General features: G+C 42.2%; 2 protein-coding genes across 2 annotated transcripts; both read right to left on the bottom strand.

Annotated features, from left to right (window-relative positions):
- Positions 1 to 10,901: 10,901 nt before the first annotated feature.
- On the bottom strand, positions 10,902 to 12,623 carry LOC106588154 (transmembrane protein 74). Its single transcript, XM_014176844.3, has one exon. The coding sequence runs from the start codon at positions 12,176 to 12,178 to the stop codon at positions 11,294 to 11,296; it is 885 nt and encodes a 294-aa protein (XP_014032319.2). The 5' UTR covers positions 12,179 to 12,623; the 3' UTR covers positions 10,902 to 11,293.
- A 7,827-nt stretch (positions 12,624 to 20,450) lies between these two features.
- trhrb (thyrotropin-releasing hormone receptor b) lies at positions 20,451 to 50,561 on the bottom strand. The gene is made up of 6 exons (XM_082970074.1): positions 49,553 to 50,561; positions 46,345 to 46,752; positions 45,773 to 45,825; positions 21,205 to 21,255; positions 20,860 to 20,970; positions 20,451 to 20,631 (listed from the first exon to the last, which is right to left on the bottom strand). The coding sequence occupies exons 1-6, from the start codon at positions 50,321 to 50,323 to the stop codon at positions 20,451 to 20,453; spliced, it is 1,575 nt and encodes a 524-aa protein (XP_082826200.1). The 5' UTR covers positions 50,324 to 50,561.
- Positions 50,562 to 72,089: the final 21,528 nt, after the last annotated feature.

Raw genomic sequence — 72,089 nt, 5'->3', positions numbered from 1 at the left:
CTTAAAAGTATGCTGCATCCATCTAGAGCCTTCAACCGCAAGGGGGCATTGCGTTTTCACTCCATTGTGGACGTCCCCATTGAAATGCATGACATCCGGTGCAATGTAACAGAGTGCTTATGTGTAATGTGAAGGAGGCTTTACCCGGTTGTTTATAGCATAGATTTTGACAACTGATGCATGATGCATGTACATGGAACACGAGAGATGAGCTTTTCTTGCCCGTAAACCTCATATTTAGAAACAAACTAAAATGATTTTTTCCCCCATTTAGTTTAATTAAAAACCAAGCATAGCCTCCCCTCCTCTCAATGAAGGCTGTTTTTTTTGTCATGCTCAATGCATTCACCAAGTAGGCCTAGTCAAGACTATGGATAAAGGGTTTGGCTCGTGAGACCGCTTTGAAATAAATCTTAATCACCAAAGCTTTATTAAAACATCAAGTTTGGTAGCAGTAAAGTGAGCGGACATCCCTGTTTTATCTGTGTAGGCTATTAAATTATTTTAGCCAGACCCTCCATGTAGGCTATAATGCCCTTAATGGAACAAGAGATTAGATAACCCTGTAACAATTGCTTGTTTTTTGTTTCGTTTGATTAAAAAACAAGCTCTTAGTATGCTACCCTTACCCTACTATAATGAAGGCTGGTTCAACAGCAATGCGTCTGGTGTCTTTCTTATCCTGGCCATGCGTAGCCATAAAAGGTTTCTTAATGGCCTACTGCGTTATTCACAATTCACATAGTGCCTTCAGAAAGTATTCACACCCCTTTACTTTTTCCGCATTTTGTTGTGTTACAAAGTGGGATAAAAATGTATTTCATTGTCTTTTTTTGTCAACAATCTACACGAAACACTCCAATGTCAATGTGGAAGAAAAATGTAAAATATAAAAACTCTGATATATGTTGCTTAGATAAGTATTCAACCCCCCATGTTAGAATCACCTTTGGCAGAGATTACAGCTGTAAATCTTTCTGGGTAACTCTCTAAGAGTTTTGCACACCTAGATTGTACAATATTTGCACATTATTCTTTTAAAAATTCTTCAAGCTGTGTAAAGTTGGCTGTTGATGATTGCTAGACAGCCATTTTCAAGGCTTGGCATAGACTTTCAAGCCAGTTTAAGTCAAAGCTGTAACTAGGCCACTCAGGAACATCCATGTTGTCTTGGTAAGCAACTCCAGTATATATTTGGCCATGTGTTTTAGGTTATTGTCCTGCTGAAAGGTGAATGTCTCCTGGTGTCTGTTGGAAAGCAGATTAAAACGGGTTTTCCTCTAGGATTATACCTGTATTTAGCTCTTTTCCGTTTATTTGTATGATTTAAAAAAAAAACTCCCTCGTCCTTGCCGATGAGAGGCATACCCCATTACATAAGGCAGCCACCACTATGCTTGAAAATATTAAGAGTGACGTGTTTTTGCCCAAAACATAATTCAGGACATAAAGTGAATTTCTTTGCCAATTTTTGGGTAGTTTTACTTCAGTGCCTTATCGCAAACAGCATTGGTATTTGTATTCTGTACAGGCTTCCTTCTTTTCACTCCATCAATGAGGTTAGTATTGGCGCCGGAGGGGATGGCTGCCGTCTTATCGGCTCTTAACCAACCACGTGATTTTGTTCGTTTTTTTGCGTTGTTCGTAACTTGTTTTGTACATAATCTTGCTGCTTCTGTCGCTTATGACCGAAAAGAGCTTCTGGATATCAGAACTGCGATTACTCACCTCAAATTAGAGTTTTTCTTCAATGAGTCGGAGGGGAAGGATATACTACAGACACCCGACCAGGCCCAGATCCCTGTCATTCGCTGGAGAAGGAAACTGAGATGTCGCGGAAAAAAGATCAGGGTGCCTTGTGAGGATCAGGCAGTGAGTGGCTAATCTGCCTTTGCCTTCTGTCCTGCTTGCTAACATTTAATCGCTGGAAAATAAATGGGACGAACTGAAAGCATGTATATCCTACCAACGGGACATTAAAAACTGTAATATCTTATGTTTCACCGAGTCGTGGCTGAACGACGACATTAAGAACATACATCTGGCGGGTTATACACTCTACCGGCAAGATAGAACAGCAGCCTCTGATAAGACACCGGGCGGGGGCCTATGCATATACGTAAACAACAGCTGGTGCACGATATCTACCTCACCTGATGTAGAGAATCTCATGATAAGCTGTAGACCACACTATCTACCTAGAGAGTTTTCATCTGTATTTTTCGTAGCTGTCTACATACCACCACAGTCTGATGCTGGCACTAAAACCGCACTCAATGAGCTGTATACAGCCATAAGCAAACATGAAAACGCTCATCCAGAGGCGGTGCTCCTAGTGGCCGGGTACTTTAATGCAGGGAAACCTAAATCAGTTTTACCTAATATCTATCAGCATGTTAAATGTGCAACCAGAGGGAAAAAAATTCTAGACCACCTTTACTCCACACACAGAGACGCATACAAAGCTCACCCTCACCCTCCATTTGGCAAATCTGACCATAATTCTATCCTCCTGATTCCTGCTTACAAGCAAAATTTTAAGCAGGAAGCACCAGTGACTTGGTCTATAAAAGAAGTGGTCAGATGAAGTATATGCTAAACTACAGGACTGTTTTCCTTTGTCCTTGTGCCAAAGAACACTAAGGTAACCTGCCTAAATGACTACCAACCCGTAGCACTAGCCATGAAATGCTTTGAAAGGATGGTTATGGCTTACATCAACATCATTATTCCAGAAACCCACTCTATTTGCATACGACACCAACAGATCCACAGATGATGATCTCTATTGCACTCCACACTGCCCTTTCACACCTGGACAAAAGGAACACCTATGTGAAAATGCTATTCATTGACTACATCTCAGCGTTCAACACCATAGTGCCCTCAATGCTCTTCACAAAGCTAAGGACCCTGAAACTAAACACCTCCCTCTGCAACTGGATCCTGGACTTCCTGATGGGCCGCCCCCAGGTGGTAAGGGTAGGTAACAACACATCCACCAAGCTGATTCTCAACAATGGGGGCCCCTCAGGGGTGCGTGCTTAGTTCACTCCTGTACTCGCTGTTCACTCATGACTAAAGGCCAGGCACGACTCCAACACCATCATTAACCTGTCTGGGCTAGGGGGCAGTATTTTCACTGCCGGATAAAAAACGTACCCGATTTAAACTGGTTAATACTCTTGCCCAGAAACGAGAATATGCATATTATTAGTAGATTTGGATAGAAAACACTCTGAAGTTTCTAAAACTGTTTGAATCGTGTCTGTGAGTATAACAGAACTCATATGGCAGGCAAACACCTGAGAAGATTCCAAGCAGGAAGTGGCCTGTCTGACAATTTGTAGTCCTTCTGTTGCATCTCTATCGAAATTACAGTATCTGTGCTATTACGTGACACTTTCTAAGGCTTCCATTGGCTCTCTAAAGCCTTCAGAAATCGGATTGACGCGTCTCCTGTCTCTGGGCAGATAACAGCAGCAGAGTTTGTCAGTGGACTGCCTGGTGACAGAGAGACTGGAGATGCGCGTTCACGAGACCTCGGCATTTTTTTCTTTCCCTCTTTGAATAAATACAACATTGTCCGTTCGGAATATTATCGCTATTTTACGAGAAAAATAGCATAAAATTGATTTTAAACAGCGTTTGACATGCTTCTAAGTACGGTAATGGAATATTTTGAATTTTTTTTGTCACGAAATGCGTTCGCGCCTTACCCTTTGGATAGTGACCTGAACGCACGAACAAAACGGAGCTATTTGAATATAACTATGGATTATTTGGAACCAAAACAACATTTGTTGTTGAAGTAGAAGTCCTGGGAGTGCATTCTGACGAAGAACAGCAAAGGTAATCCAATTTTTCTAATAGTAATTCTGAGTTTAGTGAGTCCCAAACTTGGTGGGTGTCAAAATAGCTAGCCGTGATGGCCGAGCTATGTACTCAGAATATTGCAAAATGTGCTTTCGCCAAAAAGCTATTTTAACCTGTTAGGGCTAGGGGGCAGTATTTACACGGCCGGATAAAAAACGTACCCGATTTAATCTGGTTATTACTAGTGCCCAGAAACTAGAATATGCATATAATTATTGGCTTTGGATAGAAAACACCCTAAAGTTTCTAAAACTGTTTGAATGGTGTTTGTGAGTATAACAGAACTCATATGGCAGGCAAAAACCTGAGAAGATTCCTTACAGGAAGTGGCCTGTATGACAAGTTCTTGTTCTTCTTGACTCTCTTTATTGAAAACTGAGGATCTTTGCTGTAACGTGACACTTCTTCTCAGAACCTGGGAAAAAGCTGAATGATGTAATTCCAGCCCCTGGCTGAAAAACATTAGCGCCTTTGGTAAGTGGTCTATCAGAGGACAATCAGACTGAGGCGCGTGCACGAGGCGACCCCATGTTTTTATTTTCTCTCTCTTTGTACACAAAACACAGATTCCGGGCGGAATATTATCGCTTTTTAACGAGAAAAATGGCATAAAAATTGATTTTAAACAGCGAAATACAAACTCCTCGAAAATCCGAAAACTTAAATTTTTCAAACATATGACTATTTTACACCATTTTAAAGACAAGACTCTCCTTTATCTGACCACACTGTCCGATTTCAAAAAGGCTTTACAACGAAAGCAAAACATCAGATTATGTCAGCAGAGTACCCAGCCAAAAATAATCAGACACCCATTTTTCAAGCTAGCATATAATGTCACAAAAACCAAAACCACAGCTAAATGCAGCACTAACCTTTGATGATCTTCATCAGATGACACTCCTAGGACATTATGTTATACAATACATGCATGTTTTGTTCAATCAAGTACATATTTATATCAAAAACCAGCTTTTTACATTAGCATGTGACGTTCAGAACTAGCATTCCCACCGAACACTTCTGGTGAATTTACTAAATTACTCACGATAAACGTTCACAAAAAACATAACAATTATTTTAAGAATTATAGATACAGAACTCCTTTATGCAATCGCGGTGTCCGATTTTAAAATAGCTTTTCGGTGAAAGAACATTTTGCAATATTCTGAGTAGATAGCTCGCCATCACGAGCTAGCTAATTTGACACCCACCAAGTTTGGTACTCACCAAACTCAGATTTACTATAAGAAAAATTGGATTACCTTTGCTGTTCTTCGTGAGAATGCACTCCCAGGACTTCTACTTCAAAATGAAAAATGAAGACTTCTGCATTAACACGACCCCTAAGATTAACTTCCTAGTTATCTAAGTAAGTTACTGAATTAATAAGGTGATGGGGCATCATATTGCGTAAGCTTTCTGCTATGTTTGGATGAGTTATCTGTACAGCTGCCATTGCTATCTTGATTTCCTTGCGTTTTTCTCCTCCATTCTCAGCCCCTCTGCTCATCCCCCATCTTCTCCAAGCAGAGCAGGCTGAATTAATAAGGTGCCCTAGACAGACACACTCCAGACAGACACAGCGTGTACACGTCCTGCTTCAGAGCAGTCAAGCATGTATCAAAACTTTGTTCATTTGAACAATGTCTCTTGTTCACATTCGCTTGTAAAAGTCCAAACTCAACAAAAATTACATTTGGTAGCTCCTACCTGTATAACTTAATGGACTGGATTTCTTGTCTTTACACACTTTAGCATATTTAGCTAGCAGCCTCCATGGAAATTTGCTATTACTTGTGCTAATTTTGTTAGCATTCTGGTAAGAAGCTCAACACTCTGCGTTTTGGCACCTCCTTGTGCACTAAACCGGTATTACAGTAAATCCTAGAATGAGAGAAGGACTGTATCAACAGGTGAAAATCTGGAACTTTGCAACCCTAGTCGCTAACAAGAACTGTGTCGTTTTTTTATTTGTAATTCCATCAATTCATAGTTCAAGATCAAGTTCTGTAGATAAAGTGCTCTGAATGTTGATTGCGTTGATTTGTAATTTTCTATATGACCTTCCACAGACTAACTACACAAAAAAAATAACTACACGGCTCAGCCGATCATTCCAATTAACTTGACAGAGATCAGGCTCAGCCTAGATGGAAACAAATGTGTACACTAAAACTAATGCGAGAGTCATACTGTACAGTTTCAGCAATTACTCAGCTGGAGGAAAAACATGAGAGGGAAGAGGAGAGACTGTGATGAGATCATCTGCATTACAAGGGAGGTAAACACATAAACCTGAGACTGAATAAAGTCTGAATTTGCCAGTGCCGCCTGTAGAGTGTGGTGTGAGTGTGTGCTCATTAGTTTCTCCATGTTCTTGATGTTCCCATTCCAGCAAAGACTGAAATATTTTTTATACACAATTGTTTGTTCACATGATCTTTTGAAGTTAGATAGTATCATTAATTCATCCCATATGGGAGGAGCGAGAAAAGAAAGAGCACTATGAAAATGTGGCTTTTTTTGTCCCTGCTGCTGGCAGCGCTTCAAAAGGGCACATTATGTATTCAAACCTAGAAACAGCAATTACTCAGGCACCACATTTCATTAAATCAGCACAAAATTGTTGCCTCACACTAATTATATCATAATAATCATAGCAATTGTTACAGTAAATGACAAATTAATTAACTGTATCAAATCTTGGGAGATATAACCGCAAGGCTCTCCAGAGGGTAGTGAGGTCTGCACAATGCATCACCGGGGGTAAACTCCCTGCCCTCCAGGACACCTACACCACCCGATGTCACAGGAAGGCCAAAATGATCATCAAGGACAACAACCACCCGAGCCACTGCCTGTTCACCCCGCTATCATCCAGAAGGCGAGGTCAGTACAGGTGCATCAAAGCAGGGACCGAGAGACTGAAAAACAGCTTCTATCTCAAGGCCATCAGACTGTTAAACAGCCATCACTAACATTGAGTGGCTGCTGCCAACATACTGACTCAACTCCAGCCACTTTAATAATGGAAAAATGTATGTAATAAATGTATCACTAGCCACTTTAAACAATGCCACTTCATATAATGTTTACATACCCTACATTACTAATTAGTAAACACCTCCCACACTACCCCCACGTCTTCAGAAACAAAGTAGTTCCCCCGCAGTTCACATTAGAATGGTATACATTTAACAAATGGCGAAGAAGCGCCACATCCCGTCACAATAGATCTAGAGCCAATACGCTCTGAGAACTTACATAAGCAGAAACAGTATAGCTTTGCAGAAACAGACCATGGAGGTGCAGTAGGTCTATAGAGTAGGGTTTAGCCACAGTACAATTTTTTTTTTTTTTTTTTAATGCACGAAATGAAATGTATGCATTCACTACTGTAAGTCGCTCTGGATAAGAGCGTCTGCCAAATGACTAAAATGTAAATGTAATTACTCATCTCATATGTATATACTGTACTCTACACCATCTACTGCATCTTGCCATCTTGATGTAATACATGTGTCACTAGCCACTTTAAACAATGCCACTTTATATAATGTTTACATATCCTACATTACTCATCTCATATGTATATACTGTACTCTATACCATCCACTGCATCTTGCCTATGCCGTTCTATACCATCACTCATTCATATATTTTTTTATGTACATATTCTTATTCATTCCTTTACACTTGTGTGTATAAGGTAATTGTTGTGAAATTGTTAGGTTAGATTACTTGTTGGATATTACTGCATTGCTGGAACTAGAAGCACAAGCATTTTGCCACACTCGCATTAACATCTGCTAACCATGTGTATGTGACAAATAACATTTGATTTGATATACCTTTAGTATCACCCATTCGGATGAAGCAATAGCCTTATAACCAGCACAGACATAAAGGCATTAAATTCTTAAAATTATTAAGAAAGAAAACTAAGAGCTTGATACATAGGGTACACAATCAATTTGTTCCAAATAAAACACCATCACAGCTTGTAAGCCTTCCAAGGCTTTTGTAGTGTCTGTTACCCCGAATATTCCCTGTAATGCCACATTGAGCTGCTGGCAAGGATGGAGTTGAGACTCTTGGGGATTCAGCTTAGGTCTGCTGGACAACTTAAATGGAATCAATATGCAGTGGAAACTTTTGATGTCCCTACCTTGGTGCTGGGAACGGCTGTGGAAGCCTGGCACACTGAATAAATTGCAGCATAAATCAAGGACAAAGTAAGCAAAGCTGTCCCACTATAAGATTCATTCTACACCTTCCTCACTGCTAAATGGCAATAAGATTCCACTTGGAGATAAATGCTTGCTTGCACATGCTCAGCTCGGCTCTGAGTCAAACCTCGATGGCTCTGCATTTTTAGAGTTTATACACATGGAGTACCTGTAATCCACTCCATGACAGATTAAAGTAAATCAGATTGAAAATGAAAAATAATAATAACGGGAATTAAATGCCATGGCATCAGGTTGACATATATCCAAGACCATATAACACACCATAAATGTTTTCATTTCAATAATAAGCAATACCATCTACAGCTGATCCATGCACAATTAATTATTTAAGTACTATGGTACTGAAGCACTGGTAGGTAGCCTAGAGATTACATGTGCTCCAATCTGAGTGAATGCTTGCTCTCTCCAGTGTGAAATGAGTGTTACACAGCTGGATAAGGGCTTGGAAGCACCTGCAGTATCCTCTCTGTGTGCAGTGAAAGCGACTTTAACCGTAAAACATACACTGAATTCAGAAAAGCTCTGTTGTCTCTACAAGCACTGCATGGGGAAATCACCTATTTTAATCTCTTTCAAAGAATCCTCACTGTGGCGAACTGTGTCTTAGACTGACCCCGTTTCTATGGTTATGGTGCCCTCTTTGTGCTTCAGTCAGGACAGCAATGGCACAAAGGGACATGACTATGTGGGCGATGTTAACTCAAGAACAGCTGACACAATTAATCACTGCTGCCCACATTGAATATGAGGGAGAGCAACATGATACAAACAGATAAGTCGTGACTGGAAAAGAGTGGGCTGTTAATTATAGCTTTCAGAAACTTTGATTGAAGTCAATCAACTTTAACAGAGGCAATTCTATACTGAACAAAAATATGAACACAACATGTAAAGTGTTGGTCCCATGTTTCATGAGCTGAAAAAAAGATACCAGAAATGTTCCATTTGCACCAAAAGCTTATTTCAGCTGATGAATTTGAGGAGTATTTCTGTCTGTAATAAAGCCCTTTTGTGGGAAAAAACTCATTCTGATTGGCTGGGCCTGGCTCGCATGTGGGTGGGTCTACGCACTCCCAGTTCCACCTATGGCTGTGCCCCTGCTCAGTCATGTGAAATCCAAAGATTAGGACCTAATGAATTTATTTATATTGACTGATTTCCTTAAATGAACTGTAACTCCGTAAAATCGTTGAAATTGTTGCTTGTTGCTTTATATTTTTGTTCTGTATATTTTAACTGCACTGTCTGAAATATTATTTCTAGTGCATGCAGCACATCACATAATATGAAATATAAAAATAGAAGAAGTCACTGTGGTGTGATGTTGCTGCTTCTTGTGTAGTCCCTTTTAACCACATTAACCAGAGAACACAATGGAAATAAGCCATTATTTTGGGCTTTATTGTGTTTTTATCCTTGATAAATTGTAATGTATGTAATGTTATCTCTGGCTGGAGCTGCCTACTACTTTATACATTCAATCAATCAATAAGATATGGCTATACATTAGGTGCTATATTCACACTTCTCCCTTGTCTCAGTAAAAACATCTCCTTTGTCACTTCTTCCCTAGTCTTTCTTTACTCGGCCTGTTGTTGCTATGCAACAAACTCTGGGTAATGAGAATCCTTATCCAATAAGCTATTAACTAAGGTTATGAATCCAGAAAGGAATTTTTAAATTGCAAGAATGACCTCACTGCCAACTCATTAAGCAAAAATAGGTTTTGAACACTTTCCCTTCACATGCTATGACAGTTGATGATAACTGGATGCCACATCGGATAAGATACATTGGCTATGTCTCAAAATTGCACCCTGACCCTACTTCCTATATAGTGCACTACTTTTGACCAGGGCCCATAGTGAATATGGTGCCATTTGAGCCGCACCATTACCACCGCATGTATCTTTACTTCCTGATCCCCAGGGGCCACAGCTGCCACACCCCAGCTCTTGACCCCATGTGACCACTGCAGCACTCCAATTCAATTTCCTGCTGCCAGCTGGCCTGACGGATTACTCAGTGACTCCGTTCAGGGGAGGGGGGCTTGCGTGTGTGAGAGTGGGTGAGTGAGTGAGCGAGCAAGTGGGTGAGCGAGTGAGAGAGAGAAAGACAGTGGGTGGTTGTCAGCTGTAGTGCCCAGCCCCCACTCAAGATATGACTAAGATCTGCTTATTTAAAATAAATAGCCTACCTTTGAAGCCTTTTCAGCTTTGCTTAAATTACACAATATACATCTATATCCTCTCACATGTAGAGCACCCCTACTTATACCCTCAGTGAACAACACTAAATGAGGATGGATTACAAGTCCACTTAACATTTAGGTAATACATAGACAGGCAAGTCATACATCAAATTACGGTGCTAAGAGGTAAAATAAGTGCATCTTGGCAATGGTTAGTGCTACTTGCTTGCAAAGGCTGGTGAGTATAATCGGATCCTGCATACTGTAAACATTCTATTACTGAACCTGCACTGCACAGCATTATGCTCCCCATAAGCAAGGGACACAATGTTTGCGTCCCAGATGTCAGGATCAAAAAGTATGTCAAAAGTAGTGTACTAAATAAGGAATAGGGTGCAATTTTGGACACCGACAACAGTTTGTTCAGATCACCTTAACCGGCTAACCCTCCTAAGGCGTGTGTGTGTGTCGTGTATCATTCGTGTTTTTGAATATCTGCTGTCCAATAAATTGAGTATTTACTGAGCTACTCAGAAACATAACCCTTGTATTATTATTTGTCTTAGCTAAGTATTTTAATTTTGTATGCATTGCAAAAAACAAATATGGACACAATGTGTGTTTGTATTTCTAGTGTTGATCATGCAATTGTCTTTTAAATCTGATACAACATGATATCCCATTTAAACTTTTAGACACTATATACACAGAATAAACCATTGCTTTGACAAAATGATGAATGTCATGCTAATAAGATGTTATGGTCTGCACAACACAAACTTATGTCTGAGGATAAATTCAGTCAATATTTCAAATAATACCCATCCATTTTAGGCAAGGAGCATTCTACATGTTTAATGGAATATTCCCTGTAGGCTACATGAATGAAACGCACAAATCAAAGCAGCATTATCTTAAGACACCATTGGTAGGTAGAGATTAGTCAGTGTCTTTACAATTGTACATAATGTCAATTTAGGACCTCTTCCAAATCTTCCACAGACAATTGGGAGGGGACATTAGGTGGGTTTGAGCCCCCTCTTAAATTGATAGAGCCATATAATTGTGCAGACTGCATGGAGTAGGTGAAGGCCCTTCTCCTCAACATCTCCCCTTTCCACATAGACACCATGAGCAGGGTGGAGAGGACCACACCCCCGAGGGTGAGCAGGCACAGCCCTGCTATAACCCACCGGTCCAGGTGAACCCCTACCAGGGCGTTCTCCCTCTCCAGTCTCTCCATCTCCCGGGCCGACACACTGTCCGGGTTCACTTTAACTTCCCGGGGAACAGTGTATGAGATGGCTACTAACGAGATGCCAGTCACCAGGCAAGTGACAGCACTTATGAATCCGTAATCCGTTGATTTCCCCAAGTCTTCGGATGTAAACTCATTGTCTGACAACATGGACAGTTCCGGGACACGGTCGTGGAGTTCGCTGAAGGAGCTGTGACTCGGGCTTCCGTTGTTGATCCTCGCTAACTGCTGCGGACTGGTCTCCTCCTGTTGTAAATTGACATCCTCGTATTTGCGTGTGAAAGATGTCTCCAATTCCTCGAGGCAACATACGGTTCTCTCAGCTTCTGCTCCCCACTGGCTGATTGCGCCGGGCTGCCCGTCTCCCGAGGCAGTTGGCCATGGCCCTGAATCCGTGCAGGCAGTCTTCCAATTCCCCGACTGGCAACGATGCTCGTTGGAAAGTGACTTTTTATTGATGTGTTGGTAGTTTGAAGCCCATGGGAGGCTTTTTGTGGGATCTGACCGACTGTACTCTTGATCAAAGCAGAGGGGTTCTAGATCAGCTATTTGAACATTTTCCATTTCCAGCTCGCTGTAAATGCAGATAATGAACATGCAGGCATATTAGTTCACAACTGCCAGCAGCACACACATAAGAGTATGTAAGAGTATTGCTAAGAAAGTGGATGTCCCCGTTCATTAATTCAAATGAATGTTCATTTAAATCGCTGACACACTTACCAGACAATTAATATCACACAAAGTTACATTTAATTACTCGAGCATGGTGGATTATTTTCGACCATTTTCGACCAATAAATACCTTGACACACCGGTATCCAATTACAAAATGTAAAAATCCCTCCAAAATCGATGTAACATCTCTAAATCTGGTTTAATTGCAGTGCAAGCATATCTTTTACTTTTGACTTTAGGCAATTGTAACATCGAAAAAAGCATACAACTGAGACAAATTAATCTGATGACTTCTTGGTAAGATTTTTCCTAATACAACGCTCTCTATAAGGAGAGTTGCTTTACCAAAACACTTTAGCCGTTCATAGTTCTCTCGCTCGGTATAGCCTACACAACCACAACATAAGTAAATGGCAAAGTCTACGCATCCTCATTCACAATCTCATTAACAGTAGAGGGAAATATGTCTACTCAAATGATCGTGGTAATTTCTAATCAGTCCTATTGCATATACCTTTTGCTTTCCCAGAATATGTCTGCTGGTCGCCTCCCCGTCCCTGGCTTCTATTGGTAATTAGAGAGCGAAAGCTTTGACAGACCCCCTCCCACGCGTAGGGCTCAGGCAGGCTGCCTGACGCGGGGACTGAATTCACTACTGTAGGCTATTTCTCAGCACGTTTATAACATTTTCACGAACAGAACAGAGCACAGACGAGGCAGATGAGGGAAACATCACACAGCATTGTGAGAAACGAAGTGCATATTGTTATAACACTAATATCCAGTGGCGATCTGTCATTCAGGGCAGGTGGGGCATAGCTCCATCACTCTCCTTGGTCAAATAGTCCTTACATAGCCTGGTGGTGTGTTTTGGGTCAATGTCCTGTTGAAAAATCATGTCAATGCAGAGCGAAACGGAGCCCTCCGCATTGTTACAAAATTTGAGAGGCGCACAGCGATGAGCTTGTGACTGAGCGAATGAGCTTGATTTGGCCTCGCATGCCTCCAGAGACTCCGCAATTGCACCACACCCTCCATATGGAGCTTCCGACCACATCTTCGGATCAAGCATACATTGGCTCTTAAGCCTTGATCACACTGACAATGTCATTGCATTTTGGTACACCAGAAGTACATTAATTTCCATTGGAACGCTGCGTTTGCCTTGCAGCATTGCGTTGCAGAGGCAGTTGCAGTGCGTTCTGTGTTGTGCATTCGTTGGATTTGCATCAAATTGTTTGAGTAGACCGGCTTGACCGAAATGGTAGCAGAAGGTGAATGTTGAACTTTTGTTGCACACATACCCAGATGATGCTGCGAATCATTTTGTGTACCAATTTTACTGCCACACCTGCCCTGAATGACTGGTCGCCAATGAAAATAGCAGTCCAATAATCAATCATATTCTTGAATCTACATGTTTATTTGTATTAAATAAAATACAAGCATCACAATAGAGAGGGTTACATTTTAAAGAATGAAATCTCTATGAATAAAACAAAATACACTGCTCAAAAAAATAAAGGGAACACTTAAACAACACAATGTAACTCCAAGTCAATCACACTTCTGTGAAATCAAACTGTCCACTTAGGAAGCAACACTGATTGACAATACATTTCACATGCTGTTGTGCAAATGGAATAGACAACAGGTAGAAATTATAGGCAATTAGCAAGACACCCCCAATAAAGGAGTGGTTCGGCAGGTGGTGACCACAGACCACGTCTCAGTTCTTATGCTTCCTGGCTGATGTTTTGGTCACTTTTGAATGCTGGCAGTGCTTTCACTCTAGTGGTAGCATGAGGCGGAGTCTACAACCCACACAAGTGGCTCAGGTAGTGCAGCTCATCCAGGATGGCACATCAATGCGAGCTGTGGCAAGAAGGTTTGCTGTGTCTGTCAGCATAGTGTCCAGAGCATGGAGGCGTACCAGGAGACAGGCCAGTACATCAGGAGACATGGAGGAGGCCGTAGGAGGGCAACAACCCAGCAGCAGGACCGCTACCTCCGCCTTTGTGCAAGGAGGAGCAGGAGGAGCACTGCCAGAGCCCTGCAAAATGACCTCCAGCAGGCCACAAATGTGCATGTGTCTGCTCAAACGGTCAGAATCAGACTCCATGAGGGTGGTATGAGGGCCCGACGTCCACAGGTGGGGGTTGTGCTTACAGCCCAACACCGTGCAGGACATTTGGCATTTGCCAGAGAACACCAAGATTGGCAAATTCGCCACTGGCGCCCTGTGCTCTTCACAGATGAAGCAGGTTCACACTGAGCACATGTGACAGATGTGACAGAGTCTGGAGACGCCGTGGAGAACGTTCTGCTGCCTGCAACATCCTCCAGCATGACCGGTTTGGCGGTGGGTCAGTCATGGTGTGGGGTGGCATTTCTTTGGGGGGCCGCACAGCCCTCCATGTGCTCGCCAGAGGTAGCCTGACTGCCATTAGGTACCGAGATGAGATCCTCAGATCCCTTGTGAGACCATTTGCTGGTGTGGTTGGCCCTGGGTTCCTCCTAATGCAAGACAATACTATACCTCATGTGGCTGGAGTGTGTCAGCAGTTCCTGCAAGAGGAAGGCATTGATGCTATGGACTGGCCCGCCCGTTCCCCAAGCCTGAATCCAATTGAGCACATCTGGGACATCATGTCTCACTCCATCCACCAACGCCACGTTCCACCACAGACTGTCCAGCAGTTGGCGGATGCTTTAGTCCAGGTCTGGGAGGCGATCCCTCAGGAGACCATCCGCCACCTCATCAGGAGCATGCCCAGGCGTTGTAGGGAGGTCATACAGGCACGTGGAGGCCACACACAGTACTGAGCCTCATTTTGACTTGTTTTAAGGACATTACATCAAAGTTGGATCAGCCTGTAGTGTGGTGTTCCAATTTAATTTTGAGTGTGACTCCAAATCCAGACCTCCATGGGTTGATAAATTGGATTTCCATTGATTATTTTTGTGTGATTTTGTTGTCAGCACGTTCAACTATGTAAAGAAAAAAGTATTTAATAAGATTATTTCATTCATTCAGATCTAGGATGTGTTATTTTAGTGTTCCCTTTATTTTTTTGAGCAGTATATATAGACCTGTTGGCTAGTAAAATATTTCCAATTGGCAATGATTGATAATTATATAATTTGTATTATATATTATTATTTTACCCCATAGTAAATCGTTATGGATCCATTAATATATTTAAAGTCCCTAAACTCGGCAAAAGTCTATTGTCCTGCTGATAGTTGAAATAAACATCTGCATTTTGAAAGAGTATTTTCATCATTATTTTAATAACGAAACCATAAAGATGTTGATAAAGAAATACTGTAGAGTGTATTTATTATCTGACATTTTGCGGTTGCATGATGTTTGTAGGAAGAAATGTAAAACTTTAGAGTACATAATACATTTTCCGTCTGTCCGTCTGTCTGGCCGTATGTCCTGCAGGCCGTCTGTCTGGCCGGCAGTCCGTCTGGCCGGCGGTCTGGCTGGCCGTCTGTCAGTCTGGCCGTCCGTCTGGCCGCCTGTCCGTCTGGCCACCTGTCCGTCTGGCTGTCCGTCTGTCCATCTGGCCGTCCATCCGTCTGTCTTTCTGGCCTGTCTGTCTGTCCGTCTGGCCTTCTGTCTGTCTGGCCGTCTGTCTTTCTGGCCTTCTGTCTGTCTGGCCGTCCGTCTGTCTGTCAGGCCGTCCGTCTGTCCGTCCGGCTGTCCGTTTGGCTGTCCGTCTGGCTGGCCGTCTGTCTGTCCGTCCGTCCGCCTGGCTGTCCTTCCGTCTGACTGTCCATCTAGCTGTCTGTCTGGCCGTCCGTCTGGCTGTCTGGCTGTCCGTCTGTCCGTCTTGCTGTCCATCTGGCTGTCGGTCTGTCCGTCTGGTTGTCCGTCTGTCCATCTGGCTGTCCGTCTGTCCATCTGGCTGTCTGGCTGTCTGACTGTCCGTCTGTCCGGCTATCTGAACGTCTGTCTTACATTTTAATCAATGAATCCTCTATGAATAAAACAAAATATATAGACCTGTTGGCTAGTAGAATATTTCCTATTGGCAATGATCGAAATATATAATTTATATTATATATTATTATTTTACCCCATTGTAAATCGTTATGGATCCATTAATATATTTAAAGTCCCTAAACTCGGTAAGAGTCTATTGTCCTGCTGATAGTTGAAATAAACATCTGCATTTTGAAAGAGTATTTTCATCATTATTTTATTAACGAAAGCATAAAGATGTTGATAAAGAAATACTGTACAGTGTATTTATTATCTGACATTTTGCGGTTGCATGATGTTTGTAGTTAGAAATGTAAAACTTAATACATTGGCCGTCTAGCCAGCTGGCCTGCCGTTTGGCCATCTGGCCGTCTGGCCGTCTGGCCTGCCACTTGGCCGTCTGGCCTGCCATCTTGCCGTCTGGCTGTCCGGCCGTCCAGCCATCCGTCTGTCTGTCCGTCAGGCCTTCTGTCTGTCTGTCTGTCTGTCCGTCTGTCTGTCAGGCCTTCCGTCTTTCCGTCTGGCCGTCCGTCTGGCTGTCCGTCTGGCCGTCCGTCAGAAAATTGTCAGTCCACATGTCAATTCAAATTCCCCCATTGTATTTATCCAAGTTCTCTCTTAACTCCAGGACCACCGACAGTTTTTGTTGTTTTTGCCTGATGCAGGACTAGTGCCAGAGGAGAGTCTCAGACTGAAAATGCCTCCATTAATTGCCACAGTTTAGAATTCCAGTAGATCAGCAATCTAACTCCCCCTTGTGATAGTGTGGTGCAATGACAGAATGCCACCATCTACCTCTAACGGTCGCGGCATAAGTTTGTAACTTCGAAAGGAAGAACCACTGTACCCCATGAAGCTGGTTGAGAGAATGCCAAGTGTGCAAAGCTGTCAACAAGGCAAAGGGTGGCTACTTTGAAGAATCTCAAATGTAAAATATATTTTGATTTGTTTAACACTTTTGATTCCATACGTGTTATTTCATGGATGTCTTCACTATTATTCTACAATGTAGAAAATAGTAAAAAATAAAGAAAAACCCTTGGATGAGTAGTTGTCCAAACTTTTGACTGGTACTGTATATAGGGAAGGGCACTAAACTTGTACTGCACTGACTAAGATGACTGACGATTGGCTAAAATAAATGGATAATAAGATGATAGTTGGAGCTGTTTTGTTAGATTTCAGTGCAGCCTTTAATGTTCTTGATCATTGGGGCTCCCGAGTGGTGCAGCAGTCTAAGGCACTGCATCTCAGTGCTAGAGGAGCCACTACAGACACCCTGGTTTGAATCCAGGCTGTATCACAACCGGCCGTGAATGGGAGTCCCATAGGGCGGCCAACAATTGGCAGGGTTTGGCCCGTGTAGGTTGTCATTGTAAATAGGAATTTGTTATTAACGGACTTGCCTTGTTAATAAAGATTAAATAAAGTAACAATAATTTGTTTTTGAAGAAACTCACTTGATACGGCATTATATCACCTGCCATCACATGGTTGGAGAGTTACTTATCCAATAGAACTGAATGTATGCAGTATCCCTCAGGGCTGTTGTCTTGGGACGTTACTCTTCTCTATTTTTACAAATGATTTGCCACTTGTCTTACAAGAAGCAAAAATGACTATGTATGCTGATGATTGCACACTCTACACATCAGCACCTACAACCAGTGATCTCACTGAGACTCTAAGCAAGGAGTTACAGTCCGTGATTTCTGAGATACTAATAATATTACTACACAGATCATACACGTAACGTAAGATAGCGAGCCAGCAAGCTAACGTTCGCTAGCGAACAGTACGCTTTAACTTGCAATGAAAATGACTTTCTGACCAAATTAGAAACGTACAAAATCTGAAAATGTAGTTAGACTCTTACCTGTATACATGGATGAACGCTTCACAACAGCGTGTCTTTTCTGTTTGGTTTGTAGTTAGCTACAGCTTGTTTGGCCCATTGTTGTGTCAAGTCACTCCGGTTCACACTGACCATGTGCAGAAAGTAGTCAATCGTAACATTTTCCCACTGATCTTTGTTGATAGAGCCTGCTAAACTCAGGGTAGCAACGTTGTTGAGAGCAGTAGCAACACTTTTGCAGTTCTCCATGGCTAACATTATACCTTTCAAAAAGGCAGCGGTAGCAAGGATTATCTACACTTGCTGAGCAGCTCATGTTATAGACATAAGGTGCTACACGGCAGACAAATCCGAACTCATCTCTCGGCATTGTCACGTCCTGACCAGTAAAGGGGTTATTTGTTATTGTAGTTTGGTCAGGACATGGCAGGGGGTGTTTGTTTTATGTGGTTCGGGGTTTGTTGGGATATGTATTTATGTAAGAGGGGTGTTTGTTTTATGTGTTCCGGGGTTTTTGGGTAATGTTCTTGTTTTTCTATGGTTTTTCTATGTTGTGTATTTCTTTGTTGGCCTGGTATGGCTCTCAATCAGGAACAGCTGTACATCGTTGTTGCTGATTGGGAGTCATACTTAGGTAGCCCTTTTTTCACCTGTCTTTTGTGGGAAGTTGTTTTTGCACTGCTGTGTTTAGCCTGTAATACTGTGCGTCTGTTCGTTTTCTTATTTAAGTGTTCAATAAAAGTTCAAATGAGCACTCAACCCGCTGCGCCTTGGTCTACTACATACGACCGTTACAGGCATGTCCAGTCCATTCATTATCTCAGCCAATCAATGGCTGGCGGGAAGGTTCCTGGCTTTTTCTGTGGCTAAAACAACTAGGCTCGTAATTTAACCATTTTATTTGTATTTACAGATGGTATACAAGTTTGTTATTAAGGCACATGAAAGTTCACATGTTCCAGGAGGCATTTCTGCCCAAAAATTATCTAATGTGCCTTAATGTGCTCCTGTAAAGTAGTGACGTGCGACTTATGCCTAGTTTCCTGAAACGAGTCACATATTATGCTACAGACAGAAGTTGGCAGATCTGCTGTACCTACTTCAGACAAGTTCCAAGATGCTTGTGGGGGTCGTAGAGTAAAACAGAGAACACGTGTGTTTGTGAGAGTCTCATTTTACTATAGAGGAGTCATAAAAGTTTATCAAACCGTTTGGACGCTACAGACAATTTTGCGTGTGAGATGACCGATTTCTAGGATGTCTCATGGTCTGACAAACACCACTCTAGCTCTGCCACCTTTCACTGCAAATATGGAAGTGTTATGTAGGTGGATGTGGGGGATTGAGACGCATCCAATGCAAAAAAAAGGATCATCTCTAGCTTAAATGTATTTATTTTTATTTGGACCAAAATTTTGACAGCTGCTCCATACAGATTGCGAAAAAGTTGGGAAGATATTGTGATGTGCCGATTCCATGGTACATGGTTTATGACCTGATACTGTACACAAAACAAGCCTTGACTGAAGTATTTCAATTTAAATTATTATACCAAATTATTGCCACCAACAAAATGTTATGTATATGTGTCATATAACCATCTCAGCTCTGCAGATTTTGCTGTGAAGAGACAGAATCATTAGATCACTTATTTTGGTATTGCCCTATTGTAACGAGTGTCGTGTGTGGAGGACCAAGACGCAACAGGGAAATGTATACTCATCTTCTCTTTTTAATATATAAGAAGGAGAAACAAAATAAACATGTATACAATTAACAGAAACGACACTAACAGTTCTGTTGGGTGACAAGCACAAAACAGAATACAACTACCGACAATCCACAATACAAACACACCCCTAATTAAAGGACCTTCAATCAGAGGCAACGATAGACAGCTGCCTCCAACTGAAGGCCCCAACACCAATGAACTAAACATAGAAATACAAATGACTAGACAGAACATAGAAATAAACATAGAACAATAACCAAAACCCTGGACTAATAAATCAAATACCCCTCTCTACACACACACACACACACACAACCACATAAAACAAATACCCCCTGCCACGTCCTGACCAAACTAAACACTAACAAATAACACCTTTACAGGTCAGAACGTGACAGTACCCCCCCCAAAGGTGCAAACCCCGGATGCACCTAACAAAAAGAAAATACTAAAATAAACCCCAAAACCAAAAAATTCCCAGCTTATATGGGAGGGAAGGGAGGGCGGCCACCGTCACCGACGATGCCTCTGCAACGCTCCCCCCTTCCCGCATACTAGTCCCTATGGAGGTGGCTCTGGAGTGGGACGTATTCCTCGCTCCGCCACTTGCTCACCCCTCTTTGCAGACTCTGGGGCGAGGTCCCTCTTTGTCGACCTCGGACTTGGGATCCTCGCTACAGGCGACTCCGGCTGTGTCGGACTGGAGGGCGACTCTGGCTGCATCGGACTGGAGAGCGAATCTCTCGGGCATAGGTGCCGGACACTCGGCTGAGGCACTGTCGTCGGGCACTCTGGGTTAGGCACTGTCGCTGGGCACTCTGGGCGAGACGCTGTTGCTGTGCCATCTGGGCGAGGCGCGTGCACTGAAGGCCTGGTACGTGTGGCTGGCATAGGGGACGCCGGACTAGGCCCACATACCTGAGGGCTAGTGCTAGGGGCAAGAGTACGACGAGTTGGGCTGAGCTGCCGCACTGGGAGCCTGGTGCTGGCTTCGAGGGAGTCAGACTAGGGACACACACCTGTAGGCTTGTGCGGGGAGCAGGGATAGGTTGAGCTGGACTAGGCTGCCGCTCGGGAAGCCTGGTGCTGGCTTCGGAGGAGCCAGACTGGAGACACGCACCTGTGGGCTTCTACAAGGAGCAGGAGTAGGATACACCGGGCCTTGGGTAAGTACTGGAAGTCTCGAGCTCACCTCCTGCACAACCCATCCTGGCTGGATGGCAGTAGTAGTCCTGTACGTTCGGGGTGCTGGTACAGGGCGGACTGGGCTATGTAGGGGCCTGATGGTCGCCGTGCGTAGAGGAGGTGTCCTGTAGCCTGGACTTCGGAGGCATACCAGTGGCCAGACGTATTGTGTCCCTAACCTGGAGGTGACTGTCCAGAAGAGGAGCGAGGGGCCCATGTTGCCAGAGCTGCTGAGTGGAGAAGAGAGGAGAGGAGTGTTCCTTCATAAGGCATGAAACAGAATAAATATTGAGTGAAACAGAGAGAAATTAAGGTACCTGAACTTGTCCAATAAGAAATGCATATTTTCATTTTCCTTTGCACGTTGTTCTCTAAATAACATGACCCTGGGTTACTGATGATGAGGAAAACAATTCTGCTCTCTGGTGCTCTCTCTCTCTTTCTCTGCTTCTCTTCTCAACACAGTCAGTCTTTATTTTCCTTCTTTAGGAACCGCCCATTTTCTGTCCATCTCTCTACTCTCCTTCTTACCTCCAATCTTGATGTTACTTTCTGAGCCTCTGGGCATCTAACCTCCCCTACATCAACCCACCTCCAAACCTCTCTCTGAGCCCTCACTTTTAGCCTCTTAAGGCCCCTCTCTCCTAACCTCAGGTCCTCTCCTCCTCATCCCTACCTCTTCAGTTCCTCAAAGCACCTCTACTTCTCCCACTCATGCCATCATGTCCATTTCTCTTGAGCTGCCTCAATCTCAGCTCCTATTTAAAATAATATTTTCGGTCCCAACTTGTTTAACCCCTCAATGCTCATTTAGGGATTTAGCTTTCCCATCACCATTGGCTTCTAATGAATGAATTCAATGCATCCTTTCACTCTTCTTTGACTGTTAACTCTACCCGCTCTCCCTCCATCCATCTCTCTGTGGTCAGAATGCCGACCCAGAGAAGGACAATCCCTCTGCAATAACCAAGAGCTGGAGGACTGTGATGGCTTTCAAGAGGATAGCTCCAACCTGACACGCTTCGATGGAGACTTGCTCAAGCCCACTCACATGGTGAGACCCTTTTATCCTTCGTTATTCCTTTACTCCACTCTCTCCTTCATTGTTATCAGTGAGCCCCTATTGGTCGTATCCCCATCAGCCCCTCTCCCTTAACCTCTTACATCTAGACGTTCCGCTAGCGGAACACCTGCTCCAATATCCAATGATAGGCGTGGCGTGAATTACAAATTCCTCAAAAATACAAAAACTTCAATTTTTCAAACATATGACTATTTCACAGCATTTTAAAGACAAGACTCTCCTTCATCTAACCCCACTGTCCGATTTCAAAAAGGCTTTACAGCGAAAGCAAAACATTAGATTATGTCAGCAGAGTACCAAGCCAGAAATAATCAGACACCAATTTTTCAAGCTAGCATATAATGTCACAAAAACCCAGAAGACAGCTAAATGCAGCACTAACCTTTGATGATCTTCATCAGATGACACACCTAGGACATTATGTTATACAATACATGCATGTTTTGTTCAATCAAGTTCATATTTATATCAAAAAACAGCTTTTTACATTAGCATGTGACGTTCAGAACTAGCATACTTCCGGGGAATTTGCTAACAATTTACTAAATTACTCACGATAAACGTTCACAAAAAGCATAACAATTATTTTAAGAATTATAGATACAGAACTCCTCTATGCACTCGATATGTCCGATTTTAAAATAGCTTTTTGGTGAAAGCACATTTTGCAATATTCTAAGTACATAGCCCAGGCATCACGGGCTAGCTATTTAGACACCCGGCAAGTTTAGCACTCACCAATATCAGATTTACTATTATAAAAGTTTGATTACCTTTTGTTGTCTTCGTCAGAATGCACTCCCAGGACTGCTACTTCAATAACAAATGTTGGTTTGGTCCAAAATAATCCATCGTTATATCCGAATAGCGGCGTTTTGTTCGTGCGTCCCAGACACTATCCGAATGGTAAAGAAGGGTCGCGCGCATGGCGCAATTCGAAATATTCCATTACCGTACTTCGAAGCATGTCAACCGCTGTTTAAAATCCATTTTTATGCCATTTTTCTCGTAAAAAAGCGATAATATTCCGACCGGGAATGTCCATTTAGCTAAACAGAGGAAAGAAAACAAAGCTTTCGGTCGACGCGGGCACGAGCCTGAGTCTCACAGTACTGTAACCAGCCACTACCCAAACGCGCTACTTTTTTTCAGTTTTCTATCCAAAGCCAATAATTATATGCATATTCTAGTTACTGGGCAGGAGTAGTAACCAGATTAAATCGGGTACGTTTTTTATCCAGCCGTGAAAATACTGCCCCCTAGCCATGCCTCACATTCACTCACTTATCAAGAGAACATCCCTGGTCATCTTCTGCCTCTGATTTGGCAGTCTCACGAAACATACATGCTTTGTTTGTAAATGATGTGAGTGTTGGAGTGTGCCCCTGGCTATCCATCTGTAAAAAAAAAAGAAAAAAAGAAAAGGGTGTCGTCTGGTTTGCTTAATATAAAGAACTTGAAATTATTTATATATTTACTTTCACATTTGATACTTAAGTATATTTTAGCAATTACATTTACTTTTGATACTTAAGCCTCCTGCTGTGTTCGTTTCATGTTAATTAATTCTGTGTTCCCGGTCCAAAATGACCGCCCCATTATAGCTGATTATAAATCCATAATAATATATTATCACCTAATGTTGTGTTAGATCTTTTTATCAACTTAAGTTCTTGTGAACATTACAAGTTTTGAACTTCTATTTGCTATTTATGGCCTTGTAATGCCCTGGCCATAGAGAGGGGTTTTTGTTTTCTATTTTGGTTAGGCCAGGGTGTTACATGGGTGGGCGTTCTATGTTTATTTTTCTATGTTGGTTTGTTTCTTTGGTTGGCCGTGTGTGGCTCCCAATCAGGAACAGCTGTAGTTTGTTGTTGCTGATTGGGAGTCATACATAGGCAGCTTGTTTTTCCTTTGGGGTTGGTGGGTGATTGTTTTCTGTTTAGAGTATTTCCTGACAGGACTGTTTTGCTGTCTTTGGTTTATTTTTGTAAAGTGTTCCCTTTTTCAATTAAATTTCAAGATGAACACACATCCTCCGCTGCACCTTGGTTTCATTACTACGACAGCCGTTACAGAATCACCCACCAAAAAACGGACCAAGCAGCGGAGGAAGGAGAAGCACAAGGACCGACGGAACAATAATATGGACTATCGGGAGTCGTGGACCTGGGAGGAGATCAGAGCCGGAGTGGGCCCATGGAAGAAGGCAAAGGAGGACCGGGAATATTACAGTGGAACGCCGATAGCGTTCAAACCGGAGAGGCAGCCCCAATAATTTTTTTGGTGGGGGCACATGGACAGATCGGCGGAGCCGAGAATGGAACCAGAGCCAGTCGGGGTAAAATTGGAGGGGAGCGAAGCAGAGACTGTTAAGGAGTTGATGGGTAAATTGGAGGAGAAGAATATGAGAGAGCTATTGTGTTGGTGTATTAGGCACGGCATTCGCCCTGCAGAGCGTGTCCTAGAAATAATGTCACCTGAGTTAATACTTCATACTTGTCCTGAGGTGCGTGCTAGCTGTCTGGTAAAGACAGTACCAGGCCCACGCACCAGGCCTCCAGTGCGTCAGCCCAGTCCTACTCGTCCTACTCCTGATCCTCGCACTAGCTCTGAGGTGCGTGTATCCAAACTGGCACTTCCAGTACCAGCACCACACATCAGGCTTCCAGTGCTGCAGCCCAGTCCAACTCAGCCTGTTCCCGCTCCCCGCACTAACCCTGAGGTGCGTGTCCCCGAACTGGCACTTCCAGTACCAGCACCACGCATCAGGCCTCCTGTGGGTCTCTCCAGCCTGGTCTATCCTGTGCCTCCTCCCAGGACCAGGCCTCCAGGGGGTCTCTCCAGCCTGGTCTATCCTGTGCCTCCTCCTAGGACCAGGCCTTCAGGGGGTCTCTCCAGCCTGGTCTATCCTGTGCCTCCTCCCAGGACCAGGCCTCCAGTGGGTCTCTCCAGCTTGGTTTCTCCTGTGCCTCCTCCCAGGACCAGGCCTCCTGTGGGTCTCCCCAGCCTGGTGAGTCCTGTGCCTGTGCCCAGAGCCAGGCCTCCTGCATGTCTCCCCAGCCTGGTGAATCCTGGGCCAGAGCCGCCAGAGCCGCCCGCCAGTCCGGAGCCGCCAGAGCTGCCTGCCAGCAGGGCACAGCCAGGGCCGCCCGCCAGCCAGGTGCAGCCAGGGCCACCCGCCAGCCGGGCGCAGCCAGGGGCGCCACCTAAGTGGGCCAAGCCGAGGGTGGAGCGGCGTCCACGTCCCGCACCAGAGTCGCCGCCGTAGGAGGGCCCACCCAGACCCTCCGCTTCTGAGTCAGGTTTTGCGGCCGGAGTCCGCACCTTTGGGGGGGGGGGGGGGGGTACTGTAACGCCCTGGCCATAGAGAGGGGTTTTTGTTTTCTATTTTGGTTAGGCCAGGGTGTTACATGGGTGGGCATTCTATGTTTATTTTTCTATGTTGGTTTGATTCTTTGGTTGGCCGTGTGTGTCTCCCAATCAGGAACAGCTGTAGTTCGTTGTTGCTGATTGGGAGTCATACATAGGCAGCTTGTTTTTCCTTTGGGGTTGGTGGGTGATTGTTTTCTGTTTAGAGTATTTCCTGACAGGACTGTTTTGCTGTCGTCTTTTGTTTATTTTTGTAGTGTTCTCTTTTTCAATTAAATTTCAAGATGAACACACATCCTCCGCTGCACCTTGGTTTCATTACTACGACAGCCGTTACAGGCCTGTAGGCCTGTCACGACTTCCACGGAAGTCGTTTCCTCTCCTTGCTCGGGCGGCGTTCGGCGGTCGGCGTCACCGGTCTTCTAGCCATCGTCAATCCAATTTTCATTTTCCATTTGTTTTGTCTTGTTTTCTACACACCTGGTTTCCATTTCCCTCATTATTTGTTGTGTATTTAACCCTCTGTTCCCCCATGTCTTTGTGTGGGATTGTTTGTTGTAAGTGCTTGTGCACTTGTTTACTGGTGCGCGTCGGGTTTTTATACCCATATTCTGTTGTCTTTTTATGCCGTTGGTTTTTGGATTAAACTGCTCCGGCTACTACCTAGTTCTGCTCTCCTGCGGCTGACATCCCTGCCACCAGTTACGCACCACATTACAAGACCACATTGACCTGAGCCCATACAACTCGTTTTTGAGTAAAAAAAACATAATGTATGGATTATTTTGACTATAACAAATTCTCAGATTAAACATATTGTGCTATTTATCACAGACTACTTTGTGTCAAAGTTTAACAAGGACTCTCTCCTCACCAGTGTCATGATCAAAGATATGATCAAGAGCTTCACATACAGTATATCATTTGGTCATTGTGCTGCCACAGAATGAATTGTGAGCAAGGCCTCAGAAAAGCTTTATTTACAAGAGTTGCGAGAAAAGTTCTATATGTTATTGAAACAATGTTGCGATTGTTTGTGAGAATGACAACATGTTTGATAAATGGGCATGTGCCTGAACTCAATTTTATTGTAGTCTCACCCATTAATTTCTAATGACCAGTCATTTTTGACAGGTGTACAAAAGTGAAATAAAACACCCAAAATGTAATGAAAATCATCAAAATGTATTCTGTGTGTTCAGATGCCCTGTGAGGACAAAGTCATGGAACCTTATGACAATCAGATTAAATTAACTACATTATTCAGAGAGAAAACTTGTAATTTGGTCCAATTCGACCGGAACACAGCAGGAGGGTTAAGTATATTTAAAACCAAATACTTTTAGACTTTATGTAAAAAAATATCTCAAAATGATTTACAATGCAATTCTAAAGAATAGAGTAATGACTTATGTTGCTCAATTATATTAAACAGCTTTATGCTACATATCATAATAACAAAATATTGCATTGACCCCCTCCCCTTTTTTATGGTATTTCTGTTAAAAAATGTTGTACATGTTTTAAAATGTTCTAAAACCCTGTTTTTGCTTTGTCATCATGGGCTATTGTGTGTAGATTGCTGAAAAAAAAATATCATATTTAATCAATTTTAGAATAAGGCTGTGACGTAACAAAATGTGGAAAAAGTCAAGGGGTCTGAATACTTTCTGTAGAGAAAAAGCTTGCCAAACTGTAGGCCCTACATGACTGGCAGGCTAAGTATGTGTATGGGCAAAATGTGTCTATCCATATAGCTGATAGGAGCTGAAAGGTAGGTAATAATACCTATTGAAAACTAATATTGAGAAACTGAAGGGATTCATAGGGATTTGCTATCTGCTCCAGACAAAGTACAGATTTTCCCGTCTTTCATTTTAAAGGGGCAATCTGCAGTTCCTTCTTCCATTTTTGGACTTTCGAATTAATGGAATGTACTAATTTATTCTTGAAGAATACAACTTATAAATGCCTCATGAGCATAGTTCAACTGCCGTACCCCATCAGAACCCAAAAGATAAGCTTTTTCACTCCAATGTTTGTAAACAAATAAATGTAAACAAATATTTTAGCCTCAAACATGGTTAAAAATATAATGTTGGTATCATAGATGGTCAGTCCCTGCATCCATAGATCTGTCTATGAATTTGAGAGTGGTTACATTTCTGCAGACCTATCCCTCAGCTTTTTACCAAAACGGGTGGAGGCGTCACTTTGTTTTTGTTTCAGCAGCTGATTGACACTTTTAAAGCTTGGGATTTAGGCTTTGACAGGGGAAATGATATACAGTGAAATGAACAAAAAAGGGATTATATTGATGTTCTGTTATCTCATATTAAAGATTGTATCTAATGTAAGTGGCTAGAAACAAGCTGTCACGTCCTGACCAGTAAAAGGGGTTATTTATCATTGTAGTTGATCAGGGCGTGGCAGGGGGTGTTTGTTTTGTGTGGTTCGGTGTTTTTGGTTTATGTTCTATATTTTCTATTTCTATGTGTATATCTAGTTTTCTATTTCTATGTTGGGTTTTTGGCAATGACCTCCAATTAGAGGCAGCTGGTTGTCATTGTCTCTAATTGGAGGCCATATTTAGTTGGGTTGGTTTTCACTTGTGTTTTGTGGGTGCTTGTTTCCAGTATAGTCTGTGCACCTTACTGGACTGTTTTCGTCATCAGTTTATTTTGTTTAAGTGTTTGGCCTCAAATTGCCTTAGCCTTCTCTTGTCACCAAGGCTCCTCGACAATCTCCTCTCTCATAGAAATAGAACAATTATATTTCTATGTCTGCTCCCGTTATATCCACTCCTGAGTCCTAAGTGGTGAGATGGAGCTTCCGTCTGTGTCTCTCAGAAGGAGGGTCTGAGTCAGACTCTTACGGCATGGATATAGGATGTTGTTCCTTATAAAAGAGTTGTGTGTGTAGATATTATAGTCTGTATTACGATATTGGCCTCTGTAATCAGTTTGATACAATCATTTTGTTGTAAATTTGACCCTTATCATTTCTCTGAACTATTATTATCAAATTGTATTTACGCAACTATTCCTTGTATATTTTCACATCACTTTGTATTTCATGTTTTTATGAAAAAGTATTGAAATCATGATGATTCAATTTAATGAAAGGATGAGGATTGATTAAGGTTACTTCTCAATCAAGCAAATACATTTAGCTAACTTGAAAGGCAAAGTTTATCCAGTAATGAAATAAATATTGAATGGTGAAATTCAGAAACACCAACAACCTGAGGGAACTGATGACTCGGGCAGGAAAAGGAGCTGGCATTTAGAATCATGTTAGTGACATCTGGCATTTCTGAGCCAGGGCATCTGTGTTTGCTCCTCTGTCTTTGTTTCCATCTGCAGTGGAACCACTGTGCTCAATCAGAGTGGATGCCTAGGTTAATAAGATCGTGTCCCAAATGGCACGCTATTCCCTTTATCGTGCACTACTTTTGACCAGAGCCGTAAGTAGTGCAATATGTAGGCAATAAGGGTGACATTTGGGACGCGGACTAAGACTTGCGTTCAGTTCACTGTAGTTCCCCTCTGTCAACACTACTGGAAGACTGCAAAACAAACGCCAATGACCTTACATAGGTCAGAAGTGGGATGGCGACTGTGAGGCCCTCAGAATACCTGGGTAGACGTGTGAAGGGGCTTGAAAGAATGTCGAATCACAGGGACGTGCCTTACCATTTGTTGAGTGCAGTGTAGCCATCCTCGTTGTATGAGCCACGGTACAATTCCCACTAAGTGCGCTAACCCTATTGATGTGATGTGCAAGGTGTTTTCCTTTCATGCCGGAGACCAGGGTTTGCTTCCCACTCCCTGAATCCAGAAAGCTAATTGAGGACCTTATTACTGACGAATGTGTTTGTTTTTATGACCATGGTTTTCTTTCTGCTTGCATTTCTATTTTTATATGTGTATTTTCTGTAATTTATGTCATTTGTAAAAGAGACCTTGGTCTCAATAAAGGTTAAATAAAACAATTTAAAATATCAAACCGTCTCATTTTCAGGGAAGTCACTTCTGGCACCCTGCATACTGTACGTACTGTTATACAGGTCAGTCAGTCCAATGAAAGAACAGCATATGGTGATGACACACAATCACTGCTGTATAAAGGTTTACACATCCTAGATCAGTATAGTCAATGGAGATGCTGTATGTAGATTTGAATACATAGGAAGTTATGATAATGCTAATTCACTCCTGTTGAAGGATTCATACTCTAGTCAAGTGTTTACCAACTCCAGTCTTCGAGTACATTTTTGTTGTTGTCCTGGACAAACTCACCATGACAAAGGAATAAGTTAGTCCTAAATATTTCAGAAACTAAAAGCATTGTATTTGGGACAAGTAATTCACTAAACCCTAAACCTCAACTAAATCTTGTAATGAATAATGCGGAAATTGAGCAAATTGAGGAGACTAAACTGATTGGAGTAACCCTGGATTGTAAATTGTCCTGGTCAAAACATATTGATACAACAGTAGCTAGGATGGGGAGAAGTCTTTCTATAATAAAGAGCTTCTCTGCCTTCTTAACAGCACTATCAACAAGGCAGGTCCTACAGGCCCTAGTTTTGTCACACCTGGACTACTGTTCAGTCATGTGGTCAAGTGCCACAAAGAGGGACTTAGGAAAATTGCAATTGGCTCATAACAGAGCAGCACGGCTGGCACTTGGATATACACAGAGAGCTAACATTAATAATATGCATGACCATCTCTCTTGGCTCAAAGTGGAGGAGAGATTGACTTCATCACTACTTGTTTCGTAAAAGTGTTGACATGCTGAATGCACCGAGTTGCCTGTTAAGCACACAGCTCGGACACCCATGCATACCCCAGAAGACATGGGACCAGAGGTTTCTTCACAGACTGGTTACCTTATTCTGCACTCCAAACTTTTAATCCATGAGTCTGGGAGAGAACATATAGGCCTAGGTGATGCTGTTGGTTCATTGATTGTGCAGGCCATTTTACAGAGTTAGCCTAAAATTATTGTGAATTTGTATTAGATTTTTAATAGCCTAGTAATAGGGATTTCTTTTTTTCAGAATTAATAGGCTGACACATTACCTTTAGATACAGAATATCTCACCACTGTTCATTTCCATCTCCTCCTCTCTCTCCTTAATTCCTTTCTTGAGTGCGCAGAGAGAGGGGCTGTCAACCGTTTAATGAGTATGTTTTGTTGTGAAAACATGTTACTATCGATGTTGCCGAATTAAGCACTGGGTAGCTGCAAGAATAGGGTTGGAGAGCCCATTTCATACAGAGTTTGGGTGGAATGTCACCTGTCACGCAGCTCCTCAAACACTGGTTGATGCGTAGAGTGAAATAAGTCTTATAAGCCCAGACATTTCTTTATGCAATCCCATGTGAAAGCAGTTTGATGGTTGCTGCTAAAAAGAGGTGGATCCCAGCTGCTACTATATTTATTTCTCAGCTGCTCATATTAAGCACATGCTATGCTATAAAACTGGAGTAGCCTACCCGGCATGATTGAAAAACGAACCAGTGGGAAAGCGGCCACCATTTCGAGTGCACTATTCGAGTGCATGCAGATGTCTTTTTTTTACCCTGCATTATTAAATGGGCAGGAATTTCAAATACAATTCTAAATCGAAGCAAATTTCATACACTACATGACCAAAAGTATGTGGACACCTGCTCATCGAACATCTCATTCTAAAATCATTGGCATTAATATGGAGTTGGTCCCCCCTTTGCTGCTATAACAGCCTCCACTCTTCAGGGAAGGCTTTCCATTAAATGTTGGAACATTGCTGCGTGGACTTGCTTACATTCAGCCACAAGAGTATTAGTGAGGTCAGGCACTAATGTTGGGCGAAAAGGCCTGGCTCACAGTCAGCGTTCCAATAATTCCCAAAGGTGTTCGATTGGGTTGAGGTCAGGGCTCTGTGCAGGCCAGTCAAGCTCTTCCACGCCGATCTCGACAAACCATTTCTGTATGGACTTTGTGTACGGGGGCATTGTCATGCTGAAACAGTAAAGGGCCTTCTCCAAACTGTTGCCACAAAGTTGGAAGCACAGAATCGTTTAGAATGTCATTGTATGCTGTAGCGTTAAGATTTCCCTTAACTGAAACTAAGGGGCCTAGCCCTAACCATGAAAAACAGCACCATTATTCCCCCTCCACCAAACTTTACAGTTGGCACTATGCATTCGGGCAGGTAGTGTTCTCCTTGCATCTGCCAAACCCAGATTTGTCCGTCGGACTGCCAGATGGTGAAGCTTGATTCATCACTCCAGAGAACGCGCTTCCACTGCTCCAGAGTCCAATGGCAGCATGCTTTACACCACTCCAGCCGACGCTTGGTATTGGTGATCTTAGGCTTGTGTGCAGCTGCTTGGCCATGGAAACTCATTTCATGAAGCTCCTGATGAACAGTTCTTGTGCTGACGTTGCTTCCAGAGGAAGGTTGGAACTCGTTAGTGAGTTTTGCAACCGAGGACAGACTTTTATTACGTGCTACGCGCGTCAGCACTCGGTGTTCCCCTTCTGTGAGCTTGTGTGGCCTACCACTTCGTGTCTGAGCCGTTGTTGCTCCTAAACGTTTCCATTTCACAATAACAGCACTTCCAGTTGACCAAGGCAGCTCTAGCAGGGCAGAAATTTGACAAACTGACTTGTTGGAAAGGTGGCATCCTATGTCGGTGCCATGTTGAAAGTCACTGAGCTCTTCAGTAAGGCCATTCTATTGTCAATGTTTGTCTTTGGAGATTGCATGGCGGTGTGTTTGATTCTATATATCTGTCAGCAATGGGTGTGGTTGATATAGCTGAATCCACTAATTTGAAGGGGTGTCCACATACTTTTCTGTATGTAGTGTATTAGTAAAGACAAGATTAAATTGAGAATAGTCTGATGGGTCAAAATATGATCACTTGATGAGAGAACAGACTGTGCAGCTAGAGGCAAGGAACAGAGGACAAGCTTTTCTGCGACTTTCTCAAATCATCAATAGCCTATAATCACATGATGCAGCCCATATATGTTTTGATTTCTAACACGTTCTAAGATATGCATCAATCACAGCTAAAGTTGCCAATTAACTCTAAATCTATCGTATAGGATCAGTTTCAAATGATTACTTTTACGCTCAACATAGCCACTTCATATGCGCATTCACTCCGGAATGGGAATAATAAAGTGCAATTATATTTTTATTACTATCAATCATTCTATTTAACATTTTGGGACAAAGTAACGCCCCTATTAACACAAATTGCAACATACATCACTCAAATCAGTGCTTCCTAGTTCCATATATCAAACAGTTATTTCAGTTATATTAAAACCTGAAAAATCTGGAGTGCCCTGCTGATTACAGACCCATAAGTTTAATAAATTGTAACAATATGATAATAACAAAGCTCATAAGAAACAGAATGGCAAATGTCTTTCCATTGTGGTATGGGTCAGACTGACCCGCACAGTTTCAACACAAAACAGTCAAAGCATCAAGTGAAAACAGTCAAAACTTTATTTTGTCTTGTCAGACATTTCACAAAGAAGAAATAAAATAACATTTTACTTCAAAAACTATATTTAAGAACTATTTGTTAAACATATTTCCTTTCTCACGAACAAGCATTTTCTGTTTCCCCAAGTACCGTAATTTCCGGACTATTAAGCGCACCTGAATATAAGCCGCACCCACTGAATTTAAAAAAAAGTATTATTTTCAACATAAATAAGCCGCACATGTCTATAAGCCACAGGTGCCTACCGGTACATTGAAACAAATGAACTTTACACAGGCTTTAACGAAACACGGCTTGTAAAATAAATAGGCTTTAACCTGTTGGGGCTAGGGGGCAGTATTGACACGGCTGGATAAAAAACGTACCCGATTTAATCTGGTTACTACTCCTGCCCAGTAACTAGAATATGCATATAGTTATTGGCTTTGGATAGAAAACACCCTAAAGTTTCTAAAACTGTTTGAATGGTGTCTGTGAGTATAACAGAACTCATATGGCAGGCAAAAACCTGAGAAGATTTCATGCAGGAAGTGGCCTGTCTGACAAGGTGTCGTTCTTCTTGTCTCTGTTTATTGAAGAGTGAGGATCTTAGCTGTCCCGTGACACTTCCTACGGCTGCCATAGGTTCTCAGAAGGCGGCAAAACGCAGAATCGTGGCTTTGCAGGCTCTGGCTGAAAAAAAGTAGCGCGTTTGGGTAGTGGCTGGTTACAGTACTGTGAGACTCAGGCTCGTGCCCGCGTCGACCGAAAGCTGTGTTTTCTTTCCTCTGTTTAGCTAAATGGACATTCCCGGTCGGAATATTATCGCTTTTTTACGAGAAAAATTGCATAAAAATGGATTTTAAACAGCGGTTGACATGCTTCAAAGTACGGTAATGGAATATTTAGATTTTTTTTGTCACGAATTGCGCCATGCGCACGACCCTGATTTACCATTTCGGATAGTGTCTGGGACGCACGAACAAAACGCCGCTATTCGGATATAACGATGGATTATTTTGGACCAAACCAACATTTGTTATTGAAGTAGCAGTCCTGGGAGTGCATTCTGACGAAGACAACAAAAGGTAATCAAACTTTTGTAATAGTAAATCTGATATTGGTGAGTGCTAAACTTGCCGGGTGTCTAAATAGCTAGCCCGTGATGGCTGGGCTATGTACTTAGAATATTGCAAAATGTGCTTTCACCAAAAAGCTATTTTAAAATCGGACATATCGAGTGCATAGAGGAGTTCTGTATCTATAATTCTTAAAATAATTGTTATGCTTTTTGTGAACGTTTATCGTGAGTAATTTAGTAAATTGTTAGCGAATTCCCCGGAAGTTTGCGGGGGGTATGCTAGTTCTGAACGTCACATGCTAATGTAAAAAGCTGTTTTTTTATATAAATATGAACTTGATTGAACAAAACATGCATGTATTGTATAACATAATGTCCTAGGGTTGTCATCTGATGAAGATCATCAAAGGTTAGTGCTGCATTTAGCTGTCTTCTGGGTTTATGTGACATTATATGCTAGCTTGAAAAATGGGTGTCTGATTATTTCTGGCTTGGTACTCTGCTGACATAATCTAATGTTTTGCTTTCGTTGTAAAGCCTTTTTGAAATCGGACAGTGTGGTTAGATTAACGAGAGTCTTGTCTTTAACCTGTTATGGCTAGGGGGCAGTATTTTCACGGCTGGATAAAAAACATACCCGATTTAATCTGGTTACCACTCCTACCCAGTAACTAGAATATGCATATACTTATTACATATGGATAGAAAACACCCTAAAGTTTCTAAAACTGTTTGAATGGTGTCTGTGAGTATAACAGAACTCAAATGGCAGGTCAAAACCTGAGAGATTCCTTTACAGGAAGTGGCCTGTCTGACCATTTCTTGAACTTCTTTTCCATCTCTATCTTTTACTAAGGATCTCTGCTCTAACGTGACACTTCCTACGTCGTCCATAGGCGCTCAGAGCCCGGGAAAAAACAGAATGCCATCATCCCAGCCCCAGGCTGAAACACATTATCGCCTTTCTCAAGTGGCCGATCAAGGGACTCTGGGCTTAGGCGCGTGACCCGACCGCCCCCGCCTTTGTGATTTTTTCCTCTGTTTGCCGAAAAGGAGATTCCCTGTCGGAATATTATCGCTTTTCTACGAGAAAAATGGCGTAAAAATTGATTTTAAACAGCGGTTGACATGCTTCGAAGTACGGTAATGGAATATTTAGAATTTTTTTGTCACGAATTGCGCCATGCGCACGACCCTTCTTTACCATTTCGGATAGTGTCTGGAACGCACGAACAAAACGCCGCTATTCGGATATAACGATGGATTATTTTGGACCAAACCAACATTTGTTATTGAAGTAGCAGTCCTGGGAGTGCATTCTGACGAAGACAACAAAAGGTAATGAAACTTTTATAATAGTAAAGCTGATATTGGTGAGTGCTAAACTTGCCGGGTGTCTAAATAGCTAGCCCGTGATGCCTGGGCTATGTACTTAGAATATTGCAAAATGTGGTTTCACCAAAAAGCTATTTTAAAATCGGACATATCGAGTGCATAGAGGAGGTCTGTATCTATAATTCTTAAAATAATTGTTATGCTTTTTGTGAACGTTTATCGTGAGTAATTTAGTAAAATGTTAGCGAATTCCTCCGGAAGTTTGCGGGGGGTATCCTAGTTCTGAACATCACATGCTAATGTAAAAAGCTGGTTTTTGATATAAATATGAACTTGATTGAACAAAACATGCATGTATTGTATAACATAATGTCCTAGGGTTGTCATCTGATGAAGATCATAAAAGGTTAGTGCTGCATTTAGCTGTCTTCTGGGTTTTTGTGACATTATATGCTAGCTTGAAAAATGGGTGTCTGAATATTTCTGGCTTGGTACTCTGCTGACATAATCTAATGTTTTGCTTTCGTTGTAAAGCCTTTTTGAAATCGGACAGTGTGGTTAGATAAAGGAGAGTCTTATCTTTAAAATGCTGTGAAATAGTCATATGTTTGAAAAATTGAAGTTTTTGTATTTTAGAGGAGTTTGTATTTCGCGCCACGCCCATCATTGGATATTGGAGCAGGTGTTCCGCTAGCGGAACGTCTAGATGTAAGAGGTTAAATAGCTGTAAAATAGTCATATGTTTGAGAAATTGAAGTAATAGCATTTCAAAGGTTTTGAAAATCGCGCCACAGGATTCAACTGGCTGTTGCGTAGGTGGGACGATTTCGTCCCGCCTAGCCCAGAGAGGTTAACGAAACACGGCTTGTAACAAAAATAAATAGGCTTTAACAAAACACGGCTTGTAACAAAAAAAGAAAATTGCAGTAAGCTTTAGTTGTCTTTTTGCACTGAGTCAATTCCTCACGCTGCTGTTTCCAACGTCTTATCATCGACTCATTAAGACCAAGCTCCCGTGCAGCAGCTCTATTTCCTTTTCCAACAGCCAGATCAATCGCCTTCAACTTGAAAGCTGCATCATATGCATTTCTCCGTGTCTTCGCCATGATGAGGGTGACAAAATGACTACCGTAATCAGAATGATGGGAAGTTTGAGAGCGCTCAATTTAATCTAAACAGTAAACAAAAAAGTTGTTTGACCTTAACCCGTTCGGCAATTTCATTGGTCTAATGAAAGTTTCATGCCGCCAAAAAACTGAGCACGTCACAGAATGTGTTTTTTTGGAAGAAAAAAAATTGAAAGCGGGAAAAATCCATATATTATCCACGTCATTGTTTAAGCCGCGATGTTCAAAGCGTGGGAAAAAGTTGCGGCTTATAGTCCGGAATTTACGGTAGGCATTTCTTTTGGTATTTCCCTGGAACAATTTTTTGATTACATTGGAAGCTAACAGTCTACCTTGACTTCGTTGTGGTGATGGAGACCATTCTACCATCTTTAGACTTCCATGTCCTCTGTTCTCTGGATGCTGGTTGTTGCATGCTCTCTCCATCTGATGGAGGAGATGGTATGGCAGACTCCTCTGAATCCTCTTCACCAAAGAAGAATTCACAATCTGGATCATCAGCAGGATTGTCCTCTGTCTCTGAAATGTCCTCTGTCTCTGAAATGTCCTCTGTCTCTGAAATGTCCTCTGTCTCTGAAATGTTCTCTGTCTCTGAAATGTCCTCTGTCTCTGAAACCGCTTCTTCTATTTCACTGTCACAGTCCAGAATTTGTGATAAGGCTTCATTGACTGAAAATCTTCTGGAGCTCATTTTTGAGTGTCTGTGTCAGAGATTTGCGCTCTCGCACTGAGAAGGAGAAGCTTGGGGAAACTCCTTTTCAACCAAACATAATTATAAAAGTGCAACCAGAACTAGTCAAAACAAAATACATCAAAGACACTTGTTACTTTTGGACCTGTGGAAATATCTATACACATGAATGCCTCTGGGTCAAAATGACCTACAACGTCACTTTTGCTACAACACATCAGTGTGTCCACATTTTGAAGTTAGGTTCATGGCCCTAATTGAGGAAAAGTGATTTAATTTCATGAAGAAAAAGAGAGGTTAACTATTATTTTAGACAAATCAAAGTGGAAATGGGTCAATCATAACAGGAGGGTTAATAAAAAAATTATACAAATGTCCATAAGCAAGAATATACAAAAATAATACATAATCTGATTAATCAATGTTCCCTCTAAAACATTAAAACAAAAATTGCAGGTCTTGTGAGCAAAAACCTGAACATTGTGAGAATTCTGTGCAACTTCCAGAGCGTTTACAGTGAAAACAGAGGCTGTACTTAGGTTACAGTTTTAGACAGTAGGCACTAGGCTGTTGTGGCTTTTTGAACATATCAGGGTGGCATACTAACAAAACCAATGAAGCAAATCCCATAACATTTTCACATGGAAATAGCTTTTTAAGTCTATGATATAGCCTACAGTAGGCTTTATGTGGTGTTCAATGCAGGCCTACATTCCATGAGACTCACATCGTGGCCTTATTTTTCTTTTTTCTTTTGACAAAACTGCTCCACTTTACTACAGCACACACTTGTAAACGTCGTATGAAAATCAACCAGGCAGTATCTCTGACATTTTCTGGCATTTGTGCACATATATTTAATCAGATATCACTTCATAAATCATTTTCGTCAAGACACTAATGCAGTTAATATTTAATTGTCTGAAATACCCGATCATTTGCTTCCGCCACCGCATTAAAATCCCCACATATTAAAACTGAATATCCCACACATAAATAGGCCTTAGTTTTATAAATAATAACTTTTTCTTATTTGCATCAGGTGCTGTATATACATTTATCATTTGTATTTTCGTTCCTCTAGAGAAGCAGCCCAATATTAAATCATCGATGTCTCCAAAGTCTGTTACTGTAAGCTCTTTTTACTTATTTGCTTACCTACTACTTTTCCTTGCCATTATCATTCTTCACCTGATGATAAGACAAGATGTGAATTTTTTTATGGGGGTCCCTAGGTTGCCGGTTTGCCTGGGAGGGAATCCCAGGGCAATAAAAGGTTGATGAGGCCATAAACATCTTATGAATCATTAATACATCATTTAAAAGTTGTTTATAAATGTGTGAATAATTTGTTTACTAACATTGACAAATGTGGGAGTAATGATTAAAAAATGGTGAGCAAATGCCTTGAAATAGTTTATTACTGAACATTATAAAGTGTTACCATTGTGTACTCTACTCTTATATAATGTATTGTGCTCCCACGTCGTTGCAGACTGTAAATTGTCACTCCATTTACACAAACAAGTCTTATGAAAGCCTAATTGGCTGATGTGATGTAGTATGCGGGACGTAGCCACAAAAGGGTGACAGAAAAGTGGGAGGAAAGTAAACTGTAGCTTCATGGAGTTTGTACGTCCTAGGTGCGTGAAACTGTCACCAACCGCCAACTAGCAATCACATATGGGCTAGTTTATGATGAATTTTCAACGGCTGTCAAGTGAGCATGGAAATTGGAGGGGAGAGCTGTCTACCTATAAAACACATTGGCAAAGAGATTTACATGCTGTGCCAGGTGTGAAACACTGGATGTGAGGACGTCAATGATGAGACTTGCGGGCATTTTTAGTCTTAGTATCTAAAATGTATGAAGCATTAATACAATAATAGCACAAGGATGTGTAAAAAGAGAACAATATCAATGTTGTAGGCTACATCAGTATGTGAGAACATGTACCTCAAAATGGGACTCTCTCTGGCTTTGTCTCTGTCTCTGTCTTTTCTCTTTCTCAGTCTTTCTCAATCTCTTTCTCTCTAGCTCTCTCTCTCTCTCTCTCTCTGTCACTCTTTCTCTCTCCCTTTGTCTCTCTTCCTCCCTTCACTATGGGAGGAATAATGAAAACTGATGCGTTCTGGGAAACTGATCACATGTCCTGGTTCCTTGTCCTCTCCTGATTGGAACACTTAGATGTTCTGTCCCAGTTGATTAAGTTTGTTTTATGTGTTTTATGGATGTTGCTGTTTACGCACAAGTTGATTGGAGGGAGCCATTTTACTTCTTTTTTTTCTGAGTCACTCAAGACTCGAGATTCATTGGGCTAAAAATGCTATAATGGGGGAGAGAGACCTGAAAGGATGAGACCCTACACCAAAAACAAACTTCTTCAACACTCAATGGCAGATGTAGAACTGCATATCTTTAGGATAAGGGTTAGGGCTAGTTGACATGGTTGACAGTTACATCTACAAACCATCTATTTGGGACTAATAAAATGTTACCATATCTCGTTCTCTGTTCACGGTGGAACCCGTCTGAGATGCCCAGCCCAGCGACATGTGGGAACACATTGTCACCTTCAACGCCCTCGGTACGTATAGAACCTTTTTAGGTTAGTAATTACTAGTACTGGCAGTTCTGTCAACACCTCAGAGACACCTCTTAAAACGTTAAGGGAAAGAAATTTGTTTTCAGATGGCATCTTTGTGCTAGTCTCAGGACATTGCCTCAGTGTGAGTCTTTTTAACACGCTCAAAACATAGACAAAACCCTCATGAAAATCGACCCAAAAAAGTGGGCTGATGGCTTACTTTTGGTATTACAGCCTACTGTCTCTTTCTGAGGGTCTTCTAAAACGTAAAGAACACAGGTATGGTCATGAAGAATAGTCATATGTGAAGTATAGTTATACGTTAGATACAAGGACATTGCAACAGCATGAGTCTATTTAGCTTTCTGAAAACGTAGACAAAACGACCATTGAAATCACCATTAACGTCAAGCTTTGTTTAGGAATAATATTTGCTGCATGTGTCAGGAGTGATTGCTAGATGCCATTATTGTAATGTCCTCTTTGTGTGAAGAGGAGTGAATGTAGATGGACACCATTAAACTACTAGAGAAATGGCAACATACTACTTGTATGCTAGTTCCCTTGTGGCTATTTGTATTTGTATTCATTATGGATGCCCAATAATAAAGGCAGCAGCTACTCTTCCTGGGGTCCAGCAAAATTAAGGCAGTAACACAACATTACAATACATTCACAACAGATTTCACAACACATTAAGTGTGCCCTCAGGCCACTACTCTACTACCACATATCTAGAACACAAAATCCATGTGTACGTGTGTGTATAGTACGTATGTTATCGTGTGTTGCTTCACAGTCCCCGCTGTTCCATATGGTGTATATTTAATTAACTGTGTTTTAAATCAAATTTTACGGCTTGCATCAGTTACTTGATGTGGAATAGAGTTCCATGCAGTCATGGCTCTATGTAGTACTGTGTGCCTCCCATAGTCTGTTCTGGGCTTGGGGACTGTGAAGAGAACTCTGGTGGCATGTCGTGGGGTATGCATGGGAGTCTTAGCTGTGTACCAGTAGTTCAAACAGACAGCTTGGTGCATTCAACATGTCAATACCTCTCACAAATACAAGTGGTGATGAAATCAATCTCTCCTCCACTTTGAGCCAGGAGAGACTGACATGCATATTATTAATGTTAGCTCTCTGTGTACATCTAAGGGCCAGCCGTGCTGCCCTGTTCTGAGCCAATTGCAATTTTCTTAAGTCCATCTTTGCGGCACCTGACCACACGACTGAACAGTAGTCCAGGTGTAACAAAACTAGGGACTGTAGGACCTGCCTTGTTGATAGTGCTGTTAAGTGCTTTATTATGGACAGACTTCTCCCCATCTTAGCTACTGTTGTATAAATCAATATGTTTTGACCATGACAGTTTACAATCCAGGGTTACTCCAAGTAGTTTAGTCACCTCCACTTGCTCAATTTCCACATTAATCATTACAAGATTTAGTTGAGGTTTAGGGATTAGTGAAAGATTTGTCCCAAATACAATGCTTTTAGTTTCTGAAATATTTAGGACTAACTTATTCCTTGCCGCCCATTCTGAAACTAACTGTATCTCTTTTTTTGCAGTTGTTTCAGTTGCTGTAGTAGCTGACGTGTATAGTGTTGAGTTATCTGCATACATAGACACACTGGCTTTACTCAAAGCCAGTAGCATGTCATTAGAAAGATTGAAAAAAGTAAGGGGCCTAGACAGCAGCCCCGAGGAATTCCTGATTCTACCTGTATTATGTTGGAGAGGCTTCTATTAAATAACACCCTCTGTGTTCTGTTAGACAGGTAACACTTTATCCACAATATAGCAGGGAATGTAAAGCCATTACAAATGTGCTTGTTGATTGTCCTTCCCTATAAGCATGCTGAAAGTCTGTTTGTTTACTGTAAAATAGCATTGTATTTGGTCAAACACAATTTTTTCCAAAAGTTTACTTAGGGTTGTTAACAGGCTGATTGGTCAGGTATTTGAGCCAGTAAAGGGGGCTTTACTATTCTTGAATAACTTTAGCTTCCCTCCAGGCCTAAGGGCACACGCTCTTTAGTAGGCTTAAATTGAAGATGTGGCAAATAGGAGAGGCAATATCGTTATTATCCTCAGTAATTTTCCATCCAGATTGTCAGACACCGGTGGCTTCTCATTGTTGATAGACAACAAGAATTTTTTCACCTCTTCCACACTGACTTTACGGATTTCAAAAGTACAAGTTTTGTCTTTCATAATTTGGTCCGATATACTTGGATGTGTAGTGTCAGCGTTTGTTGCTGGCATGTCATCCCTAAGTTTGCATATCTTGCCAATGAAAAAGTAATTGGCAAGAAACACTAAAAACACTAAAAGCACTAAGGTGTTGAACGCTGTTAATGACCAGCATTCTCACATAGGTGTTCCTATTGTCCAGGTGGGAAAGGGCAGTGTGGAGTGCGATTGCATCATCAGTGGATCTGTTGAGGCGGTATGCGAATTGGAGTGGGTCTAGGGTTTACGGGATGATGGTGTTGATGAGAGCCATGACCAGCCTTTCAAAGCACTTCATGGTTACCGATGTGAGTGCTATGGAGCAGTAGTAATTTAATCAGGTTACATTCGCTTTCTTGGGCACAAAGACTATGGTGGTCTACTTGAAACATGTAGGTATTACAGACAGAGAGAGGTTGAGAATGTCAGTGAAGACACTTACCAGTTGGTCCGCGTAAGCTTTGAGGTCATGTCCTGGTAATCCATCTGGCCACGCGGCCTTGTGAATGTTGACCTGTTTAAAGGTCTTGATCACATCGGCTATGGAGAGCGTGAACACACAGTCATCCGGAACAGCTGGTGCTCTAATGCATGCTTCAGTGGTTCTTGCCTTGTAGCAAGCATAAAAGGCATTTTTATCATCTGGTAGGTTCATGTCATTGGGCAGCTCGCGGCTGGGTTTCCCTTAGTAGTCTGTAATAGTTTGCAAGCCCTATTACATCCGATGAGGGTCAGAACCGGTGTTGTAGGATTCAATCTTAGTCCTGTATTGAAGCTTTGCCTGTTTGATGGTTCGTCTGAGGGTGTAGCAGGATTTTTCATAAGCGTCCGGATTAATGTCCCGCTCCTTGAAAGCGGCAGCTCTAGCCTTTAACTGGGAGCAGATGTTGCCTGTAATCCATGGCTTATGGTTGGGATATGTACGTACGGTCACTGTGGGGACGACGTTGTCGATGCACTTATTGATGAAGCTGGTGACTGAGGTGATATACTGTTCAATGCCGTTGGATGAATCCCGGAACATATTCCAGTCTGTGCTAGCAAAACAGTCCTGTAGTGTAGCATCCGCGTCATCTGACCACTTCCGTATTGAGTGAGTTACTGGTACTTCCTGCTTTAGTTTTTGCTTGTAAGCAGGAATCAGGAGGATAGAATTATGGGTGGATTTTCCAAATGGAGTGCTAGTGAGAGCTTTGTACGTGTCTCTGTGTGTGGAGTAAAGGTGGTCTAAAGTTTTTTTTCCTCTGGTTGCACGTGACATGCTGGTAGAAATTAATTAAAACGGGTTAAAGTGTGCCTGCAATAATGTCACCAGCCACTAGGAGCGCCACCTCTGGATGAGCATTTTATTTTTTGCTTATGGCCTTATACAGCTCATTGAGTGCGGTCTTAGTGCCAGCATCGGGTTGTGGTGGTAAATAGATGGCTACAAAAAATATAGATGAAAACTCTCTTTGTAGATAGTGTGGTGTACAGCTTATTGTGAGGCACTCTACCTCAGGCGAGCAATACCTTGAGACTACCTTAATATTAGACATCGCGCACCAGCTGTTATTGACAAATAGACACACACCCCCACCCCTCATCTTAGCGGATGTAGATCTTTTGACCTGCTGATGCATGGATAAGGCACCCTGATCTCCGCACCCTGTATTGCCTTCTTTTCTTCATGCGAATGACAGGGATTTGGGCCTTGTCTGGGAGCAACATTATATCCTTTGCATCAGACTCGTTAAAGAAAATATATTTGTCCAGTTTGAGGTGAGTAATCGCTGTTCTGATATCCAGAAACTCTTTTTGGTCATAAGAGATGGTAGCAGCAACATTATGTTCAAAATAATTTACAAACATTGAGAAATAACACAAAATAGTAAATTTAGTTAGGAGCCCGTAAAACGGCAACCATCCCCTCCAGCGCCATTCACTATCAATATCACATACATTAATCAAGCATTTCACACATACAGTTGAAGTCGGAAGTTTACATACACTTACATTGGAGTCATTAAAAATCCTTTTTCAACCACGCCACAAATGTCTTGTTAACAAACTATCGTTTTGGCAAGTAGGTTAGGACATCTACTTTGTTCATGACACAAGTCATTTTTCCAACAATTGTTTACAGACAGATTATTTCACTGTATCACAATTCCAGTGGGTCAGAAGTTAACATACACTAAGTTGACTGTGCCTTTAAACAGCTTGGAAAATTCCAGAAAATGATGTCATGGCTTTAGAAGCTTCTGATAGGCTAATTGACATCATTCGGCTGAATCTAGTTGATAATCCCTAGTTTAATGTATGCCATTTTCAGACAGAACAGTAGCGACATTTACATACTAAATGCCACATGATAACTGAAAAGGGTATGCTAGTGAGCTGTCTATTCTGTAATATGTTTAAAGTACTCAATTAAATGTATTTTATAAAGTCCTTTTACATCAGCAGTTACAGCATGTTTACAATATGTTATATACATAATCATCATTCTCTCTGGTCAAATTACCCTAGTCAAATGTTTTTAAAGTTGTTTATTTGAATGATTATGGTAGTTGTTCAACAAAAGTTTTTCAAAACAACCAACAAATGCAATCATATTCATGTAAAAGGAAAGACGTCCACCATGTTACTGCACAATATACTTAATGATATCTGTTTATCTTATTGATATCTAAATATTGATATCCATTTCAGCACTAAGGGAAAAAAAGTACTTTTACTGTATATGTAGCTGATAATTCACAGAAAAATCGTACATCAATCCACATACAGCGATCCTCACCTCAAGCAAACAGGATTTTAAATAAACTACAAGAACGATTACTTTACAAATAGTTTCAAAATATATTTTGATAGTTTCCACATAGTGATGCATGATTTCATTAATAATCAAGGTGACAAATTTGTACATTCATGGGAGGTAAAATGTATTGATCACTCTACATTCAAATAATCATTGATCTCGCGGCAGTGTACAGCTGGCTAAGAAATATGATAGAGATTTATGTTGACAGTTATGGCACCCTGCCAAATTGTGTTGCCTTTGTGCAGCCGGGCACACATAGATTCCTCAGTTCCAGGATCCAGGGGGAATATGTATCAAGCGTCTCAGAGCAGGAGTGCTGAAGCAGGATCAGTTTTGCCTTTAAAATCCCAATGAATAACTAAGATTAAATGGACTGGGGGACCTGAAAAGTCCTAATATACCACAATATATACAGTAACTGTATCAAAATCATAATCACTCACTCTTGATCATCCAAAATGGACTCATGTTTTGATGTTCACATTTTACTCTCTGTAACAAATAGCCTACAGATTTTTCCACATTGCACAATAATATGGTCCATAATTTAATAAAATAAAGAAAAATATACATTTGGAAATAGGCCTGCATAAAGGAAATCGGCCTTAGACTCATAAGTCAATTGATGTTGACTGTTTACAGAATAATACATGGTATGAGTCATATCCTAGGTCTGTATACCTTGTTTGAGAAAGAGAGAAGGAGAGAGGCTTGTCTCTGACCCTGCCAGTGAGGTTTCATTAAGAGTGGAAAATGTGCAATTTCAGTCATACCAGGGTAGTTCACATTGTCTGTGTCCCAAGAGCACACACTTGAAACGTGTATCTGCTCTTGGAACTTGTGTCTGAAGAGCAAACACAGCACAGTAATGTGTCACCACATAGCCTTCACATTGTACTGTACAAGGGGCCTTACAATTACTCACCGAAGGTCAAGCTTGGGTCTCTTGATAGTCCACTTCAATGTGAGTGAAAATGGCTGTGACACAGGACAGTTGAGAGCAAGTCATAGTCCTGTTGCCTCAGCACATCTAGTTGCTAACCCTGCTTGCCTCTCAGTCCAGTGAGGTCTCATTCAGTGGGAAATGTCCACCTTGAGTCAAACCTGGACAGCTCACAATGTGTATCTGAAGATCCCACTGGGCACAAACTGGTTGAATCAACATTGTTTCAATGTAATTTGTCAAAGTATTGTGACATGGAATATATGTGGAAAATACATTGGATTTGCAAAAAGTGACTCAAATATACAGTAATAATGTATTCACATCTCAGGCAGGGACAGCCCCTTGGAGACTAAAAAGTTTTGTTAGCTTCACCCAGGACACTGTTTTCACACTTGACAGGCCAGACACACCAATAGCTCTAAAATATACACTGTTCAAACCAAAAACTTTAGCACCTCCAAAGCTATCCCTCAAGGCTTAGAGGAGCTGTCATTTTCAGTGACTGAACCCTGAACCCGAAACTTACAACATCAGTCATTGCATAAAGTCACCTTGCCGTACACACAGGTGTCCTGAAACACCATCTTCTTGTCAGGCAACTCACAGGTTACCATGATCTCGTCCAGCTCTGTGTTGAATTGGTCCGTAGTCTCCACCATAGACGTGTCTTTGACCACGCTGTAGGTCAGCGCCACGCTGTATGTGCCGCCGGTAGGCTTCTCAGAGCCTTTCCGTCCGCAGAGGCAGAGCTTGCGGAAGGCGGCACGGAACTTCTGCGACATAGCATTGTAGATGATAGGGTTGATTGCGCTGTTGAGGTAGACACAGCTCCGACAGAAGAGGATAAACCAGGTGTTCATGTAGGCCTGCTCCAGGAAGGAGTTTACCACCACCAAGGTGCGGTACGGCATCCACAGCACAGCGAACAGGATCACCACCACAGCCAGCATCTTGGTCACCTACGACATGGAAGAGAAGGTGACTATGGGCCACTTTTCAATCAAACAACGCCACTGGGTTTATTTCCCTTAAATTGCAGTCTGCAATACTGTCAGCAACACAATAATTATAGAGTGAGACAGAAATGCCATCTGTTGTGTAGATACAGCTATACTGTTTATGCCTCAAGGTTCCATATCATTTCAGATGGTGCCTATATTTCCCATTCATTGGGAATTGAAGTATATTGGATCTACAGATTGGGCTATATAATCATCTGAAAAACTTTGATTTTGAAGTGAACTGTCACTTTAAACGTGTAATAAACATGTAACATTAGTTGTTTGGATTAGTTAGCTTATAAATACTGATCATTATTTCAAATTATTATAATATTAGTCACTTTATCTCTACATATATGTACAGTACACACTGTATCTACTGTACCTCAAACACCTCGCACCCCTGCACATCGACTAGCTACTGGTACCCCTTGTATATAGTCAAGTTATCATTACTCATTGTGTATTTATTCCTCGTGTTATTTTTTGGGGATGATTTCTCTATTTTTCCTCTCTGCATTGTTGGGAAATAAGCATTGCACTGTTAGTCTACACCTGTTGTTTACAAGCATATGACAAATAAAATTTTATTTTATTTGCACTCCCTCAGTAGGCCTACTCTGGATCTTGTGTCCCAAAGCTAGGGGTCAGTTTGATGTAATACCAAATTCCAATTTTATTTGTCACATGCTTTGTGAACAACAGGTGTAGACTAACAGTGAAATGCTTAATTCCAAACAATGTATTGACTATAGCTCAGCATTCAACACCATAGTACCATCCAAGCTCATTATTAAGCTTGAGGCCCTGGGTCTCAACCCCTCCCTGTGAAATTTGGTCCCGGACTTTCTGACGGGCCGCCCCCAGGTGGTGATGGTAGGAAACAATATCTCCACTTTGCTGATCCTCAACACTGGGGCCCCACAAGGGTGCGTGCTCAGCCCCCTCCTGCACTCCCTGTTCACCCATGACTGCGTGGCCATGCACGCCTCCAACTCAATCATCAAGTTTGCCGATGACATAACAGTAGTAGGCTTGATTACCAACAACGACGAGGCAGCCTACAGGGAGGAGGTAAGGGCTCTCGGAGTGTGGTGTCAGGAAAATAGCCTCTCACTCAACATCAACAAAACAAAGGAGATGATCGTGGACTTCAGGAAACGGCAGAGGGACCACCCCCCCATCCACATCGATGGGAGAGCAGTGGAGAAGGTGGAAAGCTTCAAGTTCCTCGGCGAACAGATCACTGACCAACTGAAATGGTCTACCCACAGAGAAAGTTTGGTGAAGAAGGCGCAACAGGGCCTCTTCAACCTCAGGAGGCTGAAGGAATGTGGCTTGTCACCTAAAAACCTCAAACTTTTACAGAAGCACAATTGAGAGCATCCTGTCGGGCTGTATCACCGCCTGGTACGACAACTGCACCGCACACAACCGTAGGGCTCTCCAGAGGGTGGTGCGGTCTGCACAACGCATCACCGGAGGCAAACTACCTGCCCTCCAGGACACCTACAGCACCTGATGTCACAGTAAGGCCAAAAGGATCATCAAGGACAACAACCACCCGAGCCACTGCCTGGATACCCCGCTATCATCCAGAAGGCAAGGACAGTACAGGTGCATCAAAGCTGGGGCCGAGAGGCTGAAAAAGAGCTTCTATCTCAAGACAATCAGACTGTTAAACAGCCATCACTAGCACAGAGAGGCTGCTGCCTACATACAGACTTGAAATCATTGGCCACTTTAATAAATGGAACACTAGTCACTTTAATAATGCCACTTTAATAATGTTTACATATCTTGCATTACTCATCTCATATGCATATACTGTATTCTATACCATCTATTGCATCTTAGCCTATGTCACTCTGTCATTGCTCATCCATATATTTATATATTCTTATTCCATAAGGTATTTGTTGTGAAATTGTTAAATATTACTTGTTAGATTTGGCTGCACTGTCGGAAACTAGAAGCACAATAATTTCGCTACACTCGCAATAACATCTGCTAAACACATGTATGTGTCACGACTTCCGCCGAAGTCGGGTCCTCTCCTTGTTCGGGCGGCGCTTGGCGGTCGGCGTCTCCAGTCTTCTAGCCATCATCAATCCACTCTTTTTTTCCCATTTGTTTTGTCTTATTTTCCTCACACCTGGTTTCAATCCCCTCAACCACTTGTTGTGTATTTAACCCTCTGTTCCCCCCATGTCTTTGTGTGGGATTGTTTATTGTTTCATGTATGCGCACGTTAGACTAGTTGCGCTGGGTTATGTCAACCCATATTGTATTTCGTGTTCGTTGTGCCATGTGTTTTTGGTTCGCCTAAATAAAACGCTACCCAATATCTGCTCTCCTACGCCTGACTCCCGTACAGCCATTTACGCATACCTGACAGTATGTGACCAATACAATTTGATTGGATTTTGATTTGATTGGAACAGTGAAATGCTTAATTCCCAACAATGCAGAGAGGAAATAATACGAAATGAGACCTGGCTGCACACAGACTCCTGGTGTTGTGTCAAAAAGCTACAGACTCCCGATGTTGTATCCCAAAGCTAACTCACCGCTTATGCTGGCTACCATTCTGTATTCCAATGTATTACCAATACCCAATAAATAGGAGTGCACTTGTAGTTTTAGGAACCAGACTCCCGATGATGTGTCCCAAAGCTAACTCACCCATATGCATTCCAATGTATTATCAATGGCTAATGAACAGAAGCGCACTTGTTTTTTAGGAACCGCAAATCACCTGTCTCCGAGAAGTAGCGGTAGTGCTGGTGTGGTGGGAGTTTTTACATCCCCTTGTTGTGTTGCTTTGTTCATTTTTACTTTTATCGTTGCGTTCAGAAGGTAACGGATTCATGATCAGGATTCTGGCGATGAGACCATACAGAATGGTAGCCAGCATAAGCGGCACAACAAAAAATATCCCGAAATCCAAAAAGTAAATGGGCAAATAGAGTTGTCTTGAAACTTTGTAGCTGCATGTCACGATGGTCACGTCGTTCTCATATGCTTCTTCTTTGATATCTGACAGGTAGAGCCACATGACGGAGTAAAGTAAAGTGAAAACCCAGACAAACAATATTATCTTCTTGGCTCTGGACAGTGTGCACAGCAACTGGGCTTTTATCGGGTGGCAAATAGCGATGTACCTTTCGATGGTAAAGGCGGTGATAGAGCAGGACGATGCATTGATTCCCAGGTACTGGAGGTAGGTGATTCCGAGGCATCCTGACCGGCCGAACACCCAAGACCCGAAGATGCTGTCCGTGATATTCGGTAAGCCCGCCGCAATTAGTACGATGAGATCCGCAACGGCCAAGCTCACCAGGTAGCAGTTGGTGGGTGTCCTCATGTGTTTAGTGGTAAGCACCACTAAGATCACCATAACATTACCAACGATACCAAAGGCGCATATCACGAAAACTAACAAAGTGCTCACCACTTTGTATTCGATTATTTGGTCCGTCCAAGTCCCCCAAGTCTGATTCTCTTGAGCTTCAGTAACATTTTCCATTTTCAGTTCTCTGAATATGTCGAGTAGAGAGAAAGCAATTAATTTATAAAGTAGCCTACCCACTACAAGTAGGCCTATAACCGAATCAGTAGGCTATTACGCGGTAGTAGGCTAGTATATACTACTATGGGAAGTAAGCCTGTCAACCTACTAGTTGAAAAATACATCCATGCCAAAAGGTAGGGTATTGTGCTTCAATTCCAAAACATATTTTTCCACTTTCTGTCTCACACTTGCAAAATAAGCATTGCGTATTACTTGGCATATTGTGCGTAAAGGTGAGAGCACGCCGATTGTTGTTTCCAGTGTTTCTTTCATCCAAAGTTGTAGCAAGTGAAACAGGGAGTCAGTGCGCGCATCGAAGTCACAGTGGTGTCACTAATTAAGGAGAGTGGGCCTGACTGAAAGGGATGAGAGGAGGGATGCTGGTTTTTGGTCATTTTCTCTGCATCATCAGACATTACCCAATGCGCTCTCTGAGATTTGACGATTTGGGGGAAATAATCTGTCACCAGTTGCTTTATGCCATCGTGAAAGAGTATTTTGTTTAGTAATTGAGTAAACAATTGAACAATTTAACAGTGTATTGTTGGTTCATAACCGTTGGTAAGAATGGTGAAAATAATTTGAATGGTGATGTGACTAGCCCACAATACATACACATTTGATTCCCTTTTTTATGATATCATTGTAAATGTAAAAAAATATATATATTCTACCCATAATAGTATACTTTATCATTTGGAGACACTTTTTGTGGATGTGACATTCACAAATGGTGGTAACAAAAAGCATTCATCTGAATGATCAGAATGTCTGCCAGAGCAGCTGCATCTCTCTCTATACACTGAGAGAAAGAGAGCAAGAGAGAGTTAGATGAATCCCAATTAAATCTGTTTCTTAGAAAATAGAATATTCCACTGTGACTAGGTCTGAACATAGGTCTTATTGCTTTTCTTTTGTTGGGATGATGGCAGCGGTGGTGTGATAATCTATATTTTGTTTCATGATGACATAACCCAAACATTTCTCAGGCCTCCCACTGATTGTCAGGATAGGTAATTGGGGTTTCTAATGTTCAACACAACCATCAGGCACTGAGCTCTTCACCATCGGGAACAATGAACAATAGGCACTCAGTGTGATAAAGAAAATAACTTTGTTACAAAGACTTGATGGAAGTGTTGTTTACATGGATGTCAGCCATTTAAATACTGAACAGAAGAATAGAAGTCAGAATGAAGCTTCCCATGCCTCTTACACAAAGCTGTAGTATATATTAACATGCATATTGATGTAATACCTCATGCTACAGAATATGTCTCGTCTATAGCTCAGTACATTTGAAATTCTCAGCCCCATAGAGTAAAAAACACATTAGGCAAGGGCAAGCAAGGCATTTCAGTTGGGTTAGTTAGGGGGACATGGGGTTTGAATAGACTCTACTCATAGGGACTTTTATGATGTGGTACGAGGGGACATGGAGATCTTGATCTAATTGAGATAATGGGGTTGAGTTGGTATGAGGAAAATCAAATGTTTCTCACATCAGGATTACATAATCAGAATAGTGCAGAGATATTAAAGGGGCAATCTGCAGTTTGAACAATAACAAAGCTGTCGTACCGCCAATGATTTAGTAAACAGCCGAAGGATGCAGCTGGAGAAATGTAACCACTCTCAAACTCATGGACAGAGAAATGAATACATGAACTGACCATCCATTATATTCACATTCTATTTTTAAAACTCGTTCTAAGGCTCTACAGTGTTTGTTTACGTTGGTTACAAACAAAGGAGTAAAACAAGCTTATATTTTGGGCTCCGGTGGGGTACAACAGTTGAATTATCATGAGACATCTCCAATTTATATTCTTGAAGAATCAATAGGTATACATTGAGTGTACAAAACATTAGGAACACCTTCTTAGTATTGTGTTGCACCCCCTTTTGCCCACAGAACATCCTGAATTTATTTGGGCATGGACTACAAGGTGTCGAAAGCATTCCACAGGGATGCTGGCCCATGTTGACTCCAATGCCTGCCACAGTTTTGTCAAGTTGGCTGGATGTCCTTTGGGTGGTGGACCATTCTTGAAACACACAGGAATCTGTTGAGCATGAAAAACCTAGCAGCGTTGCAGTTCTTGACACACTCAAACCGGTGCACCTGGCCCCCTAGGCTAGCATACCCCGTTCAAAGTCAGTTAAATATTTTTGTCTTGCTCATTCGCCCTTTGAATGGCACAGATTCACCCTTTGAATGGCACAGATACACAATTTGGGGCGGCAGGTAGCCTAGTGGTTAGAGCGTTGGATTTGTAACCGAAAGGTTGCAAGATCGAATCCCCGAGCTGACAAGGTAAAAATCTGTCGTTCTGCCCCTGAACAAGGCAGTTAACCCGCCATTGAAAATAAGAATTTGTTCTTAACTGACTCTCCTAGTTAAATAATGGTCAAAAAAAAAAGTCTCAATTGTTTCAAGGCTGAAAAATCCTTCTTTAACCTGCCTCCTCCCCTTCATCTACACTGATTGAAGTGGATTTAACAAGTGACACCAATAAAAGATCATAACTGGGTTAACCTGGTCAGTCTGTCATGGAAAGAGCAGGTGATCCTAATGTTTTGTACACTCAATCTATATAATTAATTTAAAAATGGATGTAGCAACTGCAGCAACCCTGAGTTTTTTTATATCTTGCTTTGTTTCTGGCTACATGTTTATGTAAATGAAGGAGGAATAACAATGATACTGTATGTAAACATTAGGCTTGCTTTGTACCATAACATTTTGCTTAATGCCCATTTATATACTACCCACCACTGCGACCTGTACGCTCATGTTGGCTGGCCCTTGCTTCATACTCGTCACTAAACCCACTGGCTCCGGGTCATCTACAAGACCCTGCTAGGTAAAGTCCCCCCTTATCTCAGCTCGCTGGTCACCATAGTAGCACCCACCTGTAGCACGCGCTCCAGCAGGTATATCTTTCTGGTCACCCCCAAAGCCAACTCCTCCTTCGGCCGCCTCTCCTTCCAGTTCTCTGCTGCCAATGACTGGAACGAACTACAAAAAAATCTCTGAAAGCGTTTCCAGTTATCTCCCTCACTAGCTTTAAGCACCAGCTGTCAGAGCAGCTCTGTACATAGCCCATCTATAATTTAGCCCAAACAACTACCTCTTCCCCTACTGTATTTATTTCGCTCCTTTGCACCCCATTATTTATATTTCTACTTTGCACTTTCTTCCACTGCAAATCTACCATTCCAGTGTTTTACTTGCTATATTACATGTACTTCGCCACCGTGGCCTTTTTTTGCCTTTACCTCCCTTATCTCACCTCATGTCATGTTCGTTGGAATGATCGGACCAAGGCGCAGCGAATGTTGAGTTCCACATGATTTATTAGAAAGTGAAACTAAGCAAACACAAAAACAAATAAACAATAAACTAACAACGAACCGTGACTAACAGAGACCGCTACGTGCACTAACTCAAAACAATATCCCATAATACAGGTGGGAAAAACAGCTACTTAAATATGATCCCCAATTAGAGACAACGATTATCAGCTGCCTCTAATTGGGAATCATACAAATCACCAACATAGAAAATCAAACCTAGAACCCCACATAGAAATAAATAAACTGGATCAACCCCCCAGTCACACCCTGACCTACTCCACCATAGAAAATAAGGACTCTCTATGGTCAGGACGTGACACCTCATTCTGCTCACATTGTATATAGACTTATTTTTCTACTGTATTATTGACTGTATGTTTGTTTTACTCCATGTGTAACTCTGTGTTGTTGTATGTGTCAAACTGCTTTGCTTTATCTTGGCCAGGTCGCAATTGTAAATGAGAACTTGTTCTCAACTTGCCTACCTGGTTAAATAAAGGTGAAATAAAAAAATATGTAGGCCTATAAAACCCTGTCATACCCCACAATTTCTCTCACTATACAGTAGCAACTACGGTAGAGCATTGTAGTGATACTGAAGCTTCTCTGAGAGAAAACAGATTCAAATGTTTACATGCCTGTGATTTCATTGCCGATTCATCTGGGATTCCACTGCTTATTCTACTCAACACTGAACATGATAATTATCTCTCCCCCACACCAACTGTGCTGTTGGTAAAGTGGTAAAGGAACAGTGCAGAGAATCGTGCCAAAGCTTGACTATTTATGTAATTTTGTTCTGAACAGGCAATAATGCCACCAGCAGCCCATTCTGAGCCACAGGTGGTCAAGAACTGCTGGGAATTATACCACAGTTGTCCCTATTCTCTCTCTTTTCTCTTTTATCTTGAAATAATGAGGGGTATTAAAATATTTCATTTCTTTGTGTCTGAAAGAAAATAACATATTGGTTTTGCTTAAAAATTGCTGTACAGGCAACACAGTTTATATTCCATTCTGCTTTGACTGTGATTCAATGCTTGAGATCAAGTACGGTAGTAATACTGAGGGTCAATGGCCATTGGTCTGTCTAAGCAAACACATTCTAGTCTAGACAGACAACATGCACAATGGCAACAATCACAATACAAACTGGATATGCTTCCCAAAGTGCACATATTTTGCTGTTCAAAGTAAATACAAGGCTCTGGTCAAGGTGAAATGGTCTCAAATGGTACTTGAACTTTATTACAAGAATACCATTTATTTTCTGATTAACCTGTTGGGGGTAGGGGCAGTATTTACACGGCCGGATAAAAAAGTACCCGATTTAATCTGGTTATTACTACTGCCCAGAAACTAGAATATGCATATAATTATTGGCTTTGGATAGAAAACACTCTAAAGTTTCTAAAACTGTTTGAATGGTGTCTGTGAGTATAACAGAACTCATATGGCAGGCAAAAATCTGAGAAGATTCCATACAGGAAGTGACCTGTCTGACAAGTTCTTGTTCATCTTGGCTCTTTTTATTGAAGACTGAGGATCTTTGCTGTAACGTGACACTTCCTACGGCTCCCATAGGCTCCCAGAACCCAGGAAAAAGCTGAATGATATCGAGGCAGCCCCAGGCTGAAACACATTATCGCCTTTGGTAAGTGGCCGATCAGAGGACAATGGGCTTAGGCGCATGCACGAGTCGACCCCATGCTTTATTTTCTTTCGTCTTTTTACCTAAACGCAGATTCCCGGTCGGAATATTATCGCTTTTTTACAAGAAAAATGGCATAAAAATTGATTTTAAACAGCGGTTGACATGCTTCGAAGTACGGTAATGGAATATTTAGAAATTGTTTGTCACGAAATGCGTCGTGCTCGTCACCCTTCTTTACCATTCGGATAGTGTCTTGAACGCACGAACAAAACGCCGCTATTTGGATATAACAATGGATTATTTGGGACCAAACCAACATTTGTTATTGAAGTAGAAGTCCTGGGAGTGCATTCTGACGAAGAACACCAAAAGTAATAACATTTTTCTTATAGTAAATCTGAGTTTGGTGAGTACCAAACTTGGTGGGTGTCAAAATAGCTAGTCTGTGATGGCCGGGCTATCTACTCAGAATATTGCAAAATGTGCTTTCACCGAAAAGCTATTTTAAAATCGGACACCGCGATTGCATAAAGGAGTTCTGTATCTATAATTCTTAAAATAATTGTTATGTTTTTTGTGAACGTTTAATTTAATTTAGTAAATTCACCGGAAGTGTTCAGTGGGAATGCTAGTTCTGAAAGTCACATGCTAATGTAAAAAGCTGGTTTTTGATATAAATATGAACTTGATTGAACAAAACATGCATGTATTGTATAACATAATGTCCTAGGAGTGTCATCTGATGAAGATCATCAAAGGTTAGTGCTGCATTTAGCTGTGGTTTTGGTTTTTGTGACATTATATGCTAGCTTGAAAAATGGGTGTTTGATTATTTCTGGCTGGGTACTCTCCTGACATAATCTAATGTTTTGCTTTCGTTGTAAAGCCTTTTTGAAATCGGACAGTGTGGTTAGATAAAGGAGAGTCTTGTCTTTAAAATGGTGTAAAATAGTCATATGTTTGAAAAATGGAAGTTTTTGGATTTTCGAGGAGTTTGTATTTCGCGCCACGCCCTATCATTGGATATTGGAGTGGTGTTCCGCTAGCGGAACGTCTTGATGTAAGTTAAGGCCACTTTGGCTTGAGATATTGACAATACAACAATGCAACAAATACATTGATCATCTCAGAAAGGTTTTACCCGTGGTCGTGGAGCTGGGGGGTCGTGGAGCTGGGGGGAAGTGGAACTAAAATGTAGTTCATGTAACGTCTGCAGTAGTGGGTGTGGAGTCAGGCGCAGGAAACAGGAGTAGTTGCTAACGGGCTTTTAATGAATTGCACCGTAACAGAAAAGTACACCCACGAAAACACAACTGGGTGTGATCCAACAAACATAATGATCCAATAACACGTACCACTGCATAAACAACAGTCGACAACAGAAAGTAAGGCCACACACAGAACAGGTGGGGAAACGGGCTTAAATACTCCACTAAACACTAATCATACACAGGTGCAAACAATTAAGACAAAACCAACAGAAAAGGGAAAAGGGATCGGTGGCAGCTAGTAGGCCGGTGACGACGACCGCCGAGCACCACCCGAACAGGGAGAGGAGTCACCCTCGGCAGGAGTCGTGACAGTTTAAATAAACATCCTCATTTTGAATATATTTTTTCTCATTATTTTATTAATGAAAGCATAAAGATGTTGATGAAGAACTGTTAGGGCCAAATTAAGGGATTTTCACATCTACAGCAGCCGGGCTATGAAGAGTTGCATGTCAATTCAAGCTATTTTAAAATCGGACACCTCGATTGCACAAAGGAGTTCTGTATCTATAATTCTTAAAATAATTGTTATGTTTTTTGTGAACGTTTATTGTGAGTAATTTAGTAAATTCACCGGAGGTTTGCGGGGGGTATGCTAGTTCTGAACGTCACATGCTAATGTAAAAAGCTGGTTTTTGATATAAATATGAACTTGATTGAACAAAACATGCATGTATTGTATAACAATGTCCTAGGTGTGTCATCTGATGAAGATCATCAAAGGTTAGTGCTGCATTTAGCTGTCTTCTGGGTTTTTGTGACATTATATGCTAGCTTGAAAAATGGGTGTCTGATTATTTCTGGCTGGGTACTCTGCTGACATAATCTAATGTTTTGCTTTCGTTGTAAAGCCTTTTTGAAATCGGACAGTGTGGTTAGATTAACGAGAGTCTTGTCTTTAAAATGCTGTAAAATAGTCATATGTTTGAGAAATTGAAGTAATAGCATTTCTAAGGTATTTGAAAATCGCGCCACAGGATTCAACTGGCTGTTACGTAGGTGGGACGAATTCGTCCCGCCGGTCCTAGAGAGGTTAAGCTGCCGCGGTCATCCCCCTCTTCAAAGGGGTGACACTTTCAGTAGAGGAATTGGATGGTAAAACCTATTGGCCAACTCGCAATGGAGTGGAGGCCTGGTCTGAAGAAAGTAAATCAGGGTGGGGTGGTTTTATAGTGAACATAGAACAGGCTTGTCACATGACGCCTGGTCCTGTCTGTGTCCCTGGGGGCGTGCCGATGACTGAGTTAAGCTTGGTACAGAAATACATTCTATCACATTAACATCAGTACATAGCATCTCAATGTATTACAAATAGTTTTATCCTTATTAATACATTCTATACAACAATTTGGATGCAAGTCCCATCGCTGAGGCTATTATATAAACAGTTTTATGGTAATATGGCTATATTGTCTCTTCTGAGTATCACAAATTGTACCAAGCGGACCAGTTCGTAGCTGGATTCTTCACCAATCTTTCATACCTTCTCCAGAACATAAATGTCATTCGGTTCCCCAATTCTGTGAGTTGGACGAATTTCCTGTGTCTCTCTATGAAACCCCTCTGTGTCTCAACTGGGACATGTGGCAAGAGATTCTCCTCTAGAATTTTACCACCCCTTCACACAGGGCCTGGGTGGGGGGAGGTAGGTTGGGGGATGGTGCAAGGGGGAGGGGTCAACTGTCCTCCCTGTACTCAAAGAGGCCAACGTCATGACAGTACTACAGTACACTTGTTTTCAAAATGCCTCCAGCTGTGCATCACTACTATAAATAAAAACACATCATCTTGTTTACATCTTGTTTACATTCTTTATTGTAACCACAATGTCACAAATAATTTGTATCTACCTTTCCAATTACTTTTAGAGTTTGGAATTTACAAATGTGCTCTTTTCATGTCATTTTTTTTTTACAGGGTCTGAGTCACTGGCTTACTGGTGTTCTTCCATGCCGTCCCTGTGAGGGGTGCGTCACTTGAGTGGGTTGAGTCACTGACGTGGTCTTCCTATCTGGGTTGGCGCCCCCCCTTGAGTTGTGCCGTGGCGGAGATCTTTGTGGGCTATACTCTGCCTTGTCCCGGGATGGTATGTTGGTGGTTGGAGATATCCCTCCAGTGGTGTGGGGGCTGTGCTTTGGCAAAGTGGGTGGGGTTATATCCTACCTGTTTGGCCCTGTCCAGGGGTTTCATCGGATGGGGCCACAGTGTCTCCTGACCCCTCCTGTCTCAGCCTCCAGTATTTATGCTGCAGTAGTTTATGTGTCAGGGGGCTAGGGTCAGTCTGTCACATCTGGAGTATTTCTCTTGTCTTTTCCGGTGTCCTGTGTGAATTTAAATATGCTCTCTCTAATTCTCTCTTTCTCTTTTTCTTTCTTTCTCTCTCTTGGAGGACCTGAGCCCTAGGACCATGCCTCAGGACTACCTGGCTTGATGACTCCTTGCTGTCCCCAGTTCACCTGGCCGTGCTGCTGCTCCAGTTCCAACTGTTCTGCCTGCAGCTATGGAACCCTGACCTGTTCACCGGACGTGCTACCTGTCCCAGACCTGCTGTCCCAGACCTGCTGGAACCTTGACCTGTTCACCGGACGTGCTACCTGTCCCAGACCTGCTATTTTCAACTCTCTAGAGACAGCAGGAGCGGTAGAGATACTCCCAAAGATCGGCTATGAAAAAGCCAACTGACACTTACTCTTGTGTTACTGACTTGTTGCACCCTCGACAACTACTATGATTATTATTATTTGACCATGCTGGTAATTTATGAACATTTGAACATCTTGGCCATGTGCTGTTATAATCTCCACCCGGCACAGCCAGAAGAGGATTGGCCACCCCTCATAGCCTGGTTCCTCTCTAGGTTTCTTCCTAGGTTTTGGCCTTTCTAGGGAGTTTTTCCTAGCCACCGTGCTTCTACACCTGCATTGCTTGCTGTTTGGGGTTTTAGGCTGGGTTTCTGTACAACACTTTGAGATATCAGCTGATGTAAGAAGGGCTATATAAATACATTTGATTAGATTTTTAGTAAGTAATATACTACAGTCCAGTTACAGCTTGTTCAGATCAAGAAGAAACCAAAAAATAAGTGTATTTTTGTGTGTGTGTGCAGGACAGAGGAATAGCAATTCTTACACTATTGTTCAGCAGGAACTGAAAATTTCGTGTCAATTCATAAACTATGTGCCATCGAAACTCTCTTCCCAACTATTTTGCAATCTATATGGCTCTCTGCCAATAATTACATTTGGAGGATTGTAAATTAATATCTAAGTGGCATTCTTCGTTAGGGCAAATCTGGAAAATGACATGCGCAAGAGACATTGGTAATATTTTCCCTTTTAGAGACTATAATACTGTACACGGCATCCAGGTTATTTTCATTTCACCTAGAATAAAAACCTTAGTGTAACAACAGTTTTAGTACGTAATATGCTACAGTCCAGTTACAGCTTGTTCTGATCAAGCAGAAACAAAAAAAGTAAGTGTCTTTTTTTGGGGTGTGCGTGCAGGACAGACGAATAGCAATTCTTACACTATTGTTCAGGAGGAACGGAAAATTGAATGTCAATTCATAAACCATGTGCCATCAAAAATGTCTGCCCAACTACTTTGCAATCCTTACGGCTCTCCGCCAATAATTAAATTAAGAGGATTGGAGGATTCTAAATTAGGGGGGCATTTTTCAATAGGGCAAATCTGATCTGTGAAAATATCTAAGGGGCTTTTATATAATTATAATGCAGGGTTAATAATAATAATAATTGCTTTGTTAAAAAAATAACGATATTTTGGAGATGATTTCATTTTCAAATAACCGAAAGTGACCGCTTGTAATCTGAATAAAGGGGAAAAGGCCATTCTTGAACATGGGGTGAGTCATTCTTACTAATTTGTAAATAAAGCCAGTTTGTTATTTAGAATTTTGTACTTCTGTTTGTAGAGGGAGAGAAAGCAAAAGCCCAAGGTGTCTATTTTTGGGACAAGGACATCCCGGCTGGCCAAACCCTCCCCTAATCCGGACAACGCTGGGCCAATTGTTCGTCGCCTCATGGGTCTCCCGGTCGTGGGTATTGAACCAGCATCTGAAAAAATGGCGATGTACAGCGTGCTTGTCTCAGAACAGCGCTGTCTTGACCTCTGAATGCTGTCTTTTCCCCCTTCCACTTGCTTCTTCCATTAATTTTGAAAAAGTATTTTCCAGTAAGCATAATCAGTGCTCTAACTCCCCCTTGCGCTGGCCATACTAAACCACAAATTACCTCTAAGACCCGCAGCATAAGCTCAAAACTTTTAGTTGAGCAACCACTGTATGTGGCAGGGTCTACAGACAATGACAGATTACAAAGGGAAAACCAGCCACGTCGCGGACACTGACGGCTTGCTCCCAGACAAGCTAAACACCTTCTTCGCCCAACTTTGAGGATAACACAGTGCCATCAACGCGGCCCGCTTCCAAGAACTGTGGGCTCTCGTTCTCCGTGGCCGACGTGAGTAAGGCTGCCGGCCCAGACGGCATCCCTAGCCGCATCCTCAGAGCATGCGCAGACCAGCTGGCTGGAGTGTTTATGGACATATTCAATCTCCCCCTATCCAAGTCTGCTGTCCCCACTTGCTTCAAGATGTCCAAAATTGTTCCTGTACCCAAGAAAGCAAAGGTAATTGAACTAAATGACAATCGCCCCGTAGCACTCACTTCTGTCATCATGAAGGGCTTTGAGAAGCTAGTTAAGGATCATATCACCTCTGCCTTACCTGACACCCTAGACCCACTTCAATTTGCTTACCGCCCCAATAGATCCACAGACGATGCAATCGCCATTGCATTTCACACTGCCCTATCCCATCTGGACAAGAGGAATACCAATGTAAGAATACTGTTTATTGACTATAGCTCAACTTTCAACACCATAGTACCCTCCAATCTCATCATCAAGCTCGGGGCCCTGGGTCTAAACCCCGCACTTGTGCAACTGGGTCATGGACTTCCTGATGGGCCACCCCAGGTGGTGAAGGTAGGAAACAACACCTCCACTTCACTGATCCTCAACATAGGGGCCCCACAAGGGTGCGTACTCAGATCCCTCCTGTTCTCCCTATTAATCCATCACTGCATGTGGCCACACATGCCTCCAACTCAATCATGAAGTTTGCAGACGACACAACTATAGTAGGCCTGATTGCCAACAATGACGAGACAGTCTACAGGGAGGAGGTGAGGGCCCTGGAGGAATGGTGCCAGGAAAATAATCTCTCCCTCAAAGTCAACAAAACGAAGAAGCTGATTGTGGACTTCAGGAAAAAACTCCCCCTCTCCGGCACTCGACATCGCCAGTTTACTTAACGTTACGTACACCTGCCTCCATCTTTACTCGCACCAGCGCCTCATGAGACAAACCTGGACTCCATCACTTCTATGATTACCTCCCCTATATCTGTCAATCCCTTTGGTTCATTCCCTAGGCAGTATTAGTTGTGTTTTTCATGTCCAGATGCTACGCTTGTTTTGTATTGTTCCATGTTTATTGTATTAATAAATTCACCCCTGTACTTGCTTCTTGACTCCCAGCGTCTGCGTTACAACCACCTGAGCTACGGCCTGTTCACCCCGCTATCATCCAGAAGGCGAGGTCAGTACAGGTGCATCAAAGCTGGGACCGAGAGACTGAAAAACAGCTTTATCTCAAGGCCATCAGACTTTTAAATAGCCATCACTAGCCGGCTTCCACCCGGTAACTCAACCCTGCACCTTAGAGGCTGCTGCCTTATATACATAGACATGGAAACACTAGTCACTTTAATAATGTTTACACACTGCTTTACTCATTTCATATGTATATATTGTATTCTATTTTACTGTATTTTAGTCAATGCCACTCCGACATTGCTTGTCCTAATATTTATATATTTCTTTATTCCATTATTGTCTGTGTTCTTTTGCCCATCTTAATCTTTCTTTTTATTGGCCAGTCTGAGATATGGCTTTTTCTTTGCAACTCTGCCTAGAAGGTCAGCGTCCCGGAGTCGCATCTTCACTATTGATGTTGAGACTGGTGTTTTGCGGGTACTATTTAATGAAGCTGCCAGTTGAGGACTTGTAGTGCTCTGTTCTGTGAAGGGAGTAGTACACAGCATTGTACGAGATCTTCAGTTTCTTGGCAATTTCTCACATGGAATAGCCTTCATTTCTCAGAAAAGGAATAGACTGAAGAGTTTCAGAAGAAAGGTCTTTGTTTCTGGCCATTTTGAGGCTGTAATCAAACCCACAAATGCTGATGCTCCAGATACTCAACTAAAGAAGGCCAGTTTTATTGCTTCTTTAATCAGAACACAGTTTTCAGCTGTGCTAACATAATTGCAAAAGGGTTTTCTAATGATTAATTAGCCTTTTAAAATGATAAACTTGGATTAGCTAACACAACGTGCCATTGAAATACTGGAGTGATGGTTGCTGATAATGGGCCTCTGTACGCCTATGTAGATATTCCATAAAAAATCTGCCATTTCCAGCTACAATAGTCATTTACAACATTAACAGTGTCTACACTGTATTTCTGATCAATTTGATGTTATTTTAATGGACAAAAAAACAAGGACTTTTCTAAGTGATCCCATAATTTTGAACAGTAGTGTATGTGTATGTGACCAATAAAATTTGATTTGATTTGAAACCTAGTACTTCAGGATTGAAAAGGTTGATATGCATCCCCATTGGGACAAAAGGTTACGCTCATAATAACTTACACATTTATTCTAGCAGAAGTCAGACTTTCATATTCATTGAAGTACTAAGCTAACATATAGAATTGTTTTAAGATGGTCATACTATGGATGATTTAGCTATTTGTTTTTAAATTTTAGGACCCCTATAGATATCATAAATAAATATTAAAACAATTATTTGATGAAATAATGAATTTGACATTTACTACTATAGCCCATAGAAACACATTGACTAACACAATCATGAATGGCAAAAAAAAAATATTCCTTATGATTTAGTTTTTACTAAGGTTTTGAAGTGTCTGCCCTATATCTAGGAGAGATAAGAAAGCTCTGGAAATATTCATCGTTTTTTGGACACATACAGTATTTAACCCTTATTTTTGTTGCCACAAAACTACATCCATACTTCCATTAGTATCCTCAATGTATTAAGCTCATAGTAATAATAATTGCTATGATTCACCATCCCCAGATAAAAAATATAATTTCGAAAAAATATGAAGGATTTTTTACGCAGTATACTACATTTGTCACCTGGATATGAAAAGCATTAGCTTGGCTTATAGGTAATCCTAAAAAGTGCAAGGACATAGCTTTCATATTTGGTTTCAGGGGCTAAGTAATGCTTAGCATCTGATTCTAATTTGTACATATTCACATAATGTTAGTAACAGGGTTTGCAGAACTTAAATTGTGACCATTGCATGCAAATGCATTCGTTTTGATTAAAACTTAGGAGTCAAGGATCATGTTACATATTCAGGAAAATAGAAAGTGCATTCAAATGTCTTGAACAAAATATTTGGTGTTTTATCCTCCAGTACAGTAGTAGAAGTAGTGCCAACATGAAAAGATTTCAGGTTGAAATATTTTGCTTTGTTTCTGACCTAGCATTAAATATGTACTGTATTATCCTATCACTTGCATGTTAACTCAAGCTGTGTTATCGCCATATAATGTTAAGTGGCCCTTGACCATTCGTATTTACTAACAATGTGACAGGTCAATTTCAGAAGGAATCATCTCAGGCCAACTGAGAACCGTCTGCTGTCCACCACACTGACTGCAGCCCCATGACTAAAGGGTTGACAGACAGGGTCGGCAGGGTCGGCCATAAAGGGTCGGCCATAAAGAATGTGTGCACCGGGAGCTGACCCTGACCCATCAATGGTAAATACACCATAGGGCACAGTCCATAACCCCTTCAACAGAAAGCATCACTATAAGTTATCACTCTGCAATATATCAGTGTCACTCACTGCCTGGTTGCTTGGAACCTGCAGGTTTATCCATGCTAGACAGGGCAGGTTCAAAACCATTTGATTACCCTGACTTGATTATCCACTCTCATTCACCAGCCGGATCTCTCTTGCCCGAAACGAGGTTACCTGTGTCTGCAAAATTTCACTGCTATATTTCAACCCAACTTCCTTCATGTACCCTTCCTAATGTTAAACGCTAGTGGATGAATGGACACAAGCAACACTTTATTAAGAAGTGTAGGTTAATGCTTAATGCTGAGTCAGGCCAAAGATACCATCTAACCAACGGGGCCATCTGACTCAGTAATGTGGTATTAGGGGACAGGGAGCTTTTGATCTAATTGAGACAAGCATCTGGGAGTGTTTTAAGGCTCCTAGAATATTAGAGAAATGCAGAATATGTGATTTGTCAAGGTTTTAACGTCTCTATATTAAATGTGATATGAAATGAATGAAAGGTTATGCATGTATTCCTAGTTAAATGAAAAATGGAAGGTATATATTTATAAGATTTATGAGCCTTAACTATTTTTAATCATTAGTTATAATAGTGACATGAAGGGTGCCATAGCCGAGGGTCTACACCAGAAGTTAATGGTTATCTATAGGAGGAAAGTATATGGTGGGTGCAATTAAGCTTGGAATGTATTGAGTGTGGGGAAAACGATCACATGTGGCAGGCATTGATGAGGGGAGAGAGCCATGGATTAGTGATGAATGGGGTCGATGTCAGGTCATGTCACATTAAGGAAGAAGGAACAGTTTATTACTCGTATCACTTAGTTTCCTGCCTAGCAATAAAGATACAATGTTTAGCAAGAAGGAGGAGACTCTAACCAAAGTGGGTTATGTATAAAAGCATTTGTGGAATTATGTCTTTGTTGATTCAGCTGTTCGATCCTTTGGGAAGAATAAACTTGGTTTAAGCTTTCATAGTGTCTGTCGAGTTCTTACTCTGATAATTAGAACCTAACAGTTGGCCTTGTCGGCAGGATTCACCACGATATTTAATCAAACCAAAGGATCCAGATAAGTGGAACAGAAGCCGGAACAACAAATAAGTTAGGCAGAATTCCTACACCTGTTACCACTCATTTTGACATCTTGGGGAGATGAGAATCATAGGCTGAACAATAATAGAATATAGACCTAAAAAGCATGAATTTGTTCAGTAGGCCCATTATGTAATGACCGGTCGTAAATATATGGTGTAGGGTAGGTTCCATAGGGATAGATCCCGAGTGGGGGTGTTCCTCTGCGAGATCCAGGTAAATATATGGTGTAGGGTAGGTTCCATAAGGAGAGGTCCCGAGTGGGGGGGATTCTTGCGAGATCCATAGGTGTCATTACAGTGTAGGGTAGGGTCCGTGAAGGATAGCACCCCTTCTGAAAAAACCTACACTCGATCCCTCCGATGTCAACAACTACAGACCAGTATCCCTTCTTTCCTTTCTCTCCAAAACTCTTGAACGCGCCGTCCTTGGCCAGCTCTCTTGCTATCTCTCTCAGAATGACCTTCTTGATCCTAATCAGTCAGGTTTCAAGACTGGGCATTCAACTGAGACTGCTCTTCTCTGTGTCACGGAGGCTCTCCGCACTGCTAAAGCTAACTCTCTCTCCTCTGCTCTCATCCTTCTAGACCTATCTGCTGCCTTTGATACCGTGAACCATCAGATCCTCCTCTCCACCCTCTCCGAGCTGGGCATCTCCGGCACCGCGCACGCTTGGATTGCGTCCTACCTGACAGGTCTCTCCTACCAGGTGGCGTGGCGAGAATCTGTCTCCGCACCACGTGCTCTCACCACTGGTGTCCCCCAGGGCTCTGTTCTTGGCCCACTCCTATTCTCGCTATACACCAAGTCACTTGGCTCTGTCATATCCTCACATGGTCTCTCATATCATTGCTATGCAGATGACACACAATTAATCTTCTCCTTTCCCCCTTCTGACAACCAGGTGGCGAATCGCATCTCTGCATGTCTGGCAGACATATCAGTGTGGATGACGGATCACCACCTCAAGCTGAACCTCGGCAAGACGGAGCTGCTCTTCCTCCCGGGGAAGGACTGCCCGTTCCATGATCTCGCCATCACGGTTGACAACTCCCTTGTGTCCTCCTCCCAGAGTGCTAAGAGCCTTGGCGTGACCCTGGACAACACCCTGTCGTTCTCCACCAACATCAAGGCGGTGACCCGATCCTGTAGGTTCATGCTCTACAACATTCGCAGAGTACGACCCTGCCTCACACAGGAAGCGGCGCAGGTCCTAATCCAGGCACTTGTCATCTCCCGTCTGGATTATTGCAACTCGCTGTTGGCTGGGCTCCCTGCCTGTGCCATTAAACCCCTACAACTCATCCAGAACGCCGCAGCCCGTCTGGTGTTCAACCTTCCCAAGTTCTCTCACGTCACCCCGCTCCTCCGCTCTCTCCACTGGCTTCCAGTCGAAGCTCGCATCCGCTACAAGACCATGGTGCTTGCCTACGGAGCTGTGAGGGGAACGGCACCTCCGTACCTTCAGGCTCTGATCAGGCCCTACACCCAAACAAGGGCACTGCGTTCATCCACCTCTGGCCTGCTCGCCTCCCTACCTCTGAGGAAGCACAGTTCCCGCTCAGCCCAGTCAAAACTGTTCGCTGCTCTGGCACCCCAATGGTGGAACAAGCTCCCTCACGACGCCAGGACAGCGGAGTCAATCACCACCTTCCGGAGACACCTGAAACCCCACCTCTTCAAGGAATACCTGTGATAGGATAAAGTAATTCTTCTAACCCCCCCCTTAAAAGATTTAGATGCACTATTGTAAAGTGGTTGTTCCACTGGATATTATAGGTGAATGCACCAATTTGTAAGTCGCTCTGGATAAGAGCGTCTGCTAAATGACTAAAATGTAAATGTAAAAAATGGATAGGTCCCTAGTGGGGGAATTCCCTTGCTAGATATGCAAGGGGGATGAAAGTCCCAGCCACAGTGGCCGTGAAGCCGGAGGTGTGTGTGTATGAATGTTTGGACAATATTAGTCTGTAGTAACAGTAGCAAGAAAGAGAGAAGTTGGTTCAAGCCCTATTGCGACAGATTAGGTGAATTGATAGACATGATAATGTAAACCAGCCCAAAAAGGGTACAAAGAGTGACCAAATTATTAATTGGCTAAACTGTTATTACTTAATGCCGTTAGGGGGTGATGCGGAGTCAATAATAACTGAGATGGCTTCTAGAGGCCAGGATATCCCAAGGGGGGGAGTAGAGATGGAAAATGTTACCATAGCCTTAGAGGCACTAAAAAGAGATGATCAGCACCAAGAACCAAATAAATGGTGGGGAAAATTTGCCAAATTGGACTAAATTGGTACACATTTTCCGGTAGATGGAAAGTTTAAAACCAGTCAAGAGAGTATGGATGCAATCGTAGTGTGGAACACTGAAATCCAGACCACAATATGCAGGCATCCTAACCACTGCATTTTATCAGCAACGGATAACACTAGAAAAAGAGATATCTGCAAAGTAAAATGGAGCAGGCAGTAGACAAGAATGAGGCAGCATATAAAAAACAAGGTATATCCGAAGGGCATGCACATAGATTAGATGAACAGAAACAGGAATTGGTTAATGCTCTAGGAAAGAAAAAAAAATAAATCAAGAGTTAGAGAAAGACCTTGAGGATAGGCAAAACCAAATCAAACAACCCAGGGTTACGCTTCAACAGTATCAGAATACGTGTGGAGGAGTATATGCAATTGCAACTCCTCTGCCATTCGCCCCATGCTACAAGGTGAAATAGGGCACAACTGGTGGGCCACCATTATACCCCTCTCTTAAAGAGGAAAAATAACGATATGGGTTGCGAGCGGCAGGGTACAAGCACGTTACGAGTCCGGACATAGTAGTCCCAGACTGGGTAGTTGATCAGCATGATTCAGGTAATTGTAGTGAGGTGCGAAAGTACGAACACACGTATTATCCGGGACAAATAGTACCAGAGGAGGACGACCCTATTCCAGATGACGCGCAGCCCCAAGTACGGATACAAATTCAGCATCACCATCAGCCATTGAGCGTGAGCGAAATGCGTAGTAATATGAAAGAGGCACCGGATTCAGTAAGGGAGGGACAGGAATTCATCAGTTTCTTGAGGAGACAGGGAATCATTTTTGGGTTCCATGCTGGTGATTTTGATCATATTGTATGCTTGCTTTTGCCAAGGGACATGTTGCCAACACTCGCACAGGGATATCGAACGTCGGCTTGGTCCTCAGGACGCGAAGCATGTGACCCAGCGACAGCAAATTACGAAATTGAGGGATTCTTAACTACAGTTGGGAATGTATTGTTTCGACCAGATGTGAGTAAAATTAGTAACTGTACTCAGGGTGCGAAAGAAGGAATTTGAGATTATGTGGATCGGATGGATGATGCGTTGCATACTAACCTGACAATGGTGGAGAGATATGATCAAAATGCAGGAATTTGTATGTCTGCTTGATGGCAGGTTTGAAACCTGTTATCAAAATGGCTATTGCGGGGGTAGTGGATCAGCATTCTCACTGGGATGAAATAGTGCAAGCAGCGTTGAGAGTAGAATCTAATTCAGTTTACTCCGCAGCTGTAAGATTGGTTAATGCTGCCACAGTGAAAGTCACTAACAGTGGTTTCAATGGCCCAAGTAAGACAAGGAAACAGGGAGGAAAGGGAAAATCAACAGAGTCCTGTTTTAGGTGTGGGGCTATTGATCATTGGAAAAGGGAGTGTAGGGTGTTAATGGAACCTGCTGCCTTCGGAGGAAATGCCACTATACAAGCGTTTGCATCTTTGTCAAAAGAGCAGCAACAAACCCTCTTGAAGGCAGCGGGACAGGAACATTTTACATAGCAGTGCATGGCCTCCGTTCGATCAATAGTGGTTCATAGAGATGATGGTTTTTATATGAAAGGAGACGTAGGAGGTCACGTCTCACACAACCTTCTAATAGATACCGGCGCTCAAATATCACTGATTCCTTACAAAAATTAGCAAAATTTGCAACAGGAAAAAGTATCACATTCAGCGGTGTAACAGGGGGGGTACAGCTATTCCCTACGTCATGGAATATTGGACCAGTAACAATACCAGGATCATTTAACATGGCTACAGGAGTAGATTTTGGGGTTGGATAATCTTTGCGAGATACCGGGAGAATGGATTTTAAAAGGTAACAAATTAAAATTGGCAGTAAGAATGGCAAAAGCCGAACCATTTTTTTGTTTCAGGACCATCACTATGGGCAAAATACGCATTCGATTGTGGTCTAATTAAAGGTTGCAAGCTTGTTGTGGTTGAGGGAGAACAGCTGCCACCAGTGAAGCAATACCCTATTAAACTGGAGGCTGAGAAATCGTGGTAAAGAATCTTCCAAAATTACTTGAACGTGGCATAGTGGTCCACGGACCAGCTCAATGCAACAGCACTTTATTCCCATTGAAAAAGAGACTAAAATGGCATATTACTGTGGATTTTCACAGCATAAACAAACATGCGGTGGAAATCACACCAGTGGTAGCAGATTTGGCAGACCAATTGCCATCTATTCCGTCATCCTCAGAATGGTACAGTGTGTTAGACATGAAAAATTGATTTTGGTCAGTGCCGGTGTCAGAGGAGTCACAACACTGGTTCGGGTTCTGTTGCCAGGGGGAGCAATACACGTGGGCTAGGGCGCTGATGGGATTTACAAATAGTCCAACTTGGTATCATGCTGCATTGATACAATCGCTAAAAGGTTCTGTGTTGGTACAATAAGTAGATGATTTGTTATTGGCGTCAAAAGCCAAGACCTCACCACATTGGTAGACTATTTGACAGAGCAGGGTCATGAAGCATCATATGAGAAAGCATGACTAGCGAAACGAGAGGTAACATATTTGGGGGTTTTGATTTCTAAAGCCGCGAAACACATTACACGTGATCGAGTAGAAACAATGCATTCTTTGGCACGGCCAAACACTCCTCGCACACTCAGGAAAACCTTAGGAGTTTTCAATTTTGTGAGACATTTTATTCCGCCATTCTCTGAAATTGCTAAGTCACTTACAGAGTTGACGAAAGGGGGGAAGGGTCCCCATGATAGGATAGAGTGGTCAAGAGTGTGAGGAAGCGTTTGTCTAGCTAAAGAAGCAATTGTGTCAAGCGCCTGCATTGGGATAGCCAAACCTAAAATTACCTTTTCAAATATTTGTTCATGAACAGGAATGACATTGTAGCGTGGTGGTTGAGCAAAATCATGGGGGTAGAGAAAGACCAGTAATGTAATAGAGTAAATCGCTAGACTTGGTGGCGAGAGGAATGCCAACATACCTGTTGGTGGTACAGGCGACAGAAATGGTGTTGCATAACACGGCTTCAATTACAATGGGTCAAAAAGTGGATTTGTATGTTCCACGCACAGTAGTTCCAAGATGGCATAGCAGTGGGGATGTCTGTTTTGATTGTCTTGTCCCGTCCCTTGTATATATCGTTTTTCTTCGTATGTATTTCGTATATATTTGTATTATATTTGTCTCAATTTCCATCTACGGACTTAACATACTCTCCTGCAACCCGCCTCACCCAATGTGGTATGGATCTGCTATTTTTACACTTTTGAACCAGAACCCCCTTCTGAAGCTAGCCAGCTAACTATCTACTAGCTAGTAGTTAGCCTGGAGCTATCCTCGAACTAGGCCTATCTCCCGGCAAGCTGAAGAGATTCCATCAAGCAATCCCTGGGCTTCAATTACCTCTTTTGCCAATTGGCCTGGACCCTTTGCTGCTGACACGGAGCCTCACCGATCCATCACGACTGGTCTACCAACGTAACCGTCCAAGGGGGTTTCTGTCCCGAAGCAAGCACCAGTTATCCTGGGGCTAGCCTCGAGCTAGGCCCTTCTCCTGGCTAGCCGAGGATTCCATCAGATAATTTCTGGGCTTCAATACCTCTTCTGCCAATTGGCCTGGACCCTTTGCTGCCGACACGGAGCCCCACCAATCCATAACGACTGGTCTGCCAACGTAACCGTCCGAGGGGGGTTTCAACAGACTCTTGTTGCGACGTCCCCCTGAGGCCCATCTGCTAGCCTGCTGCTAGCCCCGGCCTGCTAGCTGTCTGAATGAATCACCATGCCTCCAGCTTTCTTCTACTTCCAGCTTCTACATGCTACGTATATACATGCTACGGACACAATGTATTTTACAATAGTTATCTTTTGTTTGTTTTTAATATCATTCTTCAGCTACCCTTGACCCCTCCCATCTGTTTCTGAAGACCATCCGGTTTGATTTATATTTGCCATATATTTTTAACTGTGCTGTTTCCCAAAAGGTCTGAACCTATAAACATTTTATGGACACAGCATATTCTACATTAATTATCTTTTGGTTTTTAGTCCCACCCTTCAGCTCCACTCAATCCCTCCCATTTATCTCTTAACACCATTCATT

This window comes from Salmo salar, chromosome 27, assembly GCF_965601325.2.
Source record: "Salmo salar chromosome 27, fSalSal1, whole genome shotgun sequence".
Classification (NCBI taxonomy): domain Eukaryota; kingdom Metazoa; phylum Chordata; class Actinopteri; order Salmoniformes; family Salmonidae; genus Salmo; species Salmo salar.
This window is presented reverse-complemented; position numbering and strand designations above follow the sequence as displayed.

Excerpts from the sequence above, each read along its gene's own strand:
- trhrb (XM_082970074.1), bottom strand. The coding sequence starts at position 50,323 with ATGGAAAATGTTACTGAAGCTCAAGAGAATCAGACTTGGGGGACTTGG. Across the intron at positions 20,971-21,204 it reads TTCTGGACAGTCACCTCCAG|AAGCCCACAGGTGCGTGTCT; the intron begins GTTAGGGACACA and ends TGCTCCTTGTAG. Across the intron at positions 20,632-20,859 it reads CTCCCCGCACAAGCCTACAG|AGTGCCCGACGACAGTGCCT; the intron begins GTGTGTGTCCCT and ends TGCCTAACCCAG.
- LOC106588154 (XM_014176844.3), bottom strand. The coding sequence starts at position 12,178 with ATGTTCATTATCTGCATTTACAGCGAGCTGGAAATGGAAAATGTTCAA.